Source organism: Mercenaria mercenaria, chromosome 6 (assembly GCF_021730395.1).
Source record: "Mercenaria mercenaria strain notata chromosome 6, MADL_Memer_1, whole genome shotgun sequence".
Classification (NCBI taxonomy): Eukaryota; Metazoa; Mollusca; class Bivalvia; order Venerida; family Veneridae; genus Mercenaria; species Mercenaria mercenaria.
The window spans coordinates 56,701,512-56,766,921 of record NC_069366.1 but is presented as its reverse complement, the minus strand read 5'-3'; the positions used below and the strand labels follow the sequence as shown (position 1 = coordinate 56,766,921).

At 33.7% G+C, this 65,410-nt stretch overlaps 2 protein-coding genes across 7 annotated transcripts; one reads left to right on the top strand and one right to left on the bottom strand.

Moving 5' to 3' along the window:
• Positions 1-6,521: 6,521 nt before the first annotated feature.
• LOC123548825 (uncharacterized) lies at positions 6,522-21,924 on the bottom strand. 6 transcript variants are annotated; one of them, XM_053546018.1, is made up of 7 exons: positions 21,771-21,913; positions 20,245-20,355; positions 11,086-11,163; positions 10,361-10,447; positions 9,835-9,893; positions 8,008-8,230; positions 6,522-7,275 (listed from the first exon to the last, which is right to left on the bottom strand). In XM_053546018.1, the coding sequence occupies exons 2-7, from the start codon at positions 20,275-20,277 to the stop codon at positions 7,207-7,209; spliced, it is 549 nt and encodes a 182-aa protein (XP_053401993.1). In that variant the 5' UTR covers positions 20,278-20,355; positions 21,771-21,913; the 3' UTR covers positions 6,522-7,206. The 6 variants fall into 6 exon arrangements, with proteins under 6 accessions (XP_053401993.1, XP_045192323.2, XP_045192324.2 ...); XM_045336388.2 differs by lacking the exon at positions 20,245-20,355 and having other exon boundaries at positions 21,771-21,924; XM_045336389.2 differs by lacking the exon at positions 21,771-21,913 and having other exon boundaries at positions 20,236-20,354.
• Positions 21,925-45,312: 23,388 nt separating this feature from the next.
• LOC123550418 (uncharacterized) lies at positions 45,313-51,405 on the top strand. The gene is made up of 3 exons (XM_053546831.1): positions 45,313-45,384; positions 45,769-47,629; positions 48,116-51,405. Exons 2-3 carry the CDS (start codon positions 46,738-46,740, stop codon positions 51,403-51,405), a joined length of 4,182 nt encoding a protein of 1,393 aa, XP_053402806.1. The 5' UTR covers positions 45,313-45,384; positions 45,769-46,737.
• The last annotated feature ends 14,005 nt before the right edge of the window (positions 51,406-65,410 follow it).

The window sequence follows — 65,410 nt, the reverse complement described above, 5'->3', positions numbered from 1 at the left end:
ACGAACAATCATTTAGCGTGGCTCGTATTACGGTCCCGTACGTTTCACAATCAATTTGTCTACATCTGCACAGTAGTCCCTAGCTAAAAGTTCAACTCAAAGATGTTTATATAATATGCTGTTACGGATCTCTGAGCTAAAATGAATTCCGTACTGACACCTAACCAGGAATCGTTCCAGAAGTCTGTCATGCTATAATTTTATCAAATGCAATGGACTCACATTTTACTATACAATATCTCTAATCAATTTTCCTTTTGATCTGGCATAAATAATGCATGCAACATAATTTGAACACAAGTTTCAAATTGGTACCCCTGTCTGCAATATTTTGTCCGTCATTGCAGTTGTCACCTGATCAGGGTACTCTTCATTTTGAAAAACCAATAGGCTGTAGAGAATCGTTATTTATTGACATTTTCTGAGAAATTGTGTGTTGTTTTATAAATTTTATGTGATTATATTAAATTTATAAAAAGGTAAAATTTTGATACTGATTTTCAAGAATAACCACGTGCTCTGAACTGTTGCATGACATCATGAGTTTCTCACGAGAGACTGTGCGAGTTGTTGCGGTTTGATACTGGTTAGTTAAACAAATGGGGTTTCGCCATAACTAAATGAATGCGACCATCAGAAAATAAAAACAGTGTCAGTTAAGTTAAGTTAGCCACAACTAGATAGTCTCCATTGTCAATGACTGACTGTGACTGGGAGGAGACTGTCTGGTCGACACTGATGATTAAGCCTTCATTGAAAACACAAATTAGTGTGCAATATTAAAATGAGCACTATTATATTACAAGGTAAAGGTTAAAAGATGATAAAACAGATATTTCAGGTTTGAACAATCTAGGCCACTCCTGAACTCATTAAGAGTAGCACTAGATTTAACATGATGTGGTAGGTTGTTTCAGAGTCTAATGGTTCTTGGGGGAAAATTGAGTTCTTGTGATAATGGGTGCGAGAGGAGGGAATATAAAAGTGAAGGTCCTGAGAGTTTAGCCGGTACTGGTGATCTACAAAAAAAACCACAATGGAATGACGGATTTTCTATAAAAGAATCAGGGATGCAAGGATGTAAAATTTCTCCTTGTTTCTAAGGTTTGCCAGTACAGTTAACATTTCTGTGATGCTTCATCTACAAACATACTTGATTTGAACATATCTGGCGACAACCTTTCGTACTCTTTCAATTCCATATGTTAGAGATTGTTGAATGCCAAACAGTTGAGCAATATTCCAGTTATAGTTGAACATGTTTTATACGGAGTTTCTTAAATTTGTACATTAATCATTTGTTTGATCATTTCTTTTCATGTATTTTAGGGTCTTGTTTGTCTTTTTTGTGAACTAACACTGCTGGTTCGCCTAAATATTAGGCATTTTTATAGTTTTAAATTCATGGATATGTAGCTTATAGCAAAAACAATGTTTTTTTTTATTTCTTTTTATATACCCTAATCACTTCACATTATCGGAATTCAACTCCTTTGACCGGGTCTTTTTCCAAAGCTCTAATTTATGGAGGTACTGCTAGAGAGTCTCACAATCATGCATGATATTTATAATGAGGTAAACTACTGTATCATCAACAACGAGTCTTACGGTGCTTTTAAGTGAGCCTGGCAGGTGGCGGACATGTTAAGAAAAGGCAAGGCCTAAGGACACACCCTTGCGGTACCCTTGATACCAAATGTGGCATATCTGATTGAAGACCTTTTGTGTTCATATTGTATTTAAAGGAAATATTTAACCCACATGGGTGTTTTTCTATATATACCTAATTGAAATAGCTTGTAGACCAGATGATTGTGATCGACTTTGTCAAACGATTTGATAAAGTCCATTACTATTAGGTCTGTCTATTTACTAGCTTCAAGGTAATCAAAAATTCTTGACTAAAATTTAATAAAAATTGAGATTCAAAAACCGTGCTTTGAGCGGAAGCCATGTTGGAAGGAATTAAGCAAATTTTATTATCTAGATGATTAATAATATTTGATACTAAAACATGCCCCATCAGTTGGAAGCAATTGCAAGCAAGAGAATAGGTTTGTGATTGCTGGCTTTGCTTCGTGGGCCCTTTATGTATACAGGGACAACGATAGCCGTCCTCCAATCTTGTGGAACACTGCTGGTACCAAGTGAAGTCATGTAAATGTTAGTCTCATTTTTATAGAGGAGCAGTGTTTAAGGCGTGGGCGAACATTGTGTTGTAAGCTGTTTTTTTTTTTGCTGTTGTTTTTTTTGTTTATTCCCCTTCTGATGAATCTAAGTGAATTCTTTGCTTTTGATGTGATGTTATCAACATATTCTAACCAAATGAGATACATGTATTTACTTAGTGTGACGCTCAGATATTTAGCAGCGTCTCTAGTTTTCAGTGGGAGAGAGAGAGAGAGAGAGAGAGAGAGAGAGAGAGAGAGAGAGAGAGAGGACTTATTATTGTCAATAATTAGTTCCAGTCTTATCAATCAAATATGAAAGAAAAAGTAAGCATATTACATGATATTCAAACGATGTTGTGAACTTCTATAGATGACATTTTTATTTTTCACACTTATTGCATATGTGTCATACGATGACAACAATATTGCATGCAGACATAAAATTAGCCTTTTTTCTATATTCGAAATCATTTCCTGTTTATGTGCGACTGAAAATTAAAGAAAAGTAAAGAAATCGGTTGAAAACATATCAGTTGAATGACTTCAGTACAATGTAATAAAAACTGCCGTACGAATAACCACCTGCGGTTTATTTCACTATTCATACGGGACCGTACGATTAGCCACTTCCTTTAGCGTAGTCACGGACGTATCCGAATGATGGCGGTTGTGTCACTGAAACCGAAAGTAACATTTTTATATCCGTCTCCATCGGTGGAATATATCAATTTACAAGTAAATTTATCCAGCCAATTTCTTCGTGAACGGTTGTTTTATGCGTTGCTGTAGAAAAATGACCTTTCTATAACTTTCGCTACGTAATCTTAGCTGGCCAGTATTATAACTTTAAGAATTAGAAATAAATTTGATAGTCAAATAGCGTATGAATTTACACTTTTAATACATTATTGAAAAAATATGTATGTTGATTGGCTGTGTGTCTTCTTGTCAATATATCAAGTATTAATCATTATGATTATGATAAACTAATGTACGAATTCAATTTAACTTCACATGTATAAATGCCGTTTGATGAGTTAGATTTTATTCCACAAGACTACATAATCAAATGACGTACAGTTAGGACCGTATATGCATCATAAATTCTTACTTTTACTACAAGAGGAAATTATTGACGACAGCGAAGATTTTGGTGGAAAAACGAAAGACAAATATGGCACTATAACGGCGCAGAAAAAAATTCATAAGATTATTCCATTCGATCAAGTCAATAAAATTAATGTAGGCTTTCTGGACTAAATCTAAATACATTACATCCAGCCAATTAAGTGGTTTGGTGTCTCTCACTGTCATAGTGTGTGCAATAATTGTGCTTATGTGTATTTTTACACTCTATTTTGCCATTCATGCCAAATCAACGATGACAATAATGCTAAATCCTAAGATCAATTTGTTTTTGTAGTCGCGGTATTCTGGCTAAGTTGCAATCAAATCTGATTAAATGTTGCAAATATAACAGAACAGTTAACATTCGAAAGCCAAACTGTAACTTGGATGAAGATAGACCCTGAAAATTTTTAATTGCTTATCGTTATCATGATAGCTCAAATGCGTTGAATCTGAGATAACTAGGAAAACATAAAATTTTCTAGAGATTGTTATCTACACTTTGAAAGCTACATAGAAATCAAATGAAACAAGCAAATTCGATTAATTGGTATCCCCCGCCGAAAGGGTTTGTGGTGATGAATGGCAAAAAATATATCCGGCAAAAAGTTAAGGATGTTACTAAGAATCAAATAATTTCCTTAATCAAAATCAATTTAACAGAAAATGAACGTTTTTCTTTTTTTATGGGGTGCGGGGGGGGGGGGGGGGGGGGGGGGTGACCAGGTGAGGGTATGAAACTTAACATGTTGATTATAAACATTGATGGAAATCTAAAAATGAAAAAAATGGGGTGGGGGATGCATGATCAGAGTGGTAGGCATGACTGGGCGGAGGAGTGAGGTGAGGGAACGGTACAACTTCGCATGATGATAAATATTCATGGAAGGTTTGAAAAAAAAAATTAAAAAAGGAATGATGTTTTTGTTTTTATTTTGGGAGGAGTGGGTGGGGGGGGGGGGCGGCTGTGGAGGGGGAAGGGACACACCAAGGCAAGGCGGTGACCAGGTGTGGATACACAGCTTCACATGTTTATAATAAATGTTCATGGAAATAAAGAAAGAAGTTTAATGAAATTTTACCAACTGGTTGGTTTGTTATGTACAAATCTGTAGATTTTTTAAATAATTAAAGGGCAATTACTCTAAGAAAAATTGACCAATCCAAATAAATCTTAAAGGGCATCATCGCATTATGTTGGTTAATGTTTATTTCAAGTTTTATGAAATTCTACCTGATAGTTACTGAGAAATGGCTGCGGATGGACATATTTCATTAAATCAAGGGGAATACCTCTAAGGGAAATTGACCAATCCAAAAAAGAGGAATGTCTGCGGACGGACGGACGGACGCAAGGACGGACGTGACGGACGGACAACGCCATTTCAATACACCCCTCCCAATTTCATCGGCGGGGGATAATAAAAGGAGAAAAGTTGTCCGATTTTTCATTAATTGACAAGGATAGTGAATTAGACAAATGGTGTACAGTAGCGTAGTTGGCTCAATTCATTTGTCACCGGCTTATATGATAAAGATAGCTGCGATGCAGCTAATATGTAGTCACTTGAATCTAGTTCCCTACAAATTTAAAATTTAAACATTCTTTTCAAAAATTATGTAAACCTATAGATATTTGAAAACGTCTTTCAAATTTGAAAATAATATTATACTAGTAATTATTTATCTTTAGATAATTTTCGTTTCTTTGGTTGCGCAAACAATAGTTCTTTAGCATATAATTTTGCAAAATTACTGTGGAGTAGAAATGATAGAAATGTTCAAAAATAATCTTATAACATTTGGCACCAGTTCTTATAGGAATGCCATTAATTTTCCCACTTTTTCTGGTTTATCTTGGTTTCGATACGAATTTATTTAATTTTGATTGTTGTTTTGTTAACCAAATTTGAGTTTTATTTCAAAGAATAACTTCACAGAAATGTACTGGTATATCAGAAAAATACCCAATTTTCTTAGCGGATATATTTAATATATTAAGGGGATTTGGTATAGTAAGGTAACTGCTGATATATCTCAACATTGATATGATGTTAATAGACACAGTGCCTAGCATTTAACTGGAAAGTATCGATATTTAGATAGTCAAAGTCGTTATACAGTTGTTTTTTTTTCAATCTCAGTTTACATATAGTCGCTAATGGGTGTCTATACGGGTGGCTCCTCCAGAAATTGTTCGTAAATATAGGTTATGAAGGAAAGTTTTCTATACAGCAGATGCTCAAGTACCATAAGCTTCCCCAGGTTTTTTAGCGTTGCAGTGTTGCAGTGTATAAAACACATTACATAGGACCTCAATTTAAAGTCCCAGTCATATAGCCTCCGATTTGATTTGAAGCAACGGCCTTCCATTTGTGAATCTATTGCACTATAAAGCCACTAAACGTTTCGGAACACTCCTTGATGCTGTTATCTTTATCTAATATTGACTTTTTACCTAAACATAACGTCGATAAAATAGTAATCAGATATTGTTTCCGTTTGTAATGAACACAGTTCGCATCAGGTAAGTACATCCTAAATGACTGGTGGCAGTGTGTTGATTGAAAAGATCTTCACAGAAGCAGATAACACTACGGGTAGGTTGCACGGATACTGGTTTATTGATTCCTGGACGTTTAATTGGACCAGCGATTTCAGATATCGTTTGATCATTAAGCTTTGTAAGCTGTGTACTTTTGACACAATTGAAAACATGGCAAGACTTCAAAATGAATTACAGACTGAGGTATTTCATGTTTGACTATCTACCAAATTTGTTCAAGTCGTTGTTAAGGGATGGAGCTGGCTTTCCATATATCGTCCTATAGGAACGTTTCAAAATCTTAAAGCTATGATGCAAATACGGTGTGTAATTGACTATTTTAAGTCCAGGGCCTGTACTTATAAACGTTTTAAGTTTTTTAAGTTTCCACCTTTTCTATTTCAACATATACTGAAGACTGTATAGTATGAGCTAAATTATCATTCTTGTCTGTTATTGTTATTTAGAAATGAACTTGCAGGCAAGGTCAGTAAATTTCATCAAAGATTCCTAAGTCAAATTAGCTTTAGTCTGTAAACGTTAATGTATAGGAACTCAAGACATCAAACAGTATTTGAGTACATGTGTAATGTGACGGCTTTAAACGTCATTGTCGTCATTGTATCGGCGAATCAATCGTAAAGTTTAAAGGAGCAGTAGATATACAAACAAACTGCTGGTGTTATGAATAATCTATTTTTTTTGCAAGCAATTTAATTAACATGAAAGGTCGGTTAACAAAAACAGATAATATAAAGGATTAATCAGAAACGGTAGCTTTAACGGAAACTAATTTGAATACTAGAAAGAACATCACAAAATTGTTTACATCTAGGCGAATAAAGATATGCAACTTAAAGCGACTGGCCTCCAGATCGTTCGACAACAAATTTTTTTTTTTTCAGATAGTTTGAAATAAATGCTATATTTCTTAAGAAGGCTTTAAAACTTAACATTACTGACAAACTTTATGTTACGGAAATACATGAGAATTTGCTGTTTTTACTACTTTTTACGATGAAAATCGAAAAGCGTTTGTCACGCTTTTACTCCAGGTAAACTATCTCGATTATAAATATCTATATTTTGAAGTCACTATTCACTACTTCAGCTATAGCGCTATTGGTTACGATGACGGGAAAATGTCTTTATTGCCGCGGCGGTCCGGGGTTAGAATCCCGAAGCGGTCATCTTTTTTTCTTCATTTGGAACTTTAAAATATTTTACAAACACAAATTCAGTTTGAAAGAAAGATTATTTTAGCCAAATCTGGAGGCCAGTGACTTTAAGGTATAAAAAGGCAGAAATATTTTGGGAGATACTGATCATGTCACGTGAAATATGAAGATCACTTGATCAAAATCATGTGAAGTCATCTGTTGTAATCGTCCTTCTCCCAAGGTACAATGGCTTATAGCCCTTCGAGTTTGCCTGAAGAACAATGAATTAGTAGAGGTTATTGTACATTTAGAAAGTAAATAAACATTACTATAGGTTTTACAAACAATTTATATATCTAATTTTGTTTTAAATACAGTTGATAATTTTGTTTTAGGAGTACATGTCTGACTTTAGATATAATGTAACTACAAGAAAGAATTCATGGTGTGAAAGTCGCCTAAAAGTAATGTAGCGCGGAATAAAGAATAACATATTAAATATAGCATAAACTACACATACGGCTATCTTAATACACTCTCTAGAACACACATATCATCATTGATGTACATCATGATTAATTTTGTAGAATTCTTTTAATTCCAATCTTATAATAATTCTAATAATGAAAACTAAACATGCTAAAAAGATTAAAATCCTAAATAAAAGTGAAGAAGACATAATCCTTTGCAACAATACTATCACAATAAAATAATGTACAAACGAAATGTTCAACGATACTATCACAATAAAATAATGTACAAACGAAATGTTCAACAATACTATCACAATAAAATAATGTACAAACGAAATGTTCAACGATACTGTCACAATAAAATAATGTACAAACGAAATGTTCAACGATACTATCACAATAAAATAATGTACAAACGAAATGTTCAACAATACTATCACAATAAAATAATGTACAAACGAAATGTTCAACAATACTATCACAATAAAATAATGTACAAACGAAATGTTCAAACGACATCGTATACTTACAATAAACCCTAAATTGTGGAGGCAATGTAATACATTGACGAACTGGTCTTTTCTACCATCCATTAAATCACCTGCTTGTAAGGTATGCTCTTTCGCCATACCATAGTACATGCATCCGCTGTTAAAGTTCTCGATATTTGCCACTGCTTGTGATGCTAAACTTACATGCTTCTGGATCACTACAGGTCTTTTACCGTCATCTTCTAGCAACTTGTTTATTAATCTGCCAATCAAAATGTTTACTTGTTTGAAACAATCATTGGATATACACACCAGTTGCAATTTTATAACATTTATCACAAAATTACATGTATTCATACTTGTGTACGTGTTTCCGGGACGGGACTAGAAAATTTCTTTGCGATAACCAGAATTTTAGGGTAAGCGAGTTCGAGTTTGTCATAGGTGATGCATTAGTATTTTGTCTAATACTAGACTGTAAAATTTGTTCTAGACAAAATGTCAAACACTTATAGCAACATACAAATGAAACTGATCTGACATTGGGTGAATTAGGACAAGTATTTAATGCGATTACTTTCCCTCAAGTGAGTTATCGCCAATAATAGAGCTATAAGCCATAAGCCATGTTTCAACCCGATGGTCTAATAAATCTGAGACTCCAAACATTCGAGAAAAAAAGAATACAAAGGAGAATTTCTATGGAAATTTGGTCAACACTGTTCATTCTTATTTAAGTGGTTTTGAAAAGGTACTAAGAGCCTCGTGTACACCTTTTGAGTTCAAGTCTCAGTTGAGATTTTCAAAACTAGAAAAACTATTCAATATTGTTTCTCATGCAAACTTAGACACTCTGATTTTAAACTGTGTTAATTTGTTCACAGATCAGCCTTTTTCATCTTCCTGACAATGACACCATTGAATGCGACAGATCATGTTAAGATGTGTCGGGCAAATAAATACTTTGCATTAAATATTGTTTCTGAGGAAGTGTGAAAGTGCCTAAAATCATCATGACATCATTTATGCTACAGGTGTTTTTGAGGAAGTGTGAAAGTGCCTAAAATCATCATGACTTTGCAATAAATATTGTTTCTTAGGAAGTGTGAAAGTGCCTAAAGTCATCATGACATTCATTTATGCTACAGGTGTTTCTGAGGAAGTGTGAAAGTGCCTAAAATCATCATGACATACTGACTTTAACACCCCTATAAATTACATATACTACATTGTATTTGTTTCCATCCAAAATTTACATACTACTAAAAACAGCAAATCCCCAAATGACGTTTGTATGGACGCCGCCATCTTTAAACGGACGTCACGTCTTTTAACAATGCAAGTCTATGGGAAAAAGCCATAAAATCTTGATTTTTAACTTCATTTTACATTTTTTCAAAGAAATGAAAAAGATCCCTAGAGATATTAACCTTCTGGTGTTAGCGATGCTATTTTTTATGATTTTACTTATGGTATAAAAAAATTATTGGAGGTCAAAAATTAGGTGGGACAGACTATATAATACCATAATACTATGCAGTACTTATATTTATAGACTTTTTATCTTTCGTTTTTCTTTTGTTGGAACATTGATGTCTTTTGATCCACATTCAAACAGCTGTTAAAACACCACCGAAAAGTGCAAAGGGCGAAATATATGAAAAAGGGAACTTCTGTAACACATTTAATAACAAAATATGCTTAAAGTTTTACAATGAAAGAAAGCTTATTCTAAGAATATACTTATAATTTGTTTCCTACAAGAATTGTCCAGTAAAATTAATGATATCAAATATATATTTGCATTAACAAAATTTCGCGAATTATAACGCAAGATTTCAAAGTACTTTAAAATGTTATACTTACATGCATAACATTACACCGTCATTTAAGTGTGTCTCGAAAGTTCCAAAGTCCGTGCTGGGCTAATATAATATATAGAAATTAACAGTATACTAAAACATTATAAATGAATGATATAAGATCATTGGAATAAATATTTTGAATTGAGTGAATAAGAATACTGATACCAGTTAATGACAAATTATGTCCTAGACAATTGCTTCATCGACCTTGAAACGCGATTAAGTAATCTTAAAGTTTTTTCTATGATTAAGGTTAACAGATTCATTTTGATGTTATAAGCATTATTAAGAAATTATCAAGGACATCTTGAATAATTCAGTTTTAGGCTCAAAGATTGAGTTTAGAATTGGTGAAGTTAAGGACGAAGTAAATCATACTAAGTAAAATGAAGATGTTATTTGGTAAACTGGAAATTTCTTTTATTTTGCGTGAACTTTGCTTTTCGAATTTGCTATGATTTGTCCCATTGTATCTATTCGTAAAAGTTGTGCGGCGCTTTACAAATAGAAACTGAAAAAGAATTTACAATTCGCTCATGCTCTGCTCCGCATATGGCACTCATCCAGTTGACGATAGCTACTACTGTTCCAGCTTCCTCCTCGCTGTCATAACTCTACAAACAGATTGGCCAGTCACACAATAGTTTTACAACATTCAAGTATGCTGGATTGTTCTGGTTGGTGCATTGAACGGTTATGATATGTTACAGATATTGGTTTTTAAAGTACCAATATTACAGCAATGATACTTTGATAATATTTTTATGTAAATAATTTATTTTTTACAAGTTTAATCAATGTGCAAGCTTATATTTTTTTTCGTTAGCTTTTGTGAGTACTGTTAAGTGTTTCTGCATTAAGTCCTTATTAAACTGATATTGACTATATCAAAGTTAAAAGTCAATATTGTTTTAAGATCAATTATGTCCAAATTTCATATTTGGTAATATGAATAATTACAAGATCTACCCAGTATCTCTGTAAATATGCAATGAATATGTGGTTTAAATACAGCATTAATATATATATATAAAACACAATATGAATATGAAATGCCACTAACAAAACTGTAAGTTTTTTTTATCAAATGACATCCACATTTTTTAAGTTAAGACATGCAATTGTGATTGCATTTGTACATATACATTTAGTTTATATAATTATCAAATTATATCTTTAGGTTACATATAAAGATGAATCTAATTTTAAGTGAAATCGTAAAAAGATTAGAAAGAAAGGTTTGTGAACGTACCTCAAATCGACATGTTGTCAAAACAATCAGACTCATTGTAACTATGATAACGATGAGTACCTTTTCCATTGCGAATTTCTGAAGAAAACAAATAATGTTTTCTTTTTTTGGTATACAAATAATTCAAAGAAAAAACAACTATAATATAATTTTTGTATTAAACTGCAGCGAAAATATCAAAATAAATCAGATGAAATGAATTTAATTTTCTTTGTCAGTAAAAAATATATTTTTTTTTGGTACGGAAATGAGAATTACGAAAAGAGATACATATTTGAAACATTCTTTTCTCGTGGCAAACTATTTTTGACAATATTTCTGAACAATGCGGCTGTATTTGCATCTCCCTATACGTAGGCGTGTATTTTACGGTATAAGGTACGGGAAGGCATCGACTTAAATCAGACATTATTACCGAAATGGCCGGAACGATAAACTGCCCCAATAATATAGATATATAAGGTAGCAGTGAAAGCTCATAAAGGTTATATAAATTTTATTTGATACTAAAGTAGTAGCTTAAAGCTTCTAAAATGATAGCGACACAAAGCAACTAGATCCTATAATAACTTGCGAATGTGTTACTGTTTATCAGTCTTTGGAGGGGTGAAGATTATTAGCATTTTTGGTGGTACGCTGCTCCGGTACAGATTAATAGTTATAAATAAGTTTTAACTATTACTCTGACGATGATATTTTTTATGAAATGTCACAAGCTTCGGGATTCTATTTACAGTAGCGTGTATTTCTAAAAATGATAATGATTTATCTACTTATGGATTCTGTGATATACGGAAAACGTATATATTCTGTATATAGTACTTTTATTTGTTATGATTTTAAAAATACTGTTATTGACAGACGGATTTTGTCCACTTACGGATTCTGTGACTTACGGAAAACGTATATATTCTGCACTAGTATATAGTATTGTTATTTGTATAGATTTATAAATACTGTTACTGACAGACGGATTTTATCTACTTACGGATTCTGTGACATACGGAAGTAGTTTATATTATGATGGTATGGGCGCATTTTAGCCTCATTTTGACCCTTACCCTTGACCTAAACTGACCAATGCTGGCAAATAAAAAAAAAACCCACATGTTTAAACAAATTACTGTGAAAACCTCTGGTTGTCTAAAGTCATTCAACCGTAGGATTATACCATAATCATACGCTTGACTGAATGTTATGACACCCTTATGTTCTTGAAATCATTCAACCGTTTGATTATGGTATAATCCTACGCATGACTGAATGTTATGATATTTTCATGTTGTTGAAATCATTCAACCGTAGGATTATACCATAATCATACGCATGGTTGAAGATCTCTAGCGGTGTTAGTAATGTGTGAAATAGGAAGTGATAGTGTTTTGATTTTGTTTTACATTGTTTACTCTTAGTATTTTGTACAATAATTCATACATTGTTATACCATCTTGTAACATTTTAATGAAAAATAAACAATAATAACCACACAATATACTTGTTTTGTCTTGATATTGTATGTAATTGTATTTTACATCCAGGATGTAACTAATTACTTCTTTTGGTGGAGGAAGTCCGAATGGGTCAAAGTATATTTTATTTACATAACAAACCCAGTGTGTTCCGGGTCCGATAGAACTATCTAAATTGATAATTCCGCACTCCTTCTTTAACTTTTTTTTTGGTAGATTATTTTTACTAAATACACCCCTAAAGTTTTTAATTTTTAATTGCTTTACCCATTGTTCAATTTTAAAGTTAGAAATAGGTTTTGTTTATAAATTTTATTTTTTTTTACTATAGGAATTCGTCTGTAAGGTCTTCGTTGAGAATCAATTTGTATACCTTTTCCACTAAGAAGGGAGGTAATAAGAGGAATACCCAAACTAGCAGCCAACATACCTAAGAATCCACCATCTTGTCTTTGTTTTTGAGTTAGTTTTATTACACCAGTTTCCCTTAATTGTTTTCTTTGATTAGGTGTAAGATATGGTGATATTATGATTTCTTATCATTCGCTACCGAAATCATACCATTTCCAAGTATTTTACTAACACCAGTACTGGCAAGTTCAAACAAAGCCCCGACGCCTAACGGTCCTAATATTTTTGGAGCATTTTTGCAGCTACCGGAAGTACTGTTCGACCTAATAGACCAGCCAAAGCTCCTAAGAATCCTCCATTTTGAACATGACTGACCATTTGTTTTTTTTTTTGAAATTGTAATGTCTAATCCCTTCTTATTCCTAATAGACTTTTCAATTTGATTAATCTGTGCTTTTGTTAAATGTAAAGGAAAGGTTCCATGCAATTGTTCATATTTCAATCTAAAGGTATAGAATTTTATCATTGTAAGCTTTCGCTAAGTTTTTCTTTTGTCCATCTGTTAAATTTACTTTATATTCGATATAATTTGATGTCATTATATATTTTATATATATTTTATTTAAACAATAACAAGTTCATATCCAATAGTATTTATTTAAACTGTTTCTTAATACAATACAATTGCGTAAACACGGATATAAGCTGCTGGCCGAAAATTTAATTTAGCTGTTAATGTAATATGCTTAGGATCTTCTGCAATTCCTTCTTTTTAAATTCTAAGTTAAAATGAACAAATCCAAACAATGTTTTAAAATTTCAAACATTTAAGAGACTTCCAGTAGTTTTATTAATTTGTTTATAAGAATAATTAAGAACATCATCATAAATTCTTGATATACTTGTATATTCCGTTTCGGGATAAAAAACACCATTACCAACTTCAAGACGGCAAGATTTCAGCCTGCAATTATCATTTGCTGCATTAATTTTAAATGTATCTGATAAATGTGGGTTATGTTCTTGTAAATTACTTTTATCAGGTCGTTGTAAATAAACAAACACATGTTCGGGTTTTATTACACCGGGTGTTTTTCTAAAAGTTATATTAGTCTGTTGTTTATCTGCCGATTGTGTTATCGTTTCTCGGAGGTATTTCCAACTTATTGCTTTTCGTATATCTTTCAGAAATTAAATTAAATCCAAATTCATTAAAAATTAAACGTGGAACCCACAAAATTAATTTCGTCACAATTACCCTACCTGCATCATTAGCTCTGTAAATTAATTCATCATCATTTGTTAATTGGAGTGTTATTTGCATTTGGCTTGGGGGTAACATGTTTTGTTCCAAACCCTGAGATAAAGAATAATTATTCAACGGAATTTTAGCATTTACCTCATTACCACCCTGGATTAATTTTTTTCTTATTTTGAAACCTTTATTTAATCCGGCTTGATCATCCCTGCTTTCAGTGCTAGTGGTTGTATCTAAATAAATAAATTCATTTGTTCCAGTTGATTCTGCATAATCATTAGATAGTTCAACTAAATTTTTTACATTTATTACCTTGTTTAAATTATTACAATTATAGACAGTTTTTCCATTTTGTTTTACTAATAACTGATCAAGTATTGAAGCTGCATTATTATTAAAGCACATTTATCTCCATCACCATAATTATTACCATTAGCAAGTTTATTAACTTTAAAGCTTACTTCAAAATAACTGTTAAACCAATCAAAATATGAACTTCTATCATTTATGGTAAAATTGTACCCACCTTTTTGTTGTTTAACATTATTTCCCAAGACGGATATTAAAGGTGTATCTAATTGAATAGGAGTTAGTTCCTATCTTTCACAATACTGTTTTGTCCTAAACATGTATATTATACACTTTTTTATTTTTTATAAATTAATCTATTAATACGTTTACGCCGAGCTGAAGCTGCCGCAGACGTCAGGGGACCAAGGTCCATCCCAGATCCTGACAATAATTTATTTATTATTATCCTCCTCATTATTTGAATTTGTTTTTTGTAATTCCTTAGCAATTAAGTTAGCTACGGCAGGTGTTACAGGATTTTTAATTTTTTTAATCTTTTCTGTAATTTTATTAGCAGCTAAATTCCCGACTTCCGTTCCAATCTTTTTTGTTCCGGTTTCAAGCGCAGTTTTTCCTGCAGTTTCCAGAGCTGTATTTCCAGCACTACCAATTAAAGATGCAACAGAAGATGAAAACAAAGTGTCAAAGATACCCGAACCATTTTGAGCGTAAACATAAATATTCCTTTTTTTTTTGTCATAAACTTTTTTGTACATTATATATTTATATTTCTTTTAGAATTAGTGTAAAACTTGTTTCAACTCCATTAAAATTGATTCTTCTACCAAATACATCTGTAATATATATTCTAATTGAATTTATAACATTTTCATTAATTTCAGAATATCCGACTCTGTTTGGCTCTTTTGTAAATGGATAAGCTCTTGTTAAATCTGCAGTGCTTAAAGCATAGATAATATCACTAAAATTGCCATCAACAAGTGAATTATCAATAAGATCACAATGAATGTAAATTGTATCTACAGAGTTAGTTATATTTGGTGTCGTAGTTCCCCATTCAGTTTTGTTTAAAAAAAAAATCTCAGATCAAAGCAATGTATGAAAATTTGATATTCCCAAATCCAGCTTAAAATTATCATGAACTGAAATTAAGATTTTAAAACTACTTAAATCAAATTCTAAACTTATTGGGGCAATGTCTGATTTATCAAATTCAAGATCACCATTGGTTATTAATTTTTCTTTGATATAATTATTGATGTCTGTATAACTGTATGAACCATTTGTTAATATGATATCTTTCCAACCTTTACCATTATCATAACGGATTCTTTTATTATCGTATTTATCACTAATATTATACCAAGAGTAAGCCATAGTGTAAATACTATCCAAACCAACAGCATAAGTTTTATTTTTATCTTAAATTAAGGAACGGCTGAATCTGACTGTAAAATCGCTTGGAGATTTTTTATTATCGTTTTTAACTGCTTCATAACATAACACTAATTTTGTTCCATTTATATTCAAGAAAAATATTTTTTTATAACATTTCATGTTGTTCTGGTAACAATTTATTCATTTTAATAGTTCATCAATTATGCTAATACCTTCATTTTTAGTTCTTCATTATTATTTCCAGCTTCAGTAGAACCACAAATAAGTTTTAAGTCATTAATCAGTTCTTCTGGATTGCATGGACAAACGTCATAACCTTGTCCCTTAATTACTTTTTTAAATTTCACGGATCTTTTATTGATAGGTAATCCTGATTTTTCTGTTAATTCTTTAAATATTTTTCTAGAAAGTATTGAATGTTTTTTATTAGTGTTATATCTTTTATTAATCAAATCAATTAAATCATCATCTACCTTAACGTTAATTACTTCTTTTCCAGTTCTTTGATCCTTTGTAATCAATTTGTTTTGACCATAAAGTTTATTTAATTAAATTACCATAATGTCCATCTGGTGAAACTTTATATGGATTATGATGTTTTATTGTCCTTGTCCATATGTAGGAGCCATACTATAAGTATTTGCCAACCTTTTTTGTAGTTTATTAGTCCGTCTTGTTCATGTTTTAATTTTTTTCCTTCTTTTTGTATATTTGGAATTTTTGAATTTGATTTGCCGACTTTTTTACCATTTAATTTTGCGATATCCTTAGTAACACTGCCTATTTTTCTCTGGATGTGGTCTATATATATTTTATTAGGATTAGATTTATCTGCAATAAAATATTTAAGTATTTTAGACGGTTTGTAATATCCATATATTTTTCATAACATCAGTATCCAAATCAGCATCTGCATTTACTGTAAGTATATCCTTTTTATTTGGTTTTGCCCCCATTTCTTCAGGAAATTCTTTAGCGTCTTCATACTCACCGTCATCCGCATCCCAATCCTTATGTTCTAGTTTTATAATTTTTTCTTTAGATAAGAATATAATAGATTCGTCTTCCGTATATATTGGCACATAGGTTTCTTGTAATTCACTAATCTCTTCCTTTGATAATTGACTAATCTCTTCTTCCGTCATTATTTTCTCTGGTGGTAACGGTTTTCCAGTTATTCCTATCTGTTTGTTTCCATAATGTTCTAATTTCTTAAATTCATCTTGAGGAACCCATTCAACAGGTTCATCTCCCCAATCTACTGGTATATATTCTTGTGTTTTGGATTTTTCCGCTTCTTGCAATCCTTTAGTTAATCCAGTAATACTTTTCGGAAGTGACGATAATTGCTCTTTGATTCCTGGTAATGCTTTTAACTGACTTGATAATTCTTCTTTTTGACTGTCTATTCCTTCTGTAATTGGTTTATAAATTTCACTATATATTTCTCGCCCAGTAGCTTTTCTTATATTTTCTGTCATTATTTCATCTCTAAGAGCCTTTACCTTTTGCCCGACCATTTTTTTCATATTCTTATTTCATTAAGTTTTGCTAGCATTTATATAATAATGTAAGATAATGTAATATTATATTATAATGGAAATTCCAAATTATTATACAAAAAACGATAAATCTAATAACTTTATGCAATTTTATCCTTTTATGCCAGATTCATGTTTTAATATGTGGATCTTCCGGATCAGGAAAAACAAATACATTAATGCATATGCTACGAAAACCTCTTATTTATTATGATAAATTATACCTGTATGCTAAAAACCTAGAACAATCTAAATATCAGGATTTAATAGACTGCTTAAATAAAATTGCAAAAAGAATTAAAGTAGATCCAAATGAAATATTTGAATATTCTAATAATGAAATTGAACCTTGTGAGAATCTTGAAATTAAAAAGTAGTAATATTTGATGATTCTATATGTGAAGAAAAAAAGATTCAAAATGAAATAACAAAACACTTTATTCAAGGACGTCACAAAAACTGTTCTGTTATTTATTTAAGTCAGTCTTACTATAAAACACCAAAAGATATCCGAATTAACTGTTCACACTATATTTTGTTTGAAAGTCCAGGTAAAAAGGAAAATAATATGATTTGTAATGAACAAAATATAGATAACGATTGTTTTGCTAATGCAACAAAACAAAAATATGATTTCTTATATGTTGACAAACCAAGGAATAATTTACGGGAATTATATAGGATGGGAGTTTTTAATGATGAAGAAAAAACTTTACGTGAATTATATAGGATGGGAGTTTTTTAATGATGTAAAACAAATAAGTGAACCCGACAGTATAGGTAAAGTTAAATTTGATATCGATTTAGGTGATTATGCCACTATAAAACAATTTAAAAAAAAACTCAAAAAGGAAACGGAATCGTTTCTTCACAGAAATAAAGAACTTGACAATAAAATGTTAAATAAAGCCATTAGATATGGGAGGTAATGAAATAATTAATTTAGGAAATCCAGATAAACCCAGGGATGCAGTTTCAAGACGGTTTAAGTTTAAAAAAAACAAAGTGTGACAGAAGACTATAATCTTGGAGACATCAAATCTGTTAAACAGACAACAGAAGCACAAGTAAAAAATATTGAAGAATTAGAAAAAAGACTTTAAAAACAATCAAGCATTAATAGTTGAGTTACAAGGTAAATTTGAGGAAGAAATGAAAGCTATGGTTGATACAATTGAAGGAATTGAAAATAAATATGATTTGACAGATGACAACTTAAAAGAAGTATTCAGAGTCAATCTAAAAAAATTACGAGCAATACGAGGAATTAAGAAATAGTATGATTAAACATGAAGAATTAAAAAACAAGATTGGTGAAGCCGAAATTTATTGTTTGCTTTGCTGTAACGATTACCTATATAACTTATTCCTCCTCTCAGTCCCTTTTCAATAAACAGATACATATCAATATCAGTTATCAAATCCAGATTTATTCCAGTCAACATTGCATCCCAAGCTAAACCAGGACTACTAAAATAATGACAATAGTCAAGTTTATAATATTCCAAACACAGTTTTCTAAAATTTTCAAAAACATCAGCTAAAAGTAAAACATCAGTTTTTAAATATAGATCATGATATTCTCCCATTGTTTTTATTTCAAATTTATTCCAAACATTTTTAGCATGGTCGTATTCGTTGTCAGATATGTGCGTTTCGTTTAAAATAGAATAAAACTCTTCTTTAGGAGGTAATTTTGTTTCTTTGATTTTTTAAAATAAATTCATGTAATCATATGGATAAATACCTTTTGTTTTTAATAATTCAATGTTATGGTTACTAAATTCTTGAGATGTGTACTTAAATTCTGGAATATTTTTTACTAAATTATCTAATGATTGAGACATAAATTGAAAAATCTTTAAAAATCAAATCACTTACCATAAATGCCATGTATCTTTCCATATTGTTAGGAATAACATATATTTCTTTTTAAAATTTTCCTATTTGTTGCATAATGAAATGACCATCATAACCTTATAAATTATGAAAATTAACAGGAATGTTGTGTGTTAGTCTAAAATTAATATTACATTCTGAATGAGCACTTCCTCTAAATTTTCCTGTTATATGACAATGATCTCGTACTGGATTTTCATTTTCTTATATTCTTTTCCACAAATATGACAAGATGTTTGTTTTATAAATAAAGCTTCATCTCTTTTAGACATTTTCAAATCTTTGTTAAAGTTTTCATTAAATATTTCCTTACAATATTCCTCTTCCTCAAACATTTTCTCAATAAACTTATAAACTGCATTAGGACCACTGTAAACTTGTGTTGGTTTAGTATATTTATCATCATAACAACAAACAACTTTATAACCATAACCACAATCTATATGTTTTTGAAAGCAGACGCTCTGCCCCTTTTTCCTGTTTTTTGATTTTTGTTTTTGCCCGAGTCCAAGTTTGTATTTCGTTTTAATTGCTAGTTTTACAACTAAATCTTTTGCAATCTTTTCTCCAAATGTTTTTGATTGAGTGTTGTATAAGTTGGAATGCATTTGCTTGTCACATAAACCGGTCACCGTGGCCCAGTGGTTAAGGCGTCCGCCTCGGGATCGGCAGGTCGAAGGTTCGAGCCCCATGGGGAGCGTTCGTCCGGGGAATGTTTGTCATGGGACTCGTTCCGAAAAGGCCGGTTCGTGAGCCGCGAGCTAGTTAAATGAATGGTTACCGACTTCTATCCACCTGGCGCCTGGTATAGTGGTAGGAGTTGGGAGGTAATTGGTACGCACAATAAAGGTGTCTCATAAGCCAAATTGGCTGGCCCTTTCAAAAGGGGTGACACTATAATAAACAAGACCTTTACCTTTACCTTTTATACCTTTTCTGACACCACTGTTATAGCAAAAGTCATGGTCCATACATACTGCTTCTAGTTCATTAACAGGAGGTCCGTTATCCAAAGGATTTCCTTATCCACAATAGTTATATCCTGGAAGTGTTAAACCTTTTTAGGTAATAAAGGTAACATTGCTTTATGAATATCTAAATTTCCCCCTGTACTTTTGACAAACTTTGATTTCATTCATCCACAAGATGAACAGGTAGCCATTATCAAATATATATTCTGCACTAGTATGATAAATTATAGTACTGTTATTTGTATAGAATCATAATTATAGGTTATTAGCTTTATTTCGGGAAATATGCACGAGTTCTGTAGCGGAAATATGGCGCGACATTAGGAGCGCAATATTATTCCGCGAAAGAACTCGTGCATATTTCTTGATGCAAATCTAATAATCTCTTTATTACATACGTATCTACATTACAATTATTATATAGATGATACACATTTGTTATCATTCCTGAGTGAAACTGAAAATATCGTCGTATAAGAATTTTAAACGCGACGACATACATGAAACTGACGTCCAAAATAACGTTACACACCCGATATGAAATTTGAACGTCAATATGGAAAAATATTGACGTTTCAGGTTCTATTGAAACCCAACGGAGTTATAATATGAGTATGTAATAAATACTGTTATTGACTGACGGATTTTATCTACTTATGGTTTGAGGGGTGACTAACTGAAAGGTCCCTTAAGTCCTATGGTAGTCCTAAGGTCACCTTTTCTTGCTCGTAGAGATTTTTTGATTAACTCAATCTTCCCGTAAGATACGAGATACCTTAAGTAAGGCCGTATCTAAAGGTAAACAAATTAGTACCTAAAGTCTATCGTAACTAGATAGAAAATTTAAGAAATTAAGTTTTGTTTTACTTTGTGATTATTTTTTTTTTTCATTTCTAATCTAGCTTTTCCCATTCCTGTTGTATTTTAATCGATGTAGAGGTAATTTTCTAAAACATCTGTTGTTTTTTTTTCGTCTTCCTGCAAGGCACCTATCACATCAAACCAAATAAAGTTACCTTAATACAAGTATTCAGCACTGGCATTTTATTTAATAAAATGAACATAGAAATACGAGTACTAATGAATATTTTCAAAGATCTTCAAATGACCTCAGAATACAAGTCACTTTTTAAATTGATTATATAAACCTTCCGATGTTCATCTAAACATGCAACATAAAAAATCCCAACGTGTATAGAATATTGAATATTGTCAGTCAATATTATATAAATTAATATTTAGTATGTTAGCTATATAATACTGATACTTTCTTTTGTCTAATGTCATATATTTTGCTGTGTGATTAACGCATCTAATTCGGACTCTTACTGACATATTTGAAGAATTATCAGATCTCGACGTTCAGTCGTTCAGTTAAGATGTTCTATTTTTTAATGTAATTTGTTAGCTAGTTCAGTAATTGATAAAACAATTATGTTTATGCATATATGAAACTCTGGGAGACGGTCAAAATAATTGTACTTGCCTTTTGCAGATTTAGGTACTCCTAGTCGTACAGTTTAGTAACTATTTCACAAATAATTTCTCTCTTACTTCACTGTCAATGCTAACCGTGTTCAAATGTAGATTTATATCAACAAAAGTTTTATTGCAAAAAGTGGATGACTGGTAAACATAATTGGATATCCTTTTATGATGAAATTTTTGTAATCTTCAAAGGATTTACCTGATATGATACTGGCTCAAGTTAAGCGGTCAAAAAAGTTTACTGTATTAAAATAAGAGTATCTGTTATCAGATACATTTGTATCATAATCTAAACAGTACTTAATGCAAATAATGTCTACAATACTATGAAAACATGATCCGATAAAACTGCGTTTAAATATAAATAGCGAAATGAATGCCGCAAGTAAGTCTTTTTGCCTTTTATGTTGCTTGGATCTCCTTACTTGGTAATATGGACAAATGCTGCAGGGTGATTGTAAAACATAATTGGAAAAAAGGGTATTGATAACTGCGTTCGAATACAATGTAATATAAACAGACAGAAACCTTAGTACTGTAATTGTAAGGAAATTCAAAAGATTGCAGGAAAAGAAAAACAACGTCTTATATCAACTGGAGATGTATGGATATCTACTTTTATTCCAAGAAGAGTCGAGGATTAAGTTCGATAGAAATTATAGACTTAAATTACTCAAATTTAGAATTTAAACAAACTACACCAAAACTCATTCGGTCACACATACCATTGCTTCAAAATTATACGAGTATTTAATACGACAAAAAAAAATATATGTTTATCATACGGTGGTATACAGTGGTATATTTAGGACATGCATTTATACTTTTTATTAAATTATTTCTTGCGCGCGACATCTTAGCTCGAGCGCACGACATCTTATTTCGGTCGCTCGACAACTTTTCTCGTGTGCACGACATCTTATCTCGAGCGCTCGACATCTTATCTCATGACTTCGGACATCTTTATCGTGCGCACGACATCTTATTTCGAGCGCTCGACATCTTTTATCGTGATGTCGTGCGCTCGACATCTTATTTCGTGCGCACGACATCTTATTTCGAGCGCACGACATCTTATCTCGAGCTCTCGACATCTTTTCACGTGTGCACGACATCTTATCTATATATTTGGGACCTTTGCATGAATTTAGGTCATCACTAAAAACATACGGACAAGTAGATATTTAGGGTACCGCCTATTTATGTCATATTTAAACTTCCCACAAATACAAGTTGATAACATCATTTGGGAAAGGAGTCCACATAACTGGTCATCATATCTTCAAAATTCAAGAATATAATTAATGATGCTTACTGCATGTCAGAGTGGCTACTAACCGCAGTTTGACTGATAGCATCAAATCGCACATTGTCAGAAAAGTTATAAAATTACATGCATGAATAAAGGGAACACGGGGAAATTCTTTGATATGTGGGCGAAGCCTACATATTAAATCTTTATTCTGTCAAGGACTTAAATATATTCCCTTCCGTCATCATCAAATTTTTGCTGGCTTTTTTGTTTAGTTTGTGTGTTTAAATCAATACCCTGCAAACAAAAGTATAAATGAAACAATAGCAAAAACGGCGGCAGTCATACTGATGACCTGACCTTAAAATATATATATAGATAAGATGTCGAGCGCTCGAAATAAGATGTCGTGCGCTCGAGATAAGATGTTGTGCGCACGAGAAAAGATATCAAGCGCTCGAGATAAGATGTCGAGCGCTCGAGATAAGATATCATGTGCACGAGATAAGATGTCGAGCGCTCGAGATAAGATGTGGTGAGCACGAGATAAGATGTCGAGCGCTCGAGATAAGATGTTGTGCGCACGAGATAAGATATCAAGCGCTCAAAATAAGATGTCGTGTGCATGAGAAAAGATGTCGTGCGCTCGAGATAAGATGTCGTGTGCACGAGATAAGATGTCGCGCGCTCGAGATAAGATGTTGTGCGCACGAGATAAGATATCAAACTTTTAAAACTGGTTTGTCTTTTGAACTTAAAACAAGCTTTGTACATATAAATGATTGTGTGTCATTCTCCCATACCAGACATCTGTCATAGTAGTACGGTATTTTGCCTGAAGGTTGGACCCATTCTTCCTTCCAAAAAGAACGTAATTTGACAATAATGACATTATAAAGAATTACAATAGTCATTGTCTACGATCCCAGGATTACGTTAAATCTGATCTCTTTAAACTTTAGAATTGGAACATAAACTGTTTAAATTAAGTCCTCATTTCCAAACATTCACACGAAAAGAGACACAATTTCTTAGGCTATTTGCCTAATGAAATTCTCTTTGGTTTAAAAGTTTCACCGTCCAAGCTTTTCAATTTGAAGCATTTATCATTCGTGACTGGTTTCTATGATAATAATTTATGCAAAATTGTTAATGCAGTACGTTTTAATATGAGTAACGGAAATTATTAAAATACACTTTACTCTTCATCTTGGTGTTGATGTAAATTTTTACCGTACTTTCTTTTGTTTAGAATATTTGTCGAGTTTTCATATATCGAGATTTAATCTTAATGCAGTCTAAGACATAACAAACTTATATCATGAATTATCATTAATACAAATAATTATAACAGATCTAAATTAGTAACGGAACATAAACTTCCTAAAACGGATCCATAATTCCAGATATCTGCAGCCATTGCTTCTTTAGTTTGCAGTGGATAGGATTACGGTACCGTAATTCTGAGATTAGGTAGTTCCGGATTCCTAGACAAACCTATGAGGATAGGCTAGGATTACGGAAGTATTTAAGAGGCATCAGATATATGTTATGTTACCATACTCCTAGCCACTGCCTCTTTAATTTTTATGGGGCACTGGAGACTTTAATTTTCAAGGGAGCTCTGCCTTTTAGGGAGGACCTAATTTCATATTAGTCTTATTTGAATACAATATTCGTTATAGCTGCTAAAAGATAGCTGGAACACACGTGTGCCTGGATGATAAAATGACCTGTTTCGTTGCCAAAGTATTAAAAAAGAGCGTTTAATGAAATTTTTTATTTGCGCCGCCATGCTTGTATATTCTTATTTACAGATGTGCAGAAATACTTCCTGTTACTTAATATACTGCACAGTAGCTATTGATCGAACAAGGTCATGGTCTAAGTAATTGCAAATAAAAGTGGAAACAATTTGATTCCTTGTGCTGGCATTTTTTTTTCAGAAAAAGATGTCATACGTATACATGTGCGCTAATAACTTGGCACTTTAATTCTTTATTTTAAATGAATAATTTTATATCTTTGTAAAGAAAAAAGAATGACGAACACTTCAGTAGGATATAAATGTTGTACGTTCATTCGAATGAAAACAATGTTTGTTCAAAAAAATTCCTTCTTTCTTTCTATTGGAAAATTTTAACCTGATAAAAAATCGATATCGCCCAATCAGGCATTTTCAGGGGCGAACTTCTATCAAAACTAATCATTTGTATTTTAGTTCAAAATTTTACTACTTGATTTCATTCATTACTTTCTCCGTTGAAAATGAAAGCTTAAGAATTAATAGATATATACCATTTGGCATAGATTAAAATGTCATGTGACGGAACAACAGGAGAAATACTGTAACTGCATCAACTGACCCAATATGAAAGGAAATTTCATTACATTCCCATTGATTAATGACTGGAGATCTTAATAAAAACGCTGCCGTTTAATGAAAACATCATAAGATATTCATGTATGAACGACAATTTCCGATTGATCTCGCTGTTAGAACAGGTAAAACACGATTCGTCTGGATACTTCAAACGCACGACCCCTGCAGTGATAATGTAACATTACGTTCTAATTGTTATTTACTATAATTACAATTGGTTATTAAATGAATTTGTTACTGATGTTTCTGTGTTGTAGATAATTTTATACCTATTAAATAGCATTAAAATTTCTTAAGATATATTTGTCCACGATGGTATTATGTAAGCTTATATTCTTGCTAAATGCGACTCGTTTGTTTAATCAAAGCACTGAGAGGACTGATGTGGGCAGCGATTGACAGCTTCTATAATGGGCATGAACAGTTAGCTAAGTTTGGTGATTCCAGTTCAACTACTTTTGATTAATAAGCATTTTCAACCCTTTTTTACCAAATAAAGGGGTAAAACTCTGTTTTTACTATGTCAATGGGAATAAAATAATATATGAGCAAAGTTCATGTGCTTATTGAAAATTTTGTGAGGTTTGGTTAATCTTGCTCAAAATCTTTTTAGAATTATAAGCATTTTTTAACAAATCAATTGGAAAACACTGCTTTTACTGGAACAAGGGGGATAACAGTAAATGTGAGCAAAGGTTATGGACTAATTGATAATTATGTGATGTTTGGAGATTCTAGTTATAACAAGAGCTTGTAGAACACTTGTATGAAGTAACTGACAAGGAACAGAAATTATTTGGTCACTGTCAACTGGATATTTAACGTATTGATCTTAAATTAATAATTATGGGTCATTTACCAGTCTTAAGTGACCTCCGTATCAAATGTGATCTTAGACCAAAGCATAATCTAGTTTTCTGGCAAAAAAGTTCTATTGCCAATGTGATCTTGACCTTTGACCTACTGAACTCAAAATCAATAGGGGTCATCTGCTGGTCATGACAAATCTCCCAATCTCATGATCCTAGGCCCAAGCGTTCTCCAGTTAATCATCTGGAAACCGATTGGTCTACAGACCGACCAACATCCATCATCAAACAATAATATTTACAATATACCCCTCCTCCTTCGAAGGAGGGCAATCAATTTTTATATTAGAAGATGCCCATGTCTCCCCAAATGCATAGTCGTAATAGAGAAGAAGTCAATAGTGGATAGGAGCGAAAGACAAAGAGACATTTATGGTTGGCTGCAATAGAGATCATCTACTTGGCATGTCAAATCACGCTATGAAGCAAAGTTTCAAAATTCTGCGTCAAGTGGTTCTCAAGTAATTCGTTTTCCATGTTCAGGTTCCTGTGACCTTGATCTTTGATCGAATGAGCGCAAAATCAACAGAGATCATCTAGTCTGCATGTCCAATCACTATATGAAGTTTCAACATTCTGGGTCAAGTGATTTTCAAGTTATTGATTAAGAAAGAGTTTTTCCATCTTCAGGCCTCTGTGACCTTTCCTTTAAGTCAAGTGACCCCAGAAACATTAAGGCTCATCTACTGCGTAATTCCTGTCATTGTGATTGAAGGTTCTGGGTCAAATGATTCTAAAGTTATTGGTTGGAAAGTTAAAGTTATTGGTTGGAAACTGTTTTTAAAGTTCTGGTTCCTGTGACCTTAACTATTGATCCAGTTATTCAAAAATCAATAGGGGTCATCTACTCTACATGTCGAATCATCCTATGGAGTTTCAACATTCTCAGTCAAGTGGTTCTCAAGTTATTGATCAGAAACTTGTTTCCATGTTCAGGTCCCTGTGACCTTGACAGGTGATGTTTTTGTTTTTTTCAAACGAGATCTCATCTTGGTAAAAGCAGGCTATGAATATATTATACATAAATTACATAGATAAAAGACACACTTCAGAATAGTTCTTAAACTAAAAGCAACCATAAAAGAATATATACAATGAAATTAAACCTTTCATTCAATTTTAAAACAACCAAAACAACTACAGTCAACATCGTACTTGCGACCACCTCTATTAAGCGATTTTTGTATTAAACGACCAGTCAAAATCCCTCCCGAACGTTTTCAGTATAAAAATTCATTCCATTAAACGACTTTTCTATTAAACGACTAGCGACCACATTAATGTAGTCCCGACAGGTAAAATATTCGACAAAAGTATCTATTAAGCGGCCGGGTACTGTCTCCAATATCAGCATATAATGATCTTCAGGTTGCATTCAGTCATTTTTCAGATGTAGACCGCCTCGGTACTTAGTGGTAGAGCGTCCGCTTCGAGTGCGGGAGGTCGTGGGTTCAATCCCCGGCCACGTCATAACAAAGACGTAAAAACTGGTACTAGTAGCTTCCTCGCTTGGCGTTCAGCATTAAGTGGATAGTGCTAGGACTGGTCAGTCCGGTGTCAGAATAATGTAACTGGGTGGGGTATCATGCCACGTGTCTACGGCGTGATATTCCAGTGAGGCAGCACTATAAAGTTGGGCATCGTGCTCACTGCTACAAGTAGACACCGTTATTTATATATCTGAAAAAAATGTTGAAAAAGACGTTAAACCCGAACACACGTACACACTAGATCAATGTAATATGCCTCATAATCATGACAACATACATGTTTTAGTGTTGTTATATTTTCTGGTCCTTTGGGATCATGGAGCCCATTCAACATATGTGTAATAGAATTCCGCTTAAGCCGGTGCTAGGGGGCGTAAGAGGTGTTGCACATTTCATTACCTCTCATGAACAGACTCAATCATACCGAGTCTGCTATTATTCTTTTTGGTTGCATTCTATGCTTCCAAATGATCATTTTACGAATTTTATTGTTAAAAATGCAAATATTGAAAACTGAAATTTTTCAGACTTAGGTTGAATTATCTCAAATGATTTCATTACAGTCTTTCCGAATCCCGCTATTGCATAATTATCAGAGAAGAAATCGTACGCCAGTGCGTGAATATTTGGGGACGAAAACGCCGCGAATCTACCGGCGATTAAAAGGCGAAAAATAATGTTTCTTTCGAATTAATTATACCCTTTAATAATATGTCAATCACAAACACCATCTAGAATGAAACATTAAATCAAATTGAAGTGCATATGTTCGTATTTTCGGAAAAGAGGTACGAATTTTTCGCCCCCTTCGTTACAGCTGCAATTATTTTCCTAAGTCGTGCAAATAAAAATTATTTACGTAAATATTATGAAAGGATCTTAACTTCCTCTATGAAAAATAAATAAGATAAGCTTTCTGAAAGTAAAACAGACTTGAATTACGTAAAAATTATGGAAGACATGGAACTACTTGTTCTTCAGTTTCGGTTGAGCGTATCGTCTATAAATTTGTGGTATGGTAAATATGTGGACAAGCAAAAACAGGAGCAGAATATAGCCGTCTTATTCTCATCAGTACTTTGAAGTTCTATTTACACACAATTCATTTGAAGAATATCTTAATAAAATGTACATGCATGTTTCAACAATTAATCTTGAGTTTATATCTTTATTCGAATTCTTTTTCTGCCATTGTCAGGGCTAGAGGTTATTAATTTTGGTATATAAATTTTCTGACGAATAAATATCGAATTTCAGTATACAGCAATGTATCTTTTGCAACACTTGTATCGCTGACATATGCGTCCTACATGGAAAGCATCCAAATGTCACATTGTCTTCGAGTGTTATATAAGCTATTTTGTATTATAGAAACGCTCCTATGTTGAGATTCACCTCACGATCTTAAATCCGTTTAAAGTTCCCTTTCAATTTATATGCAAATTGGGAAATCTAGATAGACCTTTAGATTGTAGAATAGCTTTTCCAATATGGCTATGTGATCTGTCTGTCCGATAAGTAAATCCTTCTAAATCTAAATTACATGTCCAAAAATAATTTCTTCTGAAAATGTAATGCCTTTGTAAGTGGCGATGTCGTACAGTTAAGACCGAGCGTGGCCTTTAGTTAAAGTATAAATTACTTTATTACACTTGGTTACATCTTTGTAGTGAATGCTGAAAAATATTCGAAACCGCTACTGCATCTTCTGAACGTTGAAAAATGCATTTTCACTCATAGCTATTCATGATATGCATAAAAAATACATTGCTCAGAATATTTGAAGCAATTAATTTTTGTCGATCTTATTTATATGGAAAAAAAACTTGTTCAAAAATACAATTAAAATATTATGAGTGATATCAAATCGGTTCATGTTTATAGTTTCGTTACCGTTTGGAGTATTAAGTTAAACGAAGTAAAATTGCAGTATTAACATTGTCTCATCATTTCTGTCGGTCCCTTGATATTAATACACGTGGAATAAATCAACTGAATGGTCAACTTTTCTAATACAGACATTCCATTTATTTATTAAATTATAATTGACAATTTGAAAAAAAGTGCGGTATCCGCAAAAACGTCTACTGGTGTTTATAGATTCGTGGATTTCAAAATCTGATAAAAATAAAATGAATGGGCATTTCATTTGTTCGTTTGGATTTAATTCATCGGGTTGATCCAACAATGAATTCCACGAAAAATAGTCCCTAGTAATGCTAGCAATTTTACAGTACACATTGGAAAACCGTTGAAGCAAATTTAAGTTTATAATGAATATTTTATATATCTTCATCTACATAATCATAATTTGATTATATTGCACCTGTACCAGCTCTTATGTATTGTTCATATTCTGTGACTAACTATTTTTAAGTACTATTAGTACGCATATTCTTCAGGTAAGGATCATGACTGTGATTACAAACGGTTATGAACCATCACAATTTGTAGGCGTATGCTTCTTTTCACAATTTCTACAGAATGCCCTCATACTTTGAGAAAGATTTTTAACCTCAGATCCTTCAAAGTATTTTCATTTGTTCAGCAGAGTCTTGTCAATAAATGCGCGCTCGTAGTTGTGACCTAGCTTACTTAATGGAAAACAAAAGAAAATCACCATAACGTAAACTACGATCAATAAAACACACAAAATGTGTCAAATAATCAGTGGTCGCCGGTCATTAATTCTTCCGTTAACTAGAAGAGGAAATTACTGGCGACAGCGAAGCCGTGATGGAAAAGCCTAATACATAACACTGTCACAGCGCAAGACGATTTTTCGTAAGATTATTCAGTGCAAGTCAGTAAAATTAATGTAGGTTTTCTGGACTAATTCTAAATACATCAGCTGTGAAATAATGTAAACGCCTTAATGTTCAAGGTACGATTGTGTTGTCTTTGTATGATCTAACATCCCCAGGGTTCTTATTCACAAGCGTTCTATGTCTGAACTAAACCTTAGACATACATAAGCCAATTATCCGATGCTCCATCAGTTTCTTTATACTACATCTACAATAATAAACTCCGATGATTGTTATTTTTAGAAGGACCTTTATCCCTGCAAAGGTGCACCTAAACATGCTGAAGGTTTTTCTAATAAACGCTAAAAGATATTTTGTCATAAAAATTCTGTTTGGCTCTTTTGGTCTTTAATATTTATGAATTAAGGCATTGAAAAGTTAAAATTTCTGAATGTTATATTTAACGAAATAAAAGTTGATTAACTTAAGTTATTTAGATATAATAATTGCTGTTTTTGCATTTTTTTTTCTATTTCTAAAGATATACACTGAAACTGAGAAGCCGAGCTAAATGCATTAAGTAAATGTTATATAATTTTCTGTCTTAACGATCAATGTTCCAGAAGTTTACAAACAAGTGCACAAAACTTTTTTTTTTGTTTCTTAAACAGTGTTTATTGTGTTTGTGCCTTTAAAAACAATTTGTAATGGTTTTGTCGACGAATTTTATGTTTTCGTTCATAAAATAAGACACAAAATAATGAGCTAGACAAGAAGTTGTATGGTATCAGCTTTCTTCATGAACAATTTGTCAGGCATCAAGATTCGGATTTTCACATTTGAGAGACTTCATTCAGTTACCAAATTAGTTCCAAGTTGCCTGAGCCTGCCTAATCACTACCATTTTCTGGTGGTTGAACTCCTAATGGACATACTATAATAGTTTACATATTATTTAATTATTCACTTTAAGCTTATTTGATGAGGATGGTTTTACATTTAAAGTATTTTTAGTGAAAGATACCAATAGATTACTACGGCGCTTAATTCATTTGCCGTGAATGACGTCCCGATTATCAGATCCGTCACATTACCATGATGGTAAAAGAAACGACCCATGATAACCTGTGACATTGTGATGACGGTAAAAGAAACGACCCATGATAACTATGACATCGCGATGACGGTAAGAGAAACCGTGACTTTGCGATGACGGTAAAAGAAACGACTCATGATAACACATGACACTGCGATGACGGTAAAAGAAACAACCCATGATAACCTTTGACATTGCCATAATGGTAAAAGAAAAACCCGTAAAAGTCCGTGATAAAACCGTCGCGGACATTATAGCCGTCACGGGTTTAAGCAGATCTGAACATTCTTAACATTGCAACTTATGCACACAATGTAAAGGTTAACGTTCATGCAAAACACGTGAATTTACCAAATTTAGAAGAGAGAACATCTTAATATAATCTAACAGGGATAGAGTTTATTACATGTACGTATATATCTCAGTCTCTTTATTTTCTAATGTATCTGGTTCTTCTGTCTTTTATGATTGCCTTTTGCCGTCTCTTATCAGAACTTTGATAATGTACACTAAGGTATTATGCGTATTAATCGGCCTGGCGGGGCGGGGTTTCGCGACGGTTTCATTGCATTATTAAGCAGGGTACGTAGTATATTCGGCAACCTGATTTCTTATTCAGTGGTTCCTACCTTCATATTAATCAATCCAGCGTTGAATTTGTGATTTGTTACGGAATTAATTATATTGCTCTACCTATTTTGCTCGTATTTGGAGATTACCGTTATTTGCTGAAGTCAAAAATTTACTCCGCCCCACCAGGTCAATACGTTTCTGCTTTACTCCGCCCCGCCAGGTCAATATGTTTCTGATTTACTCCGCCCCGCCAGGTCAATATGTTTCTGATTGTAATATTTTGGATACAGTTGCTGCCAATTTTGCAATTATTGTCGTCTTCTTTTGCAAAACAATGTTTTCGCCCATTCCGAGAAATGTTATCCAAAATTCAGCTTGCTTCCTAGTTTTGTCGCCGACCATCCTTATTAACAAGATACTTTAACTGGTGAATCATGTGAAAATAAGTGTCAATTCATTATTACGGAGAAAATAACTAGTTATACCTGAGGCGTGCAATAAGACATTTTCTATTAATATCATTTCCTCTCCAGAATTTAATTACTGTTTCTGTAAAAGATTCTGTAAAAGAGGTGAATGAACAGAATTTGATAGCTTTAAGGTCTAATCACATCATCTGACGATTCAATCAAATATTTTGTAACCGTTTTTAAAATGCATATGACTCTTCCGTTTGGATCGTTTATTATATATAAACATATTGGTTCTCATATTTGAAATATAATTATAGCAAGTCATTTAACTGAAGTTAGTTATAAACAGATAGAATTTGCAAGAATATGTTTCATATCGCTACAGCTGCCAGATCGTGTCTTGTTGTTCTTTCTCTTGTAGCTAATTTGTTAAAATGCATTCGTTAAACTATCTTCAAGTGGGTTTTTTTGTCATGTTTAAAATGCCGTTAACGTTTAAGGCTTTTGGATTTCTGCGATATTAAACAAAAATGTTCAAAGTGTTTATGAAAACAAAGAGACTTAGACCACTAAAGGTAAAAACTCATCTTAACAATAAGCGATTTCCGAACAAGGCTTACAGCCAAATATTTTGTCACAGTCCAGGCTTATGAAACATAGTTTTGCTATATGAGCCGCGCCATGAGAAAACTAACATAGTGCATTTGCGACCAGCATAGATCCAGACCAGCCTTCGCATCCGCGCAGTCTGGTCAGGATCCATGCTGGTCGCTTCCAAAGCCTATTGCAATTAGAGAAATCATTAGCGAACAGCATGGATCCTGACCAGACTGCGCGGATGCGAAGGCTGGTCTGGATCTATGCTGGTCGCAAATGCACTATGTTGGTTTCTCATGGCGCGGCTCATATTCAGATTAATTTTATGTCCTTAAAGGTGTGGCGATAGAAATATGACCTAACGTTACAGGATGTGTAATAAAATTGAAATACAAAATGGTTTCAGAAATATGAGACTGAGATAAGGGAACAGTGTATGAATTGTGTGGTATTTCTATGCTATATGTGTTACTCTAGCTTAAGCCTTGTTTTGCAATAATACATAAGTACTACCGATAATAAAAAAAATATAGGTTAATATTCTTTCCGGCATAACCAAAATTTACTAATCTTTCAAAAGTTTAGTTAACAAGATTGCATATTAATGTATAATATTACCTTAATACTTCAGTTTGAAGTTATACTTTCAAAGAGGCAAGTCCGAACAAAACAGCTGTTTAGGTGAAACCTACGATACATTCTATTTCTAAATGTATTGTCATTGTCCGTTACTCTACCTTGGATCTGAACACTTCACCTACCTATATATATCAAAGTGAGAAAACATTTTCTGGAAAGTGTAGAAAATACTACAGGACAGCGTAACTTTTAGAAATATCTAGTTCAGTACGTGCCAGTTGCTGAAAATATGAATAATTAAAATTTATAAGAGAAATCTAAAATGGGGATTTATCCAGTCCATTGTAATGCCTGCTTTACAAGAGAAAAACTAATGCCTACAAGGTCCTGCACAATGTGTGAATGGAGACTGAGTTATGTACATAAAAATGTTCGTTCTGTACTGTTCAGTGTATCACAATAAATTCGTCGTTCTGCCCAGGGCCAACGGGAATAAGTATAGCAATAATTCGTCGAGAATCCAATAGAGAACTGAGCTCAGTTGAGGCCTAGAGCGTTCATAGGAATATTACCACAAATAACATATTAAATGCGCGACAGTTCAATAACTTACAAAATTGATGGACGTATTGCAATATATTGCCATGTAAATGGCACAGGACATATTGCTTGCCACATATCACATTTTAATAACAAATTCGAAAATTAGATATACATTGTATTGCTAAAATTGACAACCATTTTTTATTTACTGATTCACATTGCGGTGGCATAGAAGTGACATAGACGTTTTTAGTTGTATTTTTTATCAAAACGTAATATTTTTAATATGCCACATTTTCTTATTACGTGTGTACATAGTAATCATAACGTGAGCATGAATTAGTACAAAATACATCTATCACCACTATCGTACAATTTTTATGCAAAACTACCGGAAATATTTTTAAAGGGACAATTATCTATACATGTATCTGCCATTGGTAATGATACATATAACGGTTACTGGCCATGTGATGGAATTGTTTGTAAAAACTTGAAATATGTTAAATATACACTGGTGGTATTTTCAAAATTCGAGTTCCTTACTTGATTGCTTGATTGCACAATCAAGATAGAGCTCTTTAGCATGAAAACATTTTTGTATACCTACTATGGAGTAAGAAGGATAATAAAATTTTTTTTTTCGTTGCCAGCAATTTTCACCGAAAATCTTACGTATCAGTTTGAAAGGACCGTTATAAGGGATTTACAAGACGTGCTGGCATATCAGAAGAAACAGTCCATTAATATTATTTATCGCCGAAAACCGACAATGTTGTATTTTTTGTTTCTTCCTTTGTTTCTAAATGTTTTTCATTTCAATACCTTCTGCATTAAGAAGAATGATTTAAATTTCATAAATAAATCTTATATTACACACTGAGCAACATTTGAAATATTTTAATTGCATGAATCACCTCGAAAGGAAAATACTTGATAATTACACTGGTTTACGGCGGTGGTGGTAGAGGGGATCTTTCATTTAATAGGAACGTCACAATATAACCATGTATGAACGACAGTGTCCAATGTATATTAATTGTACATACCAACAGTAACAACGTTACCCTTAGTTCTAATTGCTTTTCAAACTTACTGTCTTAAAGGCTAGTTGTAAACTGATTTTCTTCCCGCAAACAGCATTGCCGACTGCGTACTACCCGCCATAGTTTCATTTACGCTAATAGTTGTGATCGGTGCGACCAAGCTTAGGTATTAACCAAAAGTATGTCTACCAATGCTTTAAAGCATTTAACATGAATGGTACAAAAATGTTTCGTCCGTTTATGCCAAAAATCTGTGCTTTTTATGCTGGGACAGACATTTTTAATTACGAACGGATACAGAATTTAACTCGTAGCTGTTCATAAGCTGCAACTCTTGCAGTTTGTGTTATCATTAACATGCTCGTGCTGCATGGAAATTTTTAAAAGGTTTTGTTATCAACTATATTGTGTAATAGAAACGCTCTTATGTTAAGACTCGTCACACAGTCTGAAATCCGTTTAAAGTTCCTTTTCAATTTATATGTAAATTTGGAAATCCAGATGGACTTTTAGATTGTAGAATAGCTTTTTTTTCCAATTTGGATATGTGATCTCTATGTCCAATAAGTAATTATTTCTAAATCACATATCTAACAGATGTAATGTTTTTTTCTAAATGGAGATTTCTTTCAGGTAAGATTGAGCGTGATCCTTAGAAAAAACATACTGGAATTATAACTTTGTAAATTAATTTCTTCAAATACTTGGAAACTCTTTTCCCATCGTGACAGAAAAATTAAATTCATTCCTTTACACAGAGATATATATATGTTTTATATGAGATGTAACTCATTCACAGAAAAAAAATAGAACAGGTTCTTTTCGTCCAACCGATCCTAATGCAATATGTCTACTTGCTCATTTATAATTCTTAAATATTACCAGAAGTAATATAAACTGAACCGTTTATAGTTCCCTTGCTGATTGAAGCGTTTGGTATGATGCGGTAAAAATGCAGCTTTTAGCACGTTCGCATATTCTAACCGGAAGTGTCAGCTCAGATTACAACCCTCATGATCCTTACTGAATAAGAAAGACAATAGCCAACTAGCTCGATTTTTTAAAGTATACTCCACCGAGTGTCGTCGCTATTATTCGCCGCTGGCGTCACACCTTGGTTAAAGCTTGGCGTGCATGGGCATATCTCAGCAATTATTTCATGTATTGAATTGATTTAAAATTCGCACAAAGCTTCCTAGCCACAATCCTATTGCAACAACTACGTTAGATAACGTCAATGACTTTGTTGGAAATATTGGTCATTTTGGGCTTGGGTATTTCTTTATATATATATTTTTTTGCGTAAAAACACACCAACTTAGATATAGGTCATATGGCGACTTTCAGCATTTGGTAATGGAGGAACCTCTGCGCATAATGTCATCACGGGAATCACCGACCTTCCCTAAGCCAGCTGGATGGCTTCCTCACATGAAGAATTGAACGTCTCGAGCAAGGCTCAAACCCATATTAATGCAGTTATGATTTTCCGTATACGACGATGAAAATATTTGTTGCTGCTCCATAGAATTTGTAAAATAATTCAAAATGATTTAACTAATATCTGCTATGTAGTTGTTTCGACGCCCTTCCTCTTTACTCTTATGAAAAGAAATGTAAATTCATTTTGACAGACGAGGAAGTAATTACATATACGTCGTACCAAAACGATATCAATATTTCCTCTTCAGAATTATGTTTCTCAGACAGCAAATGGAAAGAAAACCCTGGGTTTGTTTTTGTTATGATTTATACGGCTTTGTACTCTTCCGTTTGAAAAGTCTGAAATGTGAACATTCGTTCAGATAAACACCGCTGCAATAGAGCATAGTCTGGGATAAAATGCACAATACCTCTTAGCTGTGACCATATCCAAGCCATTAAAACACTAAAGAATCACTATAACGCAAAATAAGATCAATAAAACGCATAAAATGTGTAAAAAAAAGTCATTTGTCGCCGGTCATTAATTCTTCCTTGGACTGGAAGAGGAAATAAATGGTAACAGCGAAGCCTTATCTGAAGGACTAATATACTACCTTGTCAATGAGTAAGGCAAATTTCGTTCGATTATTCTATTTAAGTCAATTATATCAGTGTTGATTTACTGGATTAACGTTATACGTATCACTCCCAGTGTCAACGTGTAAAGTACAGTAATTATTGCCTATGTCTAACAACGTCCCCGTGGCTCGTATTCAACAACTTTTTATGTCTGAACTAAAACTTGCAGTAACATGTACCAGTCAAATATTTTTCCTATATATTTTTTTTGTTCTAGATCTATACTGACTTAACTCTGAGCAGTAATGGTCACTGATTTCGAATCATTTGCCCTTTATCTCTGTAGTTTCGAAATCTTCTTTAGGGTGAAGAACTCTTTATTGCGAGAAAGCTGGCTTACGGAAGGTCGGTGATTATACGAAGGTGCCGCCTACAGTCAGGCTCGGAGGGACACCTGGGGTCTTACTCTTACATCTTAATCTGTAATCGGTGTGATATTAAAACCATTGAAATCTCTTTAGTTTAAATAGAAGCAAAGGTGAATATAAGTGTTTTAAGTAAACGATAAAATAAATTTTATCATTGAAATTGCAATTCTAGCTTCAATATTTTTAACACCTTACTAATATTAAATTGCTAAAAATTACCAATACAAATATAATTTGATTTAACGTAAAAGACATAACAATTTCTAGGAAATGTTTTTTTAACACTTTAAGAACTACTCTACAAAAACACAGATCAAACAAACAGACACAAATTTATATGAAGAATGATCACAACAGGGCATCTCGTCGGAACGGTCAGAGGTTAAAACTGTTGGGAATATTAAAGGCAGTTAACGTCAATTTTAAACCCTCCCACTTTTAAAGACTAACATTGAGCGATATATTAACCCCAAATAGCTTCACTTGCATTTGTATATCCAAAATGAAATTAAATCAGTGACCAAACCGGTGTTCCTTACATTAATTTTATTATATTTTTTTGTCAAGATTATCAAATTTTCTTTAAGTCAATTAACAAGAACGCAGTATTCCGTTTAGGTGTGATTCATCACAATTCTGTGTTTGTGGTTTTCACAAATTTGTTTTGTCGACCATTTATAAGTATCAGACACATAATAATGAACTAGACAAGAAATTATATGGTAACAGCTTTCTTTATGAACAATTTGCCAAGCAGTTAGTTAGATATTTTCACATTTGAGAAACTTCGTTCGTTTCCCTTATAAGTTCAAATGCTACGACGGAGTTATACGATAATGAGCTAGACTAGAAATTGTATTCTATTAGCTTTCTTCATGAACAGTTTATCAGACATTAAGACGCAGATATTCACAATTGAGAGACTTTATGCATTTTCTATCAGTTCAAAATTTAATTGAACTTACATAATCACTAGTTATGTTCTAGCAATTGAACTGATGATGGATATGAATTATATTTCCATTCTTTTCATACGAAGTAACAAATGTACGTATGACTTATGAATTAAAAACATTTATAAATCATCGTAAATATACTTTATATAAAAATGTTTATTATACTTTAGTTTTGCATGGAAATGTCATTATAAAATCTATCGAACGATTTTTGAAGTAAACTACGCATAAACTAGTCTGTCGAAGTGAGGTTATGGATTGTGCACCAAACCTTCACGTCCCATTTGTACCGGCTTAAACGCTATTCTATTTTACATGCACAATGGCCGAACTCCGTGCTTCCAAGGAACAAAATAATATAGATTGAGCCGGTTGGACAGTGCATTACTCAAACGTTTAACATATTCTCAACAAATAACAATAGGCAATTACTAACACTGGCTGCAAGGAGTATGTTCATTTGCTTTGAATGCAGTAAAACAGAGTAACACAATGTGAGTGAAAACTGTTATTTTTAATTTCTTAAAATGACGTGCATTAATATCAGAGAACAAAAGAAGCTGTTATTCAAATTTTCACAGTTAAACGATGTCTATCTAATACAAATCAGTTGAAAGCAAAGGTGGGTCAATAAAAACCGCCAAAGATGCAACATTATTGCATCGACCCACCCAAACTCATTGCAGCATGAACGACAAGTGAATTCAGATCGCTAATTTGATTTCTTTTGCAACACTTATAAAACTAAATGGCACACAATTTACAAATGACTAGAGCAATAAAACTAATAAACATATACCAACACTTAGAATTCATGATGAACAGATTAGACAGCAGTCTTATGCTGAACTGTCTATTATAACAATGATTAACATGACAAAACTGATCAGGTAGCAGCCTTTTGCTGGACTACTGTAAGAATACAAGATAGTTAAACAACACACTGAAATACAGTTCACCAAAAATAGTTTAACAGCAAGACAAAATCCAAATAACACAAAACTGACTAGGAAAAAAAGGAAAAATTGCATCTACAATCATAATGACGTAGCAGCCTTTTGCTGAACTACTCTAAACTATGGTCCACCTTTTATTGATAAACATGCAGTACTACAAAGAACCAGAGTATTTTGAATGTTGCAGCCTTGTACTGACCAACAAATTTACCGAAAAGCTCAACATAATTTCAATCGGTGAACAAATATTTACAAACTTGAACAATTATTTTTTAAAGAAAACAACAGAATCTTGTAAAAATAGTATTTACAACACTATCTTTATAGCAGCCTTGTGCTGAACTAGGATAAATGTCCTATGAGCTAACACAAATGAATTATACTTAGCTCAACATTAGGCAAGGGCAATCTTCAGCACTCGTATATACTTTTTTAACAACTAGCGATTTTCATGATTGCGTCATCAGAGAAACCCCTTATAGAAGCGTAAGTAACTTTGCAGCACCAATCCTAAAAGAATGTGATTTGTAGTGAAAGGGATCATAACCAAAAGATCTGATAACATTAATGAAGCTCCTGTTAAAAAAGGCACATGTTGCTATCTTTCTATTTGGGAATTGAATACGTGGGCATTCAGTGTGTTTTCAAAAACTGGAAAAAAATGCGTAACGCATGAATAAGTCCTTATTTTCCGTGTTGTTTGGAATGAACAAAGTAACTGCACCAGAGCTGTGTTTAAACTTTTCCAATGTAATTTCTATTCCTATTAGAGTTGAGGCGTGTGATTCTAACTTCACGTCGGGTCGCTTGAGAATTACAGTAGCGTAAAAAGCGCTCCAATGATCAGAATAAAGGCATTTTGTCAGATCAGTTAATGCACAAGCTATAACTTGATGTATTGCCCTGCTTAAATGATTAACAGATTCGTTGGCAGTTTGGCTGGCATTGGTGACAGTGTTGGCAAGCATTGCAACTCTTCCTTGTGGCAATACTGGACTTCGCACCATAGCACGAATACGATTAGCCACAGTAGCCGTTGTTGTAGCTGAACTTCCAGGATTTAACGATGGCTTGGGGAAATCCACCGCACTGCTCAGAAGATCGTTCTAAATCGATAGAGGGTCCTGCGTTGTTTGTCACAGTTAACTACGAGTCTGAATTACCGTATTAACACTGAGATTAAAGAGAGAAATTGTATGGCCGCCACGAGGTATTTGAAGAATGTAATAGTTAATGTCATCTGAAAGCCTTTTGAAGCACAGAACGCTACTAAGAAAACTAATAGTTGACTCGGTTTGACTGAGTCTATTCAGAAGCGATAATGTAGTTATGTAAAGTGAAACTTGCCTCACTCCTCCTTCTACCGACTTAAGTGGAATTATTGTAGACAGTGAATGAACTCCATGATCACAAAATGACAAGAAGTATAACAACATTGGGCATTATAAACTACATACTACCGAGGCAGCATTCATTTCTCTAGTGTACGTCAAACATGTATGCTTCAAAAACATTTACAGATACCATCAAGTACTTTTAATGTGTGCTGTAAACTACAGCTACAATCCTACTGGTACATTTTTGTACTTAAATTACAATGTGCATACATAATGGAAATACTTCATAACAAGTACTAAATGCCACAGTTCTATAACTGTTTAGACAAACATAGTATACGCAACATTTTCTTCTGGAAGCGCGCACAACAATAGATTTGCTTATTGCTTTGGTAAAATGAACTAAAACAAATTTATTCAAAGAACATCTTATGTTAGCGTAAATTAGTTTCCTGCTAATCATTAGCAGTTTATTAGAATTTGTTAAGGGTTATGATAATTCATGTTTGATCAAGGTGAATGTCTACAGTCGCTCTTTATTACACCCAGTTAAAGTTTTGTTACTATATGACCAAGGTACTGTATACTTTTCCACCAAGAACGTCATTTCACAATAACATAAGCAGTCTCCATGCCAAAAGAAACACATTATTGGTGCATTAACTTTCATGATTTTTTTTCTCATAAATTCAGAGTATCCTATCTTGTAATCAGAGACTGGAAACATCCGGCAATTTAAACAGATCTCAACAACACTAGAATTATCCAATACAAACATGACGTGACAAGAATATAAAACAAATTAAATTTGGCTTGTTTAAAAGCAAGGATTATAAACATGATAATATGACAGTCAGAATAAATGTCTAGGGAGAAACTTGTCAGTACAGTTTTGTGTTGAAATATTTAAAACGGGTTTCGTTTTTTATTCGATTGTACATGTACAAGTTAGCCACAAAAATAATTTTTACCACAAAAAATCTGAAGAAAACACTTTGATTCAAGACTGAAGATGATATGAAGAAAGTACCATTTCTTAATCTTGTCTCTTGTCGGCGGTTTAGATTGATTACATTTTTGAAGGGAAACTGGACTGAGACAGATCATGCAGTATTCTTATCATTTATAAGAGTTCGGTCGAAGTCAGAAAAATTAAAATTCCAATCTAAATATAGTTACATAAATCTTTAGTGTTTGAAAGATTCGGGAACATTTTCTTTGATAACCACAAAATATATGCTAGAAAAGCATCTCTGAAATACCCTTAGCATTGCATTTTTGGCCGAAAATAGCTGAAAATGGGCGACGTTATGTATGAAATAATGCCTTTCGAAGCTTCCTGTCAAAGATTTTCTTTCAACGCTAAGAGGATCGATGCGAGATTGTTTTCAGGAAATAAAAAATGGAAGGATGGCTAGAAATGTTCCAATTCTAAAATATTGATTTTTTTCAACTACTGTAGCTCATTTAAGCGATTTTGGGATATTTCTAAGGAAATTTAAATCTTCTTCGTGGCATTCGTTTTCATTTACGAACAATTAAAACTGTAGTCTTGTTTTGTCCTATTTTTGTATTTGTAAATGTTTACATGTAATAGGGACATTTTTCACTCAAAGTCATAAGTATTCCTTTATCAGATTTTACGACGAAACAGAAAACTATTAATCTGTAGAAAAGAAATTAACAATTCTTCGATTCTTTTTTTAATGTAGAATGTTACTATTGTTGAGGAAATATTCTTTGAACATGGTTCAAATTCTGAATTTACTTTAAACAAAGATAAACATCCATTATATAAAATATATCCTTATTTTACTTGCTACTGGTCAAAGACCTTCATAATTTGTTGGTTTCTTCTCAAATATGCCTTGACTTTTCATATCTAAGATAAATGAAAACTTAACATAACTTAACTGATTCTGACGAATTAAAAATAAATTGAGCCGTGCCATGAGAAAACCAACATAGTGGGTATGCGATCAGCATGGATCCAGACCAGCCTGCGCATCCGCGCAGTCTGGTCAGGCTCCATGCTGTTCGCTTTTAAAGTCTATTGGAATTGGAGAAACTGTTAGCGAACAGCATGGATCCTGACCAGACTGCGCGGATGCGCAGGCTGGTCTGGATCCATGCTGGTCGCATACCCACTATGTTGGTTTTCCCATGGCACGGCTCAATTAGTTGATTCTTATTTGCGACTTGTTCTACAGCTTGAATTTTAGAAAAATAAAATACAAGGCAATCTCAAAGTCAGTACACGAATAATACTATTTTAGGTATTGTAACGCATTTGTGAAACATACATCAAAAGCTTCTTGTTACTCTAATGACGAAAAATACTTTAACAATCAGCACAATATCAATTAATAAAATGTAACCCCTGCCTCTTCACACAGCATCCCCATAGAATAACACTTCCACCATCAGGTTAATTGAATCCAGTAATTCTAGGCAGATATATGGTTCAGAGAGGTGAATTTTAGTATCATAATATCAGTCTCTTTTAAATATTTCCAGCTGACCTTAAAATATATAGAGATTGCATGTGTTACCTCTTTTTATTGGTACACAAGGGAGATAAGTAATTGAATGAATATTGAATGCAGCTAAAGATTAATTACTGTAATCACTTATAGCTATTGCTTTTATTCCATCATGTCATCTGGTTAAAACATACTGCTTTAATGGTAACGTAGGGAGGTAACGGATAATTACGTATACCTATCAAATGGCTTTTATGTTAAGGTTACGAATGTTTATATGCCGCTAAAAATGGTGTTTGTCTCTGTATAGAAAATCACAAGATGACAGTCTTTGATATTGCCCATGTTTTGTAACTACCAACCATTACATCATACAATTATTCTCATTATTTCTTCTTTTTTATGCTATTTTGAGATGATTATTTACCTATCTGTCATCACTCCAAATGTATACATCTAGACTACATGTCTAGACTAGATCTATAAATAATCTAGATCTTTTCAGTAATTATTTTATGAGTCTGACATCAAAGAGAATCCGTATTTCTTCTATGTTCAAACAAATTTTAGAAAGAACATTTTATACATCTGAAATGTTTTCTTTAACACTTTATATTAACAAATGTAAAATAGTTCCTTAGTTTTGAAACATTAAAAATATATGTCTATGACAATCTTTCACGAGTGGCAATTAAATTAAACGTCACTAGATAAAAGAACAATGTAAAACGAATAATGTGTTGTCTAATTAAAATAAAAAAATTCTCTGGTAAGAATAATATCAGATCCAAAACAATGCGAGGACAAATATTTTCCTGGTAATTTGTTTTGATGCAGAAGTATAATATATAGTGCACAGAAACTTTAATCAGATTGTTTTATTATTCTTGGAAGGAAAGAAAAGAATGGTAAAAATCGATTATTTTATGTGTTTTGTGTACTTTATTTTTTATAATTACTCTATCCCATCTTTGAATAAATATGTAATCAAAACAGCGAATGTTTGCATGCTAGCAGCAGAAGAGACCTTTCATGAAAAAAATCAGTTAAGGCAAGTCTGCTTTTGTTTCGTATGATTGTGTAATATGCTTCTAAAGGATCTTCAAGTAGATTTTATTTAAGAAATGATTTATAGCAAAACCGTGCTTTAACACTATTTATGCACGATGGGCGGTTATACGTCGGGCGTAATAATTTCACGAGGGCGCAGCCCGATTGAAATTATTTGTACGACGTATTACCGCCCGAGTGTATAAATAGTGTTAAAACACGGTTTTGCTATAAATTATTTCGATTCTAATATGCCCTTAATCTAAAACAGTAGATAAAATATAGAAGCGCTCTTCCTTGGTCGCAACAAAAACTTTGACGTCATCGCACGTTAACGTGACGTCATTCTAGCGTGACTGTTTTAACAGAGACCGGTATATTAGAATTACTGTTACAACAGCAGTCTTTGAGTGACGTGCGGCTACCGTAAAAAGAATCTCCGTACTTTGACACAGTCTTAGTATATCTCTGGTTCTTTCAGTTCATTGATCTCATTCAGTATTCCTAAATATATCTCCGTTTGCCCTTTAGATGGGACTATTGGTGCTTGGTTGTTGTGCACCTCCAATAAAAAGACTTAATCAAAACAAGTCTACTATTACATTAGTTGGTACTTGTGCTGTTGCCGCTTCTACGCTCTGTCTAGAGTAGCGCTTGCCTTTGGCTCTTTTCGCTTATTTTATTTCTTAGGTGGAATTTCTTTCCAGTCTTTTCGTTATTTTCCGGTAAACGTACCACGCCATTTGCTTGATGATTCAAGCTCTGCTCTTAATTTTGCAAATACTTAGGTCCATTATTGCCCCACATGGTGTAAGTTTGGTCTAGTTTATTGCATATTTATATGATTTATCCGATACATGTACACTTTTTAAGCTGAGCGCCTATTTTATACAAGAAAACTTGTCTCGTAGCTGAATGTAGTCATTCTCCACCCACTTTCGAACATTGAAAAATTATCAAGTTTATTCTAAGCAGTATATATATGAATTTAGGTTAACTTTTGATACTTTCTAGCATTTGCTTAACATCTTCATGTAATGTTCAGTGTGTATTTTCTTTTTACTTAAATGATAAATTATGAAAATGTAAGGTCACTACATGCAAATCTTTTGTTCGACTAATTAAACGTAGATTTTTGAATAGATTTTTGTGGAAGCATGTCATATTATTTACAACCTGCTTTGTATGTTACAGGTTCTGACCGTATGTGCATGGACATTGTATATGGGAAAATAAACATGAAAAACCAATGCTGTGACACTCTTTGGTTATACTAGCTGTATTTCAGACAGCATAGTAAGAACACCATTGTGCATCTTCTGGACTCGGCTTTCCGTTTTGTGTTTGTATTTGTATGACTCGCCAAATCAGAACACTGACTGAAAAAGGTATGGCTCTTTTTGAGGAGAAAGTCGCAGATTTTCAAAAGAGACTTAAACAGAAATATTCAGAAATATCTGTCATATTGGGCGAGGAAATTTCAACAGATATAAGTGTGGTAAAATTGAATCAGCATGAAGAAAACTTGAAGATATTATTCGAAACATACAAAAATACGGTTCAAACTCTTGATACGTTTCTTGACGCTACCAAAACTGACCAAAGTCGCAAATTACAAGGTGAACTTAGAAAACATTTTGACCATCAAAATGATGAAGTGAATGAATTTTTGTCTTTAATTGAAATTACTAAGCAGCAGTTACTTGAAAAATTAATGAAAAGCTGTCGTGTATCACCAAAACCAAGTTCACCAGACGTTTTAAGTGATATCACCTCTTATATGCTGAAAAAGAACTCATTGTTTCGAGAATCGTTACTTTCAGTGACTCCGCAGAAAATTACTTAGGTTGGAAATCTACATTCAAAAACGTCATAAATGAATTGAGTGTAAACCCTGCTGAAGAAATTGACTTATTAATAAAATGGTTAGGCCCTGAATCACGTAAATATGCAACTTCACTTAAATCGGTCTATATTAAACATCCAGATGAAGGTATAAAGAAAATTTGGCAGCGCCTTGATGAAAGGTATGGATCTCCAGAAGCAGTCTACCAGATTGTTTTGAAAAAACTTGAAAAAATTTCAAAGTTAAACTCATCTGATACAACCAAATGGTACGATTTGGCTGATATTCTGTCAGAAATTGATGCTTTAAAGAATGACATGGCGTATTCAACTGCCCTGGCTTGTTTTGATTCATCCGTTGGTATTATGCCAGTTGTCGCAAAACTGCCATCTAATCTACAAGAAAGGTGGGCAACGAAGGTGTACCACTACAAGGAGGCTCACTCTGTGCTTTATCCTCCCTTTGGTGAATTTTGTAAATTCATTAACGAGCAGTCTAAAATCCGTAATGATCCCAGTCTTCTCCAGGCCGGACCTACTCACAGTCCTGGCCAGTCTAGTCAAAGCAACATAGGTACGAGATACCGAAGGCCAGTGGTAACCAGAAAAACAGATGTATTTAGTGAAAATTCTAGAAATCTTGAAAAATATTGTTTACTACATAGAAGTAATCATAGTTTGAACAAGTGTCGTTTGTTCAAATCAATATCGTTCGAAGAAAGAAAAAAATTCTTGAGTGATCAGAAAATTTGTTTCAGATGTTGCGAATCAAACAAGCATCGTGCTAGTAATTGTAAGGTTAATAATGTAAAGTGTGATTGCGGTAGCACAAGTCATCCTGGTGCAATGCACATTGATCAACAGCAAAGAGGTGTTAGAGATAATTCACAACAAATTGAAATGCAGATGATTCCTAGACATGAGCAACAGGATGGCGGGGAGAGAAAGTCTCAAGTGAACAATAGTTGTACACAAATTTGTAAAAATGATTTCGCTAAATCATGTACCAAACTTGTAGTAGTAAATGTTTGTAGAACTGATAATCCATGTAAAACTGTTAGATGCTATGCAATGATAGATGATCAAAGCAATCCTTCATTAGCAAAACCAGAGTTGTTTGATATGTTGAATATCACTAGTCAAAAATTTAAATACACAATTAATTCTTGTGCAGGTTCCCGTGTTACACACGGTCGCCATGCCAGTGATTGTACTGTTATGTCCGTAGATGGTTCAGTTATTTACTAGTTACCCACACTTATTGAGTGTCCAGATATTCCGGATAACCGGAATGAGATATGTTCTCCACATGATGTAGGATTTCATCCCCACTTATCTCACATAGCAGGTTTCATTCCCAAAATAGATGATGAGGCTCAGATTTTGCTTCTTATTGGTCGAGACCTGGTTGAGGCTCATCATATTCAAGATCAGATCATAGGCCCTCCAGGGGCGCCCTTTGCCCAAAAGTTGGGACTTGGTTGGGTAGTAATTGGCGAGATGTGTTTAGGTAAGGTACACCCTGTAGATCAGGTTAATGTCAACAAGACTCACGTGTTGTACAACGGTCAAGTGTCACTGTTCCCTCCTTGTGAGAATAAGTTTGTTGTTTCAGAAAAGGTCAAGCTTGACATTAATTCCTACGACCCAGTGTTCACCTAAACAGCTAATGATGATAAATTTGGTCCATCTGTAGATGATTTAGAGTTCTTAGACTTGATGGATAAAGGGTTCCGTAAAACTTCAGATGGTAGATGGAGTGCAACCCTACCCTTTCGGTCTTCTAGGTCATGTCTTCCAAATAATAGAACAGATGCTATGCGTAGAGCTAAATCCCTTCATTTTAACTTGATGAAAAATCCTGTCAAGAGAAACCTTATGGTTGAATTTATGGCCAAGATATTTCATAAGGGTCATGCTGAAGTTGCCCCTCCACTTTCTGATAATGAGGAATGCTGGTACTTGCCAGTGTTTGGAGTTTTCCATCCAAAGAAACCAGATCAGATAAGAGCAGTATTTGATTCTTCTGCTCAGTTTCAGGGTGTTTCCTTGAATTCAGTCCTGTTAAGTGGGCCTGACCTGATAAACAACTTGGTAGGTGTTCTTATGAGGTTTAGAACAGAGCTGGTTCCTGCAATAGCTGACATTGAACAAATGTTTTATTGTTTCTTGGTAGAGGAGAAACATAGAAATTTTCTTAGATTTCTGTGGTACAAAGATAATGACCCAAGTAAAGAAATGATAGAGTACCGAATGACCGTACATGTTTTTGGCAACAGTTCGTCACCGGCAGTTGCAATATATGGTTTACTTAGAACAGTTGAGAATTCAGAACCTGATGTTCAACATTTTGTGCGTAAGAACTTTTACGTAGATGATGGTCTCACGTCAAAGTCGTCCCCAGGTCAAATAGTAGATCTTATCAAAAGAACTCAGAAAGATTTAGGTGCCTGTGGCCTACGGCTTCACAAAATTGCATCTAGTAATGTAGAGGTTATGCGTAGTTTTGAAGCTGATGATCTGGCTAAAGACATGAAATGTCTTGACTTCGAAAGTGACATGATGATGTTACCACTTCAGCGTAGCTTAGGCGTTAGTTGGAATCTTGAGCTCGATTGTTTCACATTTAAAGTGGAAAGCTCTGGTCAACCCTTCACGAGACGCGGTATTTTGGCCACAGTGAACAGTTTGTTTGACCCGCTAGGTTTTCTGTCACCTTTTACTATTATTGGAAAGTTGATTCTTAGGGACATAGTGTCTGAGAAATGTGATTGGGATCAACCGGTGCCCTGTAGTATTGAGAGAAGATGGATAGAGTGGAAACATTGTTTAGACATACTCAGTAACTTGAAAATTCCACGCAGTTATTTCAGTATCAGTCTTAGTGAGATCACTCATTTGACACTCCATGTGTTTTCTGATGCTTCAGAACAAGCTATAGCAGCTGTAGGTTACATAGTAGGTCGTACACCTTCTAACATCTGTGTAGGGTTTGTGATGGGCAAGTCTAAGGTAGCTCCCACTAAAGGTCATACTATTCCTCGTCTTGAGCTCTGTGGAGCTGTGTTAGCCACAGAAATTTCCCAGTCCATTACTGATCAGATAGGATTAAAGTTTGACAAGATCAAATACTACACGGATAGTAGAATAGTATTGGGTTATATTCACAATCAGTCAAGACGTTTCCACACATATGTAAGTAATCGTGTCCATAAAATTAGACGTGTTAGTGAGCCTAGTCAGTGGAATTACGTGCCCTCTGAACAAAATCCTGCAGATGTAGGAAGTAGAGGTGTTAGTCCTGTTGCTTTGCAAAAACGTGATTGGTTTTCAGGTCCAGATTTTCTTCATAAACATACCGAGTCAGTTCCAGAGTTTTTCCCTGTAGTAGATCCCGAAACTGACAAAGAGATACGACCCAGTGTATCTGTCAATGCTGTTAGTATTCAGGAATCAGATATGCTTAATAGTAAGAAATTTGAGCAGTTTTCCACATGGTCAAAATTGGTTTTGGCTATTTCTGTACTTAGACATGTAGCTGTGTCCTACAATAGGAGTTTAACCTGCCGTGGTTGGCATTCCGATTGTTTGGCTTCGAAAGATTTAGAGTTCCGAAAACAAACTGAGTCTTTCATCCTTAAGATAGTTCAAAAAGAGTTCTATAGTAATGAGATTCAATGTTTGAAAGGTCAGCATAACCTTAACAAGGATTCTCCCATTTTGACCCTAGATCCATTTCTAGATAACAATGGAATTCTATGTGTAGGAGGTCGCTTGAGTAACAGTGCACTGTCTGATCATCAGAAACACCCTGTTATAGTCCCTGGAAAACATTATGTTGCTAGGCTTTTAGTTGGTCATTTTCACAGTCTAGTTAAACACCAAGGTCGTCATTTAACAGAAAGTGCTGTCAGAGATGCAGGCTTTTGGGTTATAGGTGGTAAGCGGTTAGTCACCTCCCTGATTTTTCAGTGCGTCACATGTAAAAAACTTAGAGGCAAATTTTTAGGGCAAAAGATGTCTAATCTTCCTGTTGATAGGGTCCAACAAGCTGCCCCTTTTACTTACGTAGGTGTTGATGTGTTTGGCCCTTGGTCATTGGTTTCCAGGCGAACTCGTGGTTGGCAAGCAAGTTCAAAAAGATGGGCAGTATTGTTCACTTGCCTTGCCATTAGAGCAGTCCACATAGAGGTTATTGACGAGATGTCTTCGTCATCTTTCATTAACGCCCTACGTAGGTTTGTTTCTCTAAGGGGGGCTGTAAAACAGTTTCGATCAGATCGTGGCACAAATTTTGTCGGTGCAACAGATTTTCTTGGCATAGAGGCAATAAATGTTGAGGATAGCCCCATGAGGAATTTCACACAATCACAAGGTTTTCAGTGGGTCTTCAACCCTCCTCATGCGTCACACATGGGTGGTTCTTGGGAGAGGTTAATTGGGATAGCTCGTAGAATCTTAGAGTCAATGATAAGGACAGTCACTACTTTAACACATGATGTGTTGGTCACCCTCATGGCCGAGATTACTGCCATAATCAATTCCCGACCACTTGTTCCAGTTTCTAACGACCCAGATAATCCAGAAGTATTAAGTCCTTCTATGTTACTTACTTCTAAGGTTGTGTATGATACCATTTGTGTGGGTGATCTAGATGTTAAGTCCCTTTATGGTGTACAATGGAAAAGGGTCCAGTACCTTGCTGAGCAATTCTGGGGTAAATGGAGAAGAGAGTATTTGAATACTCTACAAAATCGTAGGAAATGGAATTATGAACAACAACCTCTCTGTGTAAATGACATTGTTTTGCTTAAGGACAGAGATGTGAACAGAATTTCATGGCCTATGGCCAGAGTTACTAGAGTTTTTCCAAGTAAGGATGAAAAAATTCGTACAGTACAAATCATTGTGTTTAATGATGGAAAACAGAGTACATATGTAAGGCCTGTTCATGAACTTATTCTCCTTGTAAAAGCAGAAAAGTAGATATATAATTATAGGCTGACGGTGCAGTGTTAAATGTACTTCAAAGGTATAAATAAACATTTTATTTGCAGTTATATTACTTTGCAGTTGGTACTCAAAATTTGGATTAATCTGTGTATACATACTTGAAAGAACTCTGTGTACCTATTATACTTAATATGTAGAATTATAATTTCGGTATGTACCTTTAGACATTGTTATTGATCATTTTGTATGCAGTGTTTCAAAGGCTTTAAATTTTCAATCTACAATTACAAGTCTACCTTGAAATTGAAAATATTGTTCGGATAAATTTCATTTAGGCTTAAGCTTTTTAGGTTATATGTTTGGATAAATTATATTCTTTTTTGTTTATTGATATCTTTATAGATATCAGGCGGGGAGTGTGCTGTTGCCGCTTCTACGCTCTGTCTAGAGTAGCGCTTGCCTTTGGCTCTTTTCGCTTATTTTATTTCTTAGGTGGAATTTCTTTCCGGTCTTTTCGTTATTTTCCGGTAAACGTGCCACGCCATTTGCTTGATGATTCAAGCTCTTAATTTTGCAAATACTTAGGTCCATTATTGCCCCACATGGTGTAAGTTTGGTCTAGTTTATTGCATATTTATATGATTTATCCGATACATGTACACTTTTTAAGCTGAGCGCCTATTTTATACAAGAAAACTTGTCTCGTAGCTGAATGTAGTCATTCTCCACCCACTTTCGAACATTGAAAAATTATCAAGTTTATTCTAAGCAGTATATATATGAATTTAGGTTAACTTTTGATACTTTCTAGCATTTGCTTAACATCTTCATGTAATGTTCAGTGTGTATTTTCTTTTTACTTAAATGATAAATTATGAAAATGTAAGGTCACTACATGCAAATCTATTGTTCGACTAATTAAACGTAGATTTTTGAATAGATTTTTGTGGAAGCATGTCATGTTATTTACAACCTGCTTTGTATGTTACAGGTTCTTACCGTATGTGCATGGACATTGTATATGGGAAAATAAACATGAAAAACCAATGCTGTGACACTCTTTGGTTATACTAGCTGTATTTCAGACAGCATAGTACTGTTCTCTGGGTACAAAGGATGTTTTAGTCTTATAGCTTTGAATTCATAGTTCATTTACAGGTAGTGGTAGTGTTTACAAGAGTAAGCAAACATATCTTAGCCTATAAAAAATGATGAACATTCAACAGGTAAAGCCACGTCCGAAAAACGCAGCCTTCTCAAAGCGCAACCCAAAGCACGTGAACGTGCGCAAGACTGACTAGCACACATGCACAAACACACGCACATCATGTACAGATCAATAAAGGAAGGCAGTGGAGCGACGCCTTGGAACGTTCAGTGGCAAAATCGCCACTAAAGAGCTTAAAGCGATGTACACATAACCTTACCTTAAAGTCATGGTTAGTAGTTTATTCATTTACACAGGACAGTATATAAGCATTATGCTCTGCGAAGTCATGTTTGGTACATGTACTGTCTTTATTTAAATTTCTGTATTACGATCGAGAATGCTCAAAATTGTTTTTTTTTTTTAGAAAAACACGTTATTTCCATTCAGTATTGTTGTTGGATGTACGGGTATTGCTGGCTTTAACTTAACATAAAATCAAAAAGAGCAAAAACAGTTAGAGCAATAACCAAAATATTGAATTATCAGAAGAAATGTTTTCTGAAAGGATTTGCATATCAGAAAAAGAGATCACATAGGACCCCTCTTGGAAAATTATTTATACAGTCTAGATAAATATCTGCTTTTCACTAATTTACATATAAATTGAAATGCTACTTTAGAAGACCTAACATCTGTTTCATGTTTTGGTATGCAAGTGTTTCCGTTAGGCATACATGCAATACTATAAGACATTTAAAATTTTTTGTAATTACATACAGAATGATTATGTCTTCGACTAATATACATGTATAAAGATATTTTAGAAGTAATGCTTCGAGTTTGGATTAATTAAGCAATTTTAACATAACTTTATTTCATTTGTTTGCTTGATGTAAACTGTTGCGCTTAGTCTAAGATATATTGTAAGTTAGACAGTTCTTTTAATACAGAAAAAATCGAATCAAACGAAAATAAGACAGGAAGAGACCAAGAGAGCAATATAAACAGTCATCGGCAGACGTAAAACTATTTCACCACTAAAATGCACTTTTATTGGCAAAAACAAACTTCTGTGATTAAAACCTTTAAAGCCTAATAGCTGACAATATTTACCAACCAAAGAAAAGGAGCAAAGAGGCCGTAAAACAATAATGAGTGTTGTAATTCACCATATGAAAAGTGTCACTTATTAATACATACGTGAAATAAATCCGTAAAAATACATTGTTCGATTAATAGATATCTTGAAATATATATTGGATAACATTCAAAACTTGAAATGAATTATGTAGATGGATGCCGGCAAATAGATGAACTAGTACCGAATCTGTTTGTCATTATTGTTTTTAGTTGCATATTGTACACCTACAATATTTTTGCAGGTTTGAATAGCTTTATTTTATTGCAGAATACGAATGGCTTGATAACGTCTTGACAAAAAATAACAAACCATTTTACAAAGAAAAGGTCCATTTTCCACTGGGAATGGAAAATAAAAGTACAACTGACCGACATCTTTCCTTGGCGCAAAAATGATTTTCTCGGTAATTAAAGCGCCGTGATATCTTTATTTGCAGAATGATTCTATTTGTGCTTCGAATTAGTGTGGAATTAAGTGTATCACAGCGTTGTTGGAAACCAGATTGAACATATCGGATACAAATGAGCCGTGCCATGAGAAAACCAACATAGTGGGTTTGCGACCAGCAAGGATCCAGACCAGCCTGCGCATCCGCGCAGTCTGGTCAGGATCCATGCTGTTCGCTAACAGTTTCTTTAATTGCAACAGGCTTTGAAAGCGAACAGCATGGATCCTGACCAGACTGCGCGGATGCGCAGGCTGGTCTGGATCCATGCTGGTCGCAAACCCACTATGTTGGTTTTCTCATGGCACGGCTCAAATTAACAAAGAGAAATCTTTAGAGAAGCTGGAAAGGTGACAACGCAGCTTTTAGGGGCGGATTTTCGCGCTACCATAGTCAGAAGTATACTTCTGAAAATCATAGAATCCTTATTATATTCCTAAGCATACTGAAATGATGTTTCTCAGCTGCAGAAAACAATTCCATTCATGAACATTGCGGATGGATCATCAATGATAAAGCAGTCCGCCTGCATTCAAACTGACAATTCTGTCAATGTAATGATATGGTAGTCCGGCTCGTTGTAAATCACTATATCATGGTAACTACAATGGTATCCGTGTGTTTGGATCTGTCCAGTATGGCCGCTCAAAACAAAACAAAAACAAACAAAAAACAATGGAACATAAGGTAAGTTTTTAAAAATATTTTTTCTTTAAATTCTATTACTAAGGTTTGTTAAGTAACCCTGACAATGTCCACCAAAAAATGATCGCCATACTGAAAGTGCGATCTGAATGGCATTAACTTTAACAAGTCTTCTAAACTCATATGAATTGTTCAGATTCGTATCAGGTTTTCTAAAAATTAAACTATTTTGACTTAATGAGTGTGATTATACTTAACGATAATCTCTGGTATAAATTTTATCAACTGTGATATGTACAAAACACGTAGATGCTGAAAAGGACGTAGTAGACGGTTTGGATAACAAGTGTATACCGGTTTGGATAATTTAGTCTCTTTGGATGTTTGCGGTTTGGACTTATATTGTAACTGTGAGTATTAGTTTCTAACTTAAGTTTGCATTGAAAACGTAATCGGTAAGTTAACATGTTCAAATACGTCTTTTGACAAACGAAGAATGGCCATGTTTCACTTGTCGTTAGATTTTTTATAAATTTATATGCTTATAAAATGAGATAAATACTCATTTGTTGGTCATGCCAAACGAAACATCCCGTTGAATGATATCTGTAAACTGTAAAGGGGAAGGTTTTAGGTATGCCAGAAATATGTTAAAAGATTTAATATTTAGTAGTTGCTATATAGGGCTAGCAGAGTTTATCTCATCACATTTCCATGCGAACTACAAGTTATACTTCCATGTGGTGATTTTGCTAATGGCAGTTTCAATGCGATGCCGAACTGTTTATCTGTTTTTTTTTTACGTTATCTATACATTAAGGTTTATTTATGATGTTTTGTGCGTACACATTCATGCATGAGATCATAACAGTAAACAGGTGTGTGAGGTTTTAATCCATTCCAGCTAGTGGTTGCTGAGATACCTGCGTACATACAAAAACATTACACAACTTTCCAGAAAGGCGTATAACTTTGTTAACAAGCGAACTAAAGTTATGGAACATGTGCGTTACATGCCAGATAATCACGGTGAACAAAATAAACCATAATTCATGTGTAATTGGACAAAAATTCACAGAAAGAAATTCCGAAATTCAGCTAAATGTCAGTAGAGTTAACCTAGTTTTATAACTCCTGGCAATACGTGCATGCTATGTCCTCTTCATGCTAACAAAGAAATGATGTTTACCAACAAAAAAAGTTAGGCAAGATTTCCCGGAAGCACAGAGCACACTTAAGGTAGTTCTGCACGTCCGGGTCGAAGTTATTTTTACAGTGTAGAATTTGATTAAACCCTGAATTTTCAAAACTTCAGAATATACTTAGAAAATTCAGCAAATAAAAATGATAGGATTGTGCGCTTTATTTCTGCTAGACAAATTTGAACAATTATGAGCTCATGCATTTTTCATAATGTAATAGAAAAAGTAGAAACTTCACAGGTCGCTCAACACGACAAAAACGAAAATGTTGCAGGCTCGATAGTGGAAATGCATGCTACCGTCTACGCACTCTAGCCCCGGGTTGAGCAGAACTCAACATCTACACATGCTAAAAGTACAAAAAAGCAATTTAGAGACATCCGCAGATGTATTCAAACGACGATGAACATGGAACCTTCAATGATACACGGGTTGCGGCGTGTAATACCATGAAAGCCTGTGAGAAAAGCACAACTTTCATAGTATTTTCGCGAATAGAGAGTTTTCTATAATGTCGATTTTAATGAAACTTCTCTATAATGTGGTGAAACAAAATGTATAGGTCCGTGTGCAATATCATATCTTAACTTTAGAAAGATAGTAACAGTTTCATTGAAATAAATTTACTCACGTATTGCCATTAATGCATAAAATGATTTCCATTTCCGTATGCCGAATCCAGACTTTATTCTACGTTTTCCGGAAAAATTGACGTTACGCCATCATTTCCGGTTTATCAAACGTGCAGAACTACCTTAAAAAGTTTTCTTTGACAGAAAATGTAGGAGGGGTAGAGTACTTTTGGTTGTGTGACAGACGGACAATTGGACAGACGCAGGATTTAAACCTTTTATCCATCCTGGGCAATGCATTGGAACGAGTCGTCTTTAGGCCATTCAAACTGACCATTTTATGCCTGTTAACTTACATTTTACATTAGACTCAACTCGTACGGCCTGTTTCTTGTTCCATATTGTATACATTTTATTCCCATAGTATGCCTGGATTGTAATTTGAATCTAAAAATTATTTTAAGGTCAATGTTGCATTTTGTGAAAAGTTTTAAGGACAATCAGTTCAATTAAATATTTCGGGAAAGAAACTATGAAATTTTATAAATTTCCCTTCTACGATTTAACACTAGTTGTTTGTTATTTTGGCAGAAAAACAAACCACAGACATAGTCCAAAAAGACTCGAATATAAACTTCCACGATCCAGTGATTCTAAGTCATAAACCAGAACATAAAAAACATGAGACAAAGACTAAAAGAATTGTTACTTAAATAATTGGCCACTCTTCAATATAATCATTCCTTATCTGGACAAAATAAGCAACTATCAGACGAGAACCGAACGAGATTGGTTTTAAAATTGATCAGTTGAATGCACCTGGCAGGAAATGTAAAGTGTATATTCATTCATATTGGAAATATGATTTTTGCAGCCTTTCTTGCTTACTGTAGCTTCTTCAGCTTAAACATTCTAATAAGGTTCTAACTGTTAAATCAAACACCATTGTAAAAACTCCTGTTTTTGCAAACTTTAATCTACTGTGGAATCATTAATATTAGTATGGATTAATTTTCGTTGATTTCGTGATTGCCTTTTAATCCACGAAATTAATACTGAATAATACACACAATCCCCAGAAGTTTTATCTCCGAAAGTTGAAATTCACGAATTTATATCCCCACAAAAGAAATGCTTTGATCAAAACTATGAAATTTCATGCCAACGAAATTGTAATTTTAGATATAGACGTGTTCGATTTCGCAGTTACAACTGCCCGCAAAGCAGAGGAGTCTCGAGCACAAGATCTTTAATGAATGTCCCTGTAATGTTGTTTTAACATAACTTAATGTCATTTCAGTATTGCATGAAGTTGAATACCGTTAAATAATGCCTTGAGTTCTTGCTCACCTTAGTAATGAAACAATAAGAATCTTAGTACCAGCTATTTATTACATATACAACGACTGCAAACTGAGAGAGTTCTGCACGTTCGGGTCAATTTTTTTCTACAATGTATAATTGGATTAAACCCTGTTTTATTTAAACCCTTCAGAATATACTTAGAAATTTTGGCAAATAAAACTGACATGATCGTGTGACTGTTTTTTTCTTTTTCTTTTTTTTTCCTTTTTTTTTTTTGCTAGACAGATTTTGAAAAAGTTTGACCTCCGATTTATCAAACATACAGAACTAATTTAAGATTTCATATTTATTAATTTACTTGTAAATATGTAGGCTGAATGTAACAATATTAAAAAAATCAACCTGAGAGGGATGGCACTTACTTAACGATGGAATCCCACTATGCCATTTGAAGCAGTAAATCTGGATAATCTGGATAGTACACAATTTTATCTGCTTTATTATTATTTATGAAAATCGTCGAAATGAAATAATTCTTCGTCAGTGGAATCATTATTAAGGCAAATTTAAATATCACCATTTTTACACAAAAACAGCACATTCAAAGGTGCTTGCTGCAGACATTGTAAGCACAAATCTGAAAACGGCTAGTTATATGATTTGAATACATAAGATAAAAGCAAATTAAATGTATTAAGTTATTAACCGTTCAATATAAGATTACTCAGGCATTTCAGAAAGAAATGGGTCTTTGACAGACGTTTGATATAGAAGCAGAACAATTCTCTATATATCTACGAATACAACTTCAGTGAGTACATTACGATATATTTCTGCACTTCCATTTGTGAGCGCATATCATTCACATATCGTCTCTCAACGGGTAAATCGTATTTCAAAGCTAACAAGTACGAAAGTTGCTGCAAGATGCAGCAAAAGGAAACTCCGCGCCAAACAAAGCAGTGTATATAGTACTGATAGGATACTTGTATCTTTGTTGTAGAACCTAGGCAAACAGACATGCTGATGGAGTTTCATAAAAGTTGCAGAAAAAACATTGTCTTTATAGTGTGAGATGATTTTCATTGTTATATATAGTGGCCTAATTATTGACTGATCAGGACCCATATGCGAAACTGACTTCTAAGTTTCGGTATATTGGATGAAATGTATTGTAGACACTCGGTTCTGCTTAAGTTCAGACTTACGCAGTTGTTCATCCGAAATGACTGAGTTACAAACTTAGCTCAGATGTTATCAAGACCATTATTCTGATAAATGTCTAATCAGGAATGTGGGCTCTATATGATACTTTCAAGTTAAATGATAAGGAAGGACTAAGATGTACAATGAATGAAACACAACAAACATCATTTTATCCCGCCTAGGGACGTGTAACTCACAGTTTAAAAGGAACAAGAAAATTATATCAAAGTGTTGTATGTTGACGATTACGTTGTTGTATTTACTTAGAGGGTATTTATGTTGTTGTTGTTGTTTTCTTCACCTCCTTCTTAGGAGAACAGCTTCTGAATACGCAGCAATGAATATTGACTAAACACTGCTATAAACACATTTTCCACTTTATATAGTTATATAGTTATATACTGATCAACTGGTATTTTGGAAGGACAGACGGTCAATGTTGTGCAGTCAGCCACCTCTCAAGAAAGACCATTGTTCTAATATTGCTAAAGAACCTACATTGAGATAATAGAGCAAGGATACTTTAAAATGCAAGTCACCTTGGTTCAAAGACCAGTTTTGACTTGCCTTATTGTTAGGTGACATTTGTAAAAGGTTTGACTATAATTATGCATATCAAACATCAAACACATAGATACTTAACTTAAAAAAATAATCAAAGTATAAAACTAAAAATATAAGACACTGTCTATGGATGTTTGTGTTCCAGACGTACGTACTGTGTAATAAGGTTGGTGTTGATTACCGAAAGAGTAATGTAGTATGTTTAAACAAAATAATATCCCTATGGTTAATATCGTTAATGCATTTTACCACTCAGACTTCAAATATAATGTGTTAATTAAATGCTGATGATATTAGTAATAACTATAAGGTAAAATATTCTAGTTGTTAATAACACAGTATTAACTTTCTATTGTTGTTAAATATCGATGACATTATTTATTTCTGTAATATCAAAGATTAATACACATTTCAGTGTTACACAATTTCAGCACTCGTATGTATAGAACAAAACTTGCGACCCTTTCCGTTGTACGGACAGAGTAGTAGATTTTTACATTTGGTACTTATACCGGTTTATCAGTCTCCTTTAACGTACTTTTTCCTGTTAATTTTCATTTTCATATTATAGTAATTATATTTAACGAAGATCCAAGACTTACTTAAGTAGATACAGTTTTTCAAATAAATAATCATTGATTTCTTACCTCCCTTTATTCTTTTCTTTAATTCCTAAATAAGAGTTTTTTTGGGGAAACTTATAAGTTTCTATAAGTAGCGCGGGTTTTTTTAAGTTGAAAGTATATTTTGGCGGGTGTACGTCGATTGTATTGTTTACGTAAACGTCAATTCTGTGATTCCATATAACGTTACTTCTCTTATGTTTTTGTTAGCCAGAATAAATGCAAAAAAATCTACACGGCCTGTAAACACTGGCTCGTCCTCTTTGAGGAGATGAGTTGAAAAAAGAGCCAATGATACTTCCGAGGAGGCGCTAATGACCGGAACTTTATGCAGAATGTAAACAAAGGAGAAGGGTAAGTTGATTTTTTCCTTCCTCACATAAATGCCAGGCCCTATTTCCAAAAATAGCCAATGTAGTTCCACTCAGACATGATTATACCTTTTATATATGCAGGCCATTTTGCAAGGTAATTGCATTCCTTGACGTGAGAACTTTTAAAAGTTGGAAAATAGAGCAAGTTCAAACCGAAAGTAGATATTTTCCCATATATTTCGCCCTAATTTACACAAATTTAAGATTTTATAATCACTGCATCAATCTTGCTGAAAAGCATATCTTAATACTGCATGACTTATGTGATATATTAGCGTGTTTATTGCATACATGTGCATTTACCACCATGTGGAGGAGCCACCGCCGCAGAGGAGGCGCAAAAAACCCGGAGTTGGACCCAAAACCCCCTTGAAAGAGATATTTAAATGTATAGAATTCTCAATACAAAAGCTTTTCAGGGTTTCCCATGGTTGTGAGAAACATGTGTGGCTGTATTGAAACAAGATATATCCTAAAAATGTTTTCGATTATTTAGACTCTCTTTTCTTTTGATTGTGTAATGAGGGCTACATGGCGTTATAAATTTATAATTATGATATTTTTTGAAAGGAATTTCCTAGCTTAACGGTTTTGTATTTATGCAAGTAGTTTTAAACTTTGTGGTAGTCTTGAAAGGGAAATTGCAAATGTGCTTGATGGGTACTTACAAATGCTAAAAAAATTTTTTTTTGTCTATTGAAAATTGTGTAATGCGATTACGTATAATTGAAAATGCTAAAACTCCAATACTCCCAGATTTTCTAACGAAAACCCTAAAAACTGAAAATTTTTTTTATTCCCGGTTGAACCAAGTATTAAGTTTTTTTCTTTCCTTGTCCTTTGCCACGTTTATGTACAGGAAAGTCATATTAATTTTTTAATATATTTACTATAATCGGGGTTTGTAATAGGCTTCATCTGTTGAGGAAATATTTGCGTCAACTTTTTTTTAAAATTAATGTTACGTAGTAAAAAATGGTTATTGATCTTTAAATGAGTTACGGGTTTAAAAATTATAAATACTTTTTAATTTTTATTAAAAAATTTTTGTAGGAGCTGTATGTTGTACAGTCCATGGTAACATAATGTTAAAATACTGTGGCTATAAAAGTTGCTCTTTTTAACCCAAAAAAGACGTTTTAAAAATTACGCGTTGCAAATAATTTAAGTAATTTGAAAACTTTTCTTCCAATAAGATTAAAAAATTATTTAGAAATTGATTATATAAACTCTAAAAAAAAAGGCCCAATATGCGCTATAAAAAAAAAAGAATTGCATCCCCTTAAAAAGAGACCGCCGTTTGCAGCGTTTCGTGTTAATTTGTTTGTTTTTAGATTGCATGTTAGTTTTTTTTAAGCAGGTATCCTTTCCTTGAAATTTGACGGTATAAAAGTATGTTTTTGGGCATTAGAAAATCCCTTAAAAGCGGCTTTTAAACGTTTTTAGTTCGCCAAACCAAAGTGTCGTGTCGTGTAAACATAAAAGAAAAGGTTGACCCTTTGGAATCCCCTCCCCTATTAAAATTAATAATATTTACAATATTTTTTCATTTCACAAAAAAAAAATTTTTAGGGTAGAATGATGAAGTAGGGGAAATTTTTTGTCTTAAATAGTAGTTTGGAAAAAAGTCAATAGTTTATTCTTCTCCCTTTTTCATTTTCGTATTACCAAACTGCGGCTCCCACATATTAGGGGACCAAACACTGTGTATTATTATTTACTGAATAGGTACTTTTTAAAACCCGGGGGGGGGGGGGGGGGAAACCAAATTTTATCCCCGCCTGACAAAACGGGGGGATGGGATTAAATGGCGTTGTCCTCTTAGTGCGTAGTCCGTCTGTCCGCAGACTTTCTCGTAACTGGCAGGTAGAATTTCACGAAACTTGAAATAAACGTAGGCCTAAACCAAAATACTGCGATGATGGCCGTCATCTTTTTTTGAATTAGTTAATTTCCCTTAGAGTTATTGCCCTTGATTTGATAAAAATGCCAAAAAATGTCCGTCCGCAACCATTTCTCAGTAACTATCAGGTAGAATTTCATAAAATTTGAAATAAACATGCACCAACATATTGTGATGATGCCGTAAATTTATTTTTTGATTGGTCAATTTCCCTCAGAGTTACTGCCCTTGATTTAATAAAAAATCCTCGTCCTGCAGACTTTTCTCAGTAAAAGCTGGTAGAATTTCATGAAACTTGAAATAATTTTAACCAAACTAATTAGATTATCCCTGTTTTTTGGGTTTTAAATTGGTCAATTTTCCTTAGAGTTATTGCCTTTTAATTCTTTAAACATGTACAGATTTGTTCAAAACCACACCTACCACCTTGCTTCCCCCCCCCCCCCCCCCCCCCCCCCCCCCCCCCCCCCCCCCCCCCCCCCCCCCCCCCCCGCACAAAAAAAAATTCATTCCTTTTCATTATTTTTTCTGACCTTTCTTGGATATTTATAAACATGCAAAGTTGAACGTTCCCCCACATCACTCCCCCACCCCGCTGAGTCATGCCCACCCACCCGTCATACATTACCCCCCCCCACCACACCCCACCACCACCACCACCGCCCCCCATTTTTTTTCTTCCTTTTTAATTTTCAATAAATATTTTAAATCAACATGTAAATATTTTGTACCCTCACCCGGTCACCCTCGCCACCACAACCCTTTATTAAACTTTTCGTCTTTTACGCCGATCTTCATTAAAAGTCTGCTGACAGATTTGTTATTATTGTTTACATGTTTTTTCGTTTGTCACCATTAAACCCCTTTCATCCAAGAGTGTAAATTTCTTGTCCGTCACTGATGACTTTTTTTCTTTTGCAGAATCATGGAATGCAAATAAGGGGCAAGAAAGGATTTAACGTGGTACATGCGGAAAGTCATATAGTTCAAAGAGTAGACTTACTTTTTCACATCGGAAATAACACGAACATACAACACGAAGAACAGTGTGCCTTTTTTTGCAACAGGCGTTGCAGCAGTTTTTTACGGTTTGAAGTTGCATCAAAGGATTGTTCATATGGACGTTCAAAAAGAGTAAAAATTGTACAAAATTTGTGAAAAAACATTTCTATCAAAAAGAGATTTACAGGATCACAAACGACAGTGCCATGGTGAAGACAAGTTAAGGTTTGAGGTTTGTCAAGCAAAATTCGATACGCAAGAAATTTAAAAATCGCCATAAAGTAACATGTGGTAACCTGACAGCAAGATCACAAGTGCTCACTGTGTGAAAAAACTTCCCAAACAGTTAGGGCACTGCAAGCGCACAATCATGCAAAACACTCAAGAAACCAATACCAATGTCAAGTTTGCGGAAAATTGTTCAACAGGAAGTATTCATTAACTCGTCACGTGAAGAATGTTCACAAAGAGACTAAAAGTAAAATACTTTATACAGAAGTTTTTCAAATTTAAATTATTAATGGAGACATTTATTTTAAAAAACTATTTTAAATTTTCATGTAGTACATGTATTGTGGAAATGTTTGATACTGTCTCTTACTAGCCTATGTCATCATTCAACAAAATTGTATCTGGGCAACTTTAAAACCCCAAACAAAATATCCAAATGTCTTACCCAATCTGTAATCCATTCCTAGCACACGCGCGCGCGCACACACACGCGCATGCGCAATTATCTACCGTTTTCAGTTGCAGGAAAATTTTGAAGACATTATTGTCAGAGGGTTTGGAGCAATTCTTCAAAAATATTTAATACATTCTCCTTGCATAGCCATCTACCAAAGCTGTTAAAGCAAGCAGCGTAACTCAGATGAGCAATGTATGTCCACCACGGCCCTTTGCTTTCGAGAAAGAGGACATATTGTCTGGGAAAAATTTTATTTTAATTGTCCTTTAAGCTAATATGTATTGTTAAAACCCAGTCTATTTTATAAATTATTATACGTAGAACAGCATGCATTATTTACAAAATTTATTTTTTTAGATATATTTTTCTTGTTTCGGTCAATTACATTTTGTTATCTTAAAGCGTCCTGGTGCCAACAGAGAAATCTAAATATGTTTTCCCGTACGACTTAGTATCTCGTACGTAGGTCATAATATTTCCTACGCAGGAGTTAGTTTATCATATGTATGACTCAGTATCTCCTACGTAGAACTTACTATCTTACACGTAGAAGTTAGTATCTCCTATGTAGTACTTAGTATCTCCCTTGTAGGACTAACTATCTCCTACATAAGACTTATTATCTTCTACATATTACATAGGACATGCTCACAGTTACGTAAGATTTCGTTTCTCCTACATAGGACTTATAAGCTTCTACGTAGGACTTAGTATCTCCTACGTAGGATTTAGTATCATTTCCTACGTAGGACTTATATATCCTATGTAGGACTTAGTATCTCCTACATAGCAGATCATAAGACTATGTAGGAGATACTAAGTCCTACGTAGGAGATACTTAGCCCTACGTAGAAGATATTAAGTCAGCGGTAGGAGTTACTAGGTCCAAATTTAGAGATAATTTAAAAAGAGATGTATGTCGTACGTAGGAGATACTATGTCCTATGTTGGAGATTCTTACACGTACGTAGTAGATAATAAGTACTATGTCAGAGATTATATGTCCTATATAGGAGATAATAGTCCTTCGTATGAGATACTAAGTTGTATTTAACATAAAGTGAAATCCCTGCTTGCACCAGAACGCTGCAATATATATCTACTGTATACCGATTTTAATATTGTTTTTAAATATATATAGTATTCGTGAATTGAGGTTAAAAAGCTTGGCATTTTAAAAATCTCATTTGGGTAGAACTGTATTACATTTATCTTCCA

Excerpts from the sequence above, each read along its gene's own strand:
- LOC123548825 (XM_045336386.2), bottom strand. The coding sequence starts at position 17,402 with ATGAAAAAAATGGTCGGGCAAAAGGTAAAGGCTCTTAGAGATGAAATA. Across the intron at positions 11,164-16,864 it reads GGATTGGGATGCGGATGACG|AAATTCGCAATGGAAAAGGT; the intron begins GTGAGTATGAAG and ends TGTTTTCTTCAG.
- LOC123550418 (XM_053546831.1), top strand. The coding sequence starts at position 46,738 with ATGGCGTATTCAACTGCCCTGGCTTGTTTTGATTCATCCGTTGGTATT. Across the intron at positions 47,630-48,115 it reads CGGTCGCCATGCCAGTGATT|ATGATTTAGAGTTCTTAGAC; the intron begins GTACTGTTATGT and ends GTCCATCTGTAG.